The sequence below is a fragment of the Silene latifolia genome, chromosome 6, assembly GCF_048544455.1.
Source record: "Silene latifolia isolate original U9 population chromosome 6, ASM4854445v1, whole genome shotgun sequence".
NCBI lineage: Eukaryota > Viridiplantae > Streptophyta > Magnoliopsida > Caryophyllales > Caryophyllaceae > Silene > Silene latifolia.
In genome coordinates, this window is record NC_133531.1 from 5794339 (window position 1) to 5866427 (window position 72089).

General features: G+C 36.2%; 2 protein-coding genes and 1 long non-coding RNA gene across 3 annotated transcripts; 2 read left to right on the top strand and 1 right to left on the bottom strand.

Annotated features, from left to right (window-relative positions):
- The first annotated feature begins 26460 nt into the window (after nucleotides 1-26460).
- Nucleotides 26461-26913, top strand: LOC141587439 (uncharacterized). Its single transcript, XM_074408925.1, has one exon. It carries the CDS (start codon nucleotides 26461-26463, stop codon nucleotides 26911-26913), a length of 453 nt encoding a protein of 150 aa, XP_074265026.1.
- A 3907-nt stretch (nucleotides 26914-30820) lies between these two features.
- On the top strand, nucleotides 30821-36333 carry LOC141586153 (jasmonoyl--L-amino acid synthetase JAR4-like). Its single transcript, XM_074407284.1, has 5 exons — nucleotides 30821-31735; nucleotides 32748-33045; nucleotides 33144-33245; nucleotides 33929-34719; nucleotides 35600-36333. Exons 2-5 carry the CDS (start codon nucleotides 32753-32755, stop codon nucleotides 36139-36141), a joined length of 1728 nt encoding a protein of 575 aa, XP_074263385.1. The 5' UTR covers nucleotides 30821-31735; nucleotides 32748-32752; the 3' UTR covers nucleotides 36142-36333.
- Nucleotides 36334-52641: 16308 nt separating this feature from the next.
- On the bottom strand, nucleotides 52642-57122 carry LOC141586154 (uncharacterized). Its single transcript, XR_012519472.1, has 3 exons — nucleotides 57002-57122; nucleotides 56092-56816; nucleotides 52642-53005 (listed from the first exon to the last, which is right to left on the bottom strand). It is a non-coding gene; the product is annotated as an uncharacterized LOC141586154 (long non-coding RNA).
- Nucleotides 57123-72089: the final 14967 nt, after the last annotated feature.

Below are 72089 nucleotides of genomic sequence, written 5' to 3' on the forward strand. Positions count from 1 at the left end.
AATTATATAAAATCATCTTATGGAATACTTCTTCGAATTAATATTATGATAAAATTTTATACATTCCGTGTAAAGAAAATGCATAACATTTACGCATAATTAATTACAAATGCGAGTAAAAGTGATTAAATTACATAATTTTTAAAACAAAATTATACAATAAAATTACATAATTTAAGGAAGGAATTACAGTTATATACGGGATCGAACATACAACGGAAATGAATTACAAAAATAAATTATATGTATTTTTGTTAATATTATTGTACCACAAAATCATAAAATAATTTTTTAAAAGTATAGGATGCAATTTTTTTTTTTTTCAAAAAACAATAATAACGGCATATGTACTTGGAATATAAAGCTCGGCATCTGAACTATCAGCCGCGCACACCAAAATTGGTAGGTGACAATGATAGGTACAATAGAAATGCAAAAACAAATATACATTAAAAAACATTAATTTTGGCCCAAATACATACCTGTGCAATTTTCCACGGGTTTAAAACTAGTTTTTTTTAAATATTCCGTAAATGTATTCATATATATGAGTTTTAATTTTAGTTACATGTTTTCATTATACAAAAAGTATTAATAAATGAAATATAGATGAATAATGTTTTAGAGTAAGTCTCCCTTGTGACAGGTTTATCTGTCACAAGCTTGTGACGGGTTAAGTATCACCCAGATGGATAAATAAGACAAAAATTAAAGTATATAGGAAGTCACAGTTCACAATTAATTTATTTTATCTATCCAAGTGAATTTTACTTAATCCGTCACAAGCTTGTGACGACGGATATCGGCTGTCACAAATAAGAATTTGTGAATGTTTTATTAGAGAGGAGGAGTGCACGATACTCTTCAGAAGATAATATAAAATATTTAAATTTTTTTTTTGGTTCAGAATTTTATATGCATTTTAAAGTCTTGACCAATTAAGGTGCTGTTTGGCCAAGCTTTAAAAATGTTTTTATAACTGAAAAAGTAGTTGCTAGACCAAACACCCTAAATTATAGAGTTTTGAAACAGCTTTTAAAAAGTCAGAAAGTGATAACTTACCCTCAAAAGTAGAAGTATGTATTTTCTACTTTTACTTCTACGTCTACTTTTAACATAAAAGGGCTAAAAATTCATTACTAATGTGTTGTTTTTTTTTTTCTTCTCAAGAAGACCATGACTTCTTTATATCAGTTGGTCGTGCTTCAGACGGGTTATTTTAGTTTAAATATTAAGATGAGATTTTGTAACCATTTTACAGTCAAATGTGACCACTATTGAAAAACAAGTTATCATAAGCTGTAACACTGGTTGTATCATTGTGGTTGCATTTCACCATAAAATGGTTACATATGCCCTTCTGAAATTTCAGACGAAAAGTGACCGTCTGAAACAAGAATTTGTATCTTTGCAATTCTTGTTGTAACTCCACTTTTTCTCTTCTCTGCTTGGCCAAACTTATACTCCATAGAAGTCTTATATCGTGAGACCGTCTTACGTTGTGAAATCGTCTTATAATTTGTGCTATAATTTGTGAGACCGTTTTATATATAAGTAATATAGTTAATAAAAAACAAAGTGAAAAAATAGGATAAGTGTGAGTAGGCCAAACATATCAATTTTTTAAGAAACTACTTTTACAAATATTAGGCAAAACCACTCCAACTTTTTCAAAAAGTAGTTTCTTAAAAAACTCATTCTAAGAAGTAAAAACACTTTCTCATAAACTTGGCCAAACAACACCTAAATAACATGCGATCATTCGGACCCGTTGAAGTTAGTGAGTCAGCTTATTGCACTACAAGAAAAACTAAAACAGGCGACCGAAATTTGGCAACTGATATATTTAGTCGCCAAATTGGCGACTGATTTTCAAGTTGGCGATCAAATCGATCGCCAATTTGCTGATGTCTTTTTAAAAGGGAATCACACTTGGCGACCGAGATTTTAAATTTGGCGACTGATTTATGTGTAGTCGCCAATTTGGCGACTGAAATTCAGTCGCCAAAATGAATTTCAGTCGCCAAGTTTTTTAGTAGAAACCAGGCTGTCATTTTTTAAAAAGGGAATCAATTTGGCGACCGAGTTTTAAAATTTGGCGACTGATATATGTGTAGTCGCCAAATTTGGCGACTGAAATTCAGTCGCCAAATGGCTTTTCAGTCGCCAAATTTTTTTATAGAAAAACGAAACTCCTCTCTCCTGCTTTACTCTTTCGAAACAAAAAAAAAAAAAAAAAGAGAGGAAGCAGCGGGCGATTAAGGCGGCGACAACAACCACACAACCACACCACCACTTCCACCACCGTGACCACCGTTCTCATTGCCTCCATCACTCTCTTTAATTAGGTTAGTTTTTTTTGTTTAATTTCAGTTTAATTTGTTTAATTTGTTAGATTAATTTGTAGTTAGTTTGATTAATTTGTGGTTAATTTGTTATATTTATTTGTAGTTAGTATGTTAGATTAATTTGTAGTTAGATTTAGTTTAATTTGTGTTTGAATTAAAAGGGAATGATTAAGGGGGTTTGTGTTTAGGTTTAGGGTTATGGGTGGGGGTTTGGTCGGCCGTGGGTGGCGGTGGGGGAAGGGTGGCGGTGGTCCGTGGGTGCGGTGGGCCTTGGTGAAACCGTCTCATTATTATTATTATTATTAGTATTAGTATTATTATTATTAGTAGTATTAGTATTATTATTATTATTGTTATTATTATTAGTATTAGTATTATTATTAGTATTAGTATTATTATTATTATTGTTATTATTATTATTATTATTATTATTATTATTATTATTACTAATTAAACCGCCTTATTATTATTAATGTTAAGCTAAGTGAAACCGTCCTTTGCATTAATGGAATTAGCTAAGTGGAACCGTCTTTTGGATTAAGAGAAATTATCTATTAGCTAAGTAGAACCTTCTTTAGGACTTGATTTTGATAAATTTAGTTTGATAATTCATGTTATTGATGAATTGAGGTAGAATAACCTTGTTATTTTTGTTTTTCTTTTCTCTTTTCGGGGTTGTCACTGCTACCGCTAGGCACCACCCGTACGCTGTAGATTTTGTTGCTTCTTGTTTTCTTTTCATTTTTGCTTTTACTTGATTAGGTAACCTCCTCTTACCAGTTACTTTTTAAATTTACTAATTTTAGTTCAAATTATGTTACGGACTTTAGGATAGAAGCCTTTACTATGTGGTTGAATTGGGCTATTGATTGACTTAATTAGGGGGCGTTTGGTTGGGGGTTTAAAAGAAAGGGAAAGGGAATTAAAGTTACTAATTCCCTTTGTTTTTGTTTGTTTGATACAAACAAAGGGAATGGATTCCCTCCCTTACTCCCCAAAGTCCTCTACACTCATTCACCACACCCCCCAAGGGTATCCCAATCCATTCCCTACCAACCCCTACCAACCAACACATCACTGACAGTTACCACTACCAGTCTACAACCCATCATCCTTGCTGCCACAACACAACCACCGCCACCTGACGGAACGTCCACCATCCACCGCCGGCGTCACTCTCCCTGCGCTGTCGCCGGCGTCGCCCCATCATACCTTCCTTTACCACCCCTAAAACCACCACCAACACTCTCATAAAACACTCCACATTCACCACCACACAACACCAACAAATCCGGTTGAAATTTAGTCAATATAATTCAATCAATCAGTCCATTCAATTCCAATTATCAACAATTTCAATCATCAAATAAAATCTGATTTTGATGAAATACAAAGAAACTAACAAGAACCGATCTTCAAGCATTGAACAAAGAGAGAACATTGATAGCAATACAAATAATCCCCCCCCGTAGTAGTCTGTAATGGCCGTGTGTTTCTCCGACGAGTTGTAAACGTGAAGGAGAGATGGTGGTTTTATTTGGCGACGATGGTCTGGGCGGAGGGGAACGCCGACGACGGCGTAGAAGGTGGTCTGATCGCCGGCGACAGTCCAGGGGATGGGTTTTCATGAACCATGGTGATGGCAGTGGTTTTAGTTTTGAAGATTTTGTTTCATACGTACTACTCCATCTTTTTATTATTTATATTCATACCAAACAACAATAATCATCTAAGGGGATCCGATTCTATTCCCCATATAACCCTTTCCTAATTCCATTCTCTTTCCCTTTCCCGAACCAAACGCCCCCTTAATTTAGTACTTGATTGTGTTGTTGTTTGATTTGATGTTGACTTAGTACCCGTTCAAGAATTACTCATTAGGAGTAATTCTTGAATAGTCCCCATTTTGGGACTATCTTTGTACGTTTCAAGTCATTTAGGTAGTAAACACGTACTTGTGATTTATTAATGAGGAATGAGTTTGGTGGCGATCCCTTTAATGTTCTCCGAATACATGTATATGTGTATTTGGAGAATCGAAGGGAATTGCTTTCGCTTAATTTTTCCTCATTAATAAATTACAAGTGTGTTTGCTAGTGACTTGAAACGTACATTGACGGGTTTAGGTTGGAGTGATAAGGACCCCATTCGAAGATGGATTACTTATTGACAATATTTATATATTGTTTTCATATGTTTATTGTATAATGTGGAGTATAATGTTTAAATTTTGTATTTAATATTATTGTTATTTTTTAAAAATGTTTAAATTTCTTTGGGGTCTTCTTTAGATTAAAATGAAGAGATTGGAACGTTCATGGATGTATGAAGGAATATTAGACCATTCCAATAAGAAAAGACGTCCTACCGCTAGATTTATAAAGGGTGTTAGCGAGTTTATTGAATTTGCTAAACAACAAGATGAATATGACTTGGTAGACAAAAAACTTAGGTGCCCTTGTGCCAAATGCAAAAACCTGAAATACCAGCTTGACATTGTAGTAGAAGAACATCTCATTATAAACGGGTTTAAGCCAAATTATTACAATTGGATTTCACATGGAGAAGCATATTCTCCAATTCATGAACAAACTCACACCCAACAAATACAAAATGATGAGAACCCATATAGAGAGATGGTTGTTGATGCTATGGATTCCACTATTTTTAATAGTGATTACCATACAACTATTTCTGAAGAACAACCGCCACACCCACAAGCAAAAGCCTTTCTTGACATGTTAAAAGACTCAGAAAAACCCTTGTATGAAGGAAGCAGAATGACATTGTTACAAGCCGCTTCTAGGCTAATTACCTTGAAATGTGAGTTCAATATATGCCATTTGTTGCTGTTGATGGCATTGCCTCGTTCCTTGAGGAATCTTTCCCCGATGATAATATCATGACCCAAAGTTTCTACACTACCAAAAAAGTAGTTAAAGGTCTTGATTACGCATGAAAAGATTGATGCATATCCTGAAGGATGTATGCTATTTTGGAAAGATGATGCTTTGCTTGATAAATGTAAAGATTGTGGGGCGGATAGATATGAGACAAGTGAAGGAGATACAGTTTTGGTGTTGAAAAAAGGCAACGGTAGTAAGAGGGCCAAAAAGAGTAAGAAACCAATAGCATGTAACCAATTGTTTTACTTTCCTCTCGCACCAAGACTTCAAAGAATCTATGCCACCAAAAACATTGCCGAACAAATGAGATGGCACAAAGAAAACCCACGTGCTCCGGGGAAGATGAGTCATCCTAGTGATGGGGAAGAATGGAAACGATTTGATCAGATGTATCCTGATTTTGCGAAGGAACCCCGCAATGTACGACTTGGCTTGTGTACGGATGGATTTGATCCTTTCGGTAATTTTGGGAGGAAGTATTCTTGTTGGCCCGTTATGGTCACACCATACAACTTACCACCTTGGTTATGTATGAAAAGACCATTTATCTTCTTGTCACTTATTGTTCCCGGACCAAAAAGCCCGAAACGTAATTTGGATGTTTATTTACAACCATTGGTGGAGGAGTTGAAATATTTGTGGGAAGTTGGGGTGGAAACTTATGATGTGTCTAAAAAACAAAATTTTCAACTTAAAGCTTCCCTTTTGTGGACAATAAATGATTTTTCCGCCTATGATATGCTATCTGGGTGGACTACACAAGGACAAAAAGCATGTCCTTGTTGCATGGAGGAAAGTAAAGCATTTTGGCTTCCCAATAGCAAGAAAATAAGCTGGTTTGATTGTCATAGATGCTTCTTACGAGAGGGAAATCCACATAGGAAGAACAATAAAGCTTTCACAAAAGGTAAAGAGGTGCTTGATGCCCCTCCGAAACGAGTGCCTGGGGATGAGATATGGAAGACGATATGTGATTTACCATCCCGTATTGATGGTACCGAGGAAGAATTTAAAGAATTGAAAAAGCAGAAAAACGGTTGGTTTAAAAGAAGCATTCTTTGGGACCTTCCTTATTGGAAGACAATGTTGATAAGACATAATTTGGATGTAATGCACATAGAAAAGAATTTCTTTGAGCAACTAATTGACATGATCATGGATGTAGAAGGTGAAAAATGTGATAGCATTGCTTCTAGAAAAGATTTGCAGAAATTTTGTCATCGTCCCAAATTACACATTCGCGGCGACGGGTCTAAGCCAACATCCATTTTCACTCTCGACAAAGCTAAGAGAAAAGTATTGTGTGAGTGGTTACAAAATTTGAAGTTTCCTGATGGGTATGCATCAGATTTTAGTCGATGTGTTGATCTTAAGAAGTCAAGTTGCAAGGCTTGAAAAGTCATGATTGTCATGTATTCATGGAGCGATTATTACCCGTTGCTTTGAAACACCTCGTGCCGACAAACGTTTGGAATGCAGTTGTTGAGATTAGTCAATTCTTCCGAGATTTATGTGCCTCTTCAATATGTGTTGATGACATGATTAAATGCCTGGAAGAGCAAATACCACGAGATATTGTGTAAGCTTGAAATGATCTTTCCTCCCGCATTTTTTAACTCCATGGAGCATCTACCGGTTCATTTGCCATATGAAGCCAAAGTTGGGGGACCCCTCCAATATAGGTGGATGTATCCATTTGAAAGGTAATTAAGATAATCTAGCTACTTTTAAATTAAAATTAATAATAATAACTAATCTATTTATTATATGTTAACTTTATTATTAATAAAACTCATCATTAACTTTTATAGGTTTCTTAATCATTTGAAGAAAAAAATTGGTAATAAAGCTAGGGTGGAAGGTTCTATATGCAATGCTTATTTAACGGAAGAGATTGCAAACTTTTGTTCTCTTTACTTTGAAAAACATATAGAAACCAAAGCAAAAAACTTGAATGTTGAGAAACCGGATGAAGTAGACGGAAGTTTACCCGAATTTTTCCAAACTCAAGATGATGAAGGGTGTTCATCAAAGGGGCAAACACGATATTTGGATGATAAAGAGTATAATCGTGCCCACCTTTACGTGCTATCTAATTGTGACCTTTTGGAGCCATACGAAACACAGTTTGTTAATGATTTCATTCAGAGGAATCCTAATATAAGTAAGGATGATGTTTGGGACAAACATGAGGAACAATTTCCATCATGGTTTCAGAAACATGTAATTGAGTTGAATATTCAAGATGATTTGATAAGAAGTTTGGCTTTTGGTCCTTCAAAAATGGTAAGAACGTGGAATCGATACTCGGTTAATGGGTTTAATTTTCAAACATTCAACCACGGTAAAGGTTAGGCTAGGTGCAATTGGGGGGTTACTATTTCTCCTCTTGATGACAACGAATACTATGGTATAGTTGAAGATATCTTTGAAATTAGTTATAGTGGACGTGACCGAGCTTATAAAACTGTCTTATTCAAGGTTGACTGGAAGGATAATTTGGTATTTGGAATGAGAGTACATGAACAATACAAGCTTGTAGAAGTGAATCGTACTAGAACATACTCTAAGTATGATCCATTTATACTTGCACATCAGGCTCATCAAGTGTATTTTGCTACTTATCCAAGCACAACAAATGATAGAAATCAAAATGCGTGGTGTGCAATCTTTAAGACAAAGGCACGGTCACAAGTTGATACAACTTTTTTCCAAGAAGAAAACGTTTCAAATGAAACGCTTTTGTCTCCACCCGATGAAATCAACTATGAACATGAGAATAAAGATGGTGAAGACATGGAAGAGGAAGAATTTTATGATGTGGAAGAGAGATCACGGGGAGGATGAGGCGGAGGAGGAGGAGGAGAGAAGGGAAGAAGAGGAGGAGAGGAGGGGGAAGATGAGGTGAGGAGGAGAAGGGAGGAGGAGAAAAGGAGGAAGGACGAGGGGTTTGGAGATGAAGATGATTATGATGATGATGATGACGATGATGACGATGAGGAAGAGGATGAGGATGAGGACGAGGGGTTTGAAGATGAAGATGATTAAATTGGTATAATTTTGTATTCCTCAAGACTAAATTATTAAAATTTAGAAGTCTGTATAATTTTCATTTATCATTATTTGTGTTAATTTTTATTTGTATTATTCGCAGATGGTGGAGCAGTCGAGGTAGGAAGCGTGGAGGCGGCTCGGGAGGAGGAGGACAGAGTACGCGTCCCGGAGTGGAGGAGGAGTTTGTGCGGGAGGATCCGTGCGACAGACGGTGACGGTGAGGAGGAGACCGACGCTACCGACGAGCCACGGGTGCCGATATCAGTACACTTCGGATCATAAGATGATTCTTGAGCCGAGCGGGATTATGGTAAGTTTTATTCTTTATTAGTCTACTAATTTTGTTTTTTTTTATTTTTTTTTAAAATAATAATTGTTTGTAATTTTACATGTTCAAAATAAATGCAGGTTTATGGACGATTGCGTGGTACGAGGTGTCACGAAAAGCACGAAGACTAATTTCGTGGGTCCAATTCCTACATCGTGGACACAAGCTTCTCATGCACAAAGAGATGCGTGGTTCAATAACTTTCGGGTATATATTTTCCGTAATTCTTTGTTTTAATAACCAAGGTTATACTTTTATAAATACTAATATGAAATTTTGTCGCTTTTTTTTTTGTAGCAAGCATTTGCTTGGTCACCAAATCTCAAGAACGGAATGTCCGTATCAGTCACGAGGAAGTCGGTACTCGGCGATATCGGGACGTGATTTGGAAGGTAGTTAGGCGCCCAAAGGAACCAGACCACATGAAAGGTATTTAATTAACTTGTTTTGTTATTTGTATTAATTAGTATATACTCTCTTATATTATAAATAATATTAGTAACTTATTAGTTATGATTTCATATGTGTAATTGCAGGTGACAAGTATGAAGGCTTAATAAAGCATACCAAAACTCCCGCTTTTCAGAAGAAGTCTAAGCAAGCATCCCTCAACAAAAGAGGAGGAAAGGAAGACGCCGTGAACGAGCCTACTCATTACGCGGGTTCACGATCGTTCTGGAATCGTATGTTGGGGTAAGTTTGTCTATTATTTCACACTTTTTTTTGTTTTCAATGCAACATGTTTATTTTATGTTAGATTTTTTTGTTGATTTTCTAACATGTATGTTTTTTTTTTCATTCAGAGAGGAAAGAAGAAGTCACAGCCGATTTTTGCGATTTAAGGCTGTTTCGGACACGCATTCCGGGTTGACCACAAAGGGGTTAGAACTTGACTAAGCCAAAAGACAAGCAATTATATGTAAGTTTTCGTAACACTTAATTTTTGTTAATTTACTCTCTTTTAAAATGTCGTATATAAGGTGGTTACCATATTAACTTACAACCATTTGTTTAATATTGTAGGAAGCATTTGAACAAGAAAAAGCCGCCAATCCAGAAACTCCGGATAATGACATATGGTATAAGTTGGTGGATGGCTTCAAGAAAGGGCACGTGTATGGTACCGGAAGTTCAACACCGGCTTTCTATGAGAAAACGCGTAGGAGATCGACTTCAACAATTCCCAGCAACACGTATCAACCGGGAATTATTAGTCAACTTCAAGGTCAAATAAGAGAGCGTGATGAACGTGATGCCAAACGTGATGAAGAATTGCGTCAAATGAAGGAAAGAATGGCAATGTTTGAGATTTGGTGGCAAGGTTGTAACCCCGGACCTGGACCCAACTACGATCCAAATGATCCGCATGGTCCACATGGGGGGAGTGGAGCCGGTGTTGGCTTCCCAGTAAGATGATTTTAGCATGTAAGCTTGTAAAACTTGAACTTTAGACTTGAACATTAGAATAGCTTAGCTTGTAAAACTTTCATTTTCAATATATGAAATGAAGTTTCAGAAAATGGGAGGTGTTGGGTTGAAATGTATGGTGTTGTGTGTGTTGAAATTTGGGATGAATGGTGTTGTGGAACATCGGTTTTTATGCAGGTTGTAAATATTTGGCTAGTAATGAAAACGGAAAAAATCTGAAAAACATACAGGAGGTTTGGCGACTGAATTGGGATTTGGCGACTGAAAATCAGTCGCCATTTTGGCGACTGAATGTAGATTTGGCGACTGCATTTCAGTCGCCAATTTGGCGACTACCTATAATCCGTCGCCAATTTGACGACTTCCCTATCAGTCGCCATTTTTGTCATTTGGCGACTACCCTATCAGTCGCCAAATTTGGCGACCGACTTTAGTCGCCAAAGCTAGAAAAGGCGACTAAGGTCCGCGACTGACGTTTGGCGACTGATTTCAGTCGCCAAAATGATTTTGGCGACTGATTTCAGTCGCCAAAATCAGTCGCCTGTTTTAATTCTTTTTGTAGTGTTGTGCGATTCCTGATGTCAAGGTGTTATATAATGGGCGCACATAAAAACACGGAAGGTATCAACCAAAACACGGGATTTTCATGGGGGCTGAGACCGCTGACCAATTTGTCCTTTCTCACTTTATGAGGCTGAGACTTTAAAAACAATAAACTATTCTTACTTTACCAATTTCCAAGTTCTTACCTTCTTCGTAAACCTAGTTTTCTACTGCAACAATCTTTTGAAGGAATAATAATCTCATGGAATAATTCAGTATTAATATCTACTCATTTTCTTACTCGGGAAAAAAATTAGGGATATTCTCTCGTGTATTCCTTAACTTTTTCATTTTCTAAGATACACACCCTTTTCTTGCAAAAAAACTTTGACCATCAATAAGATATGATAATTTTTTTTTTTTTTTTTTCAAATTGACCGTCCTTAGGAGGTTTTCAGTTTGAAAACGAATTCACGGACGTCTCAACTCGTAGTCGGGAATTATGGTCGGTCAAAGTTTATTCGTTAAAAAAGCTTTGACTAACCATAACTACCGGTTACGACTTCAAAAAGCGGTGATTTTTTTTTTTTTTTTAAATTCAAGGCCTTGACGAGATAATTGGTTTGAAAAAAAAATATTGTGTGAAACAGTTTAACAATGTTAGACGGTTCATTTTATACAAATCACTCTTTTATGATAGCAATAGACAAAATAATTTTGTCTGAAAAAGGACCGTCTCATATTGTGTGACAGTCTTATTTTATAATTTCAATTAAAGCTAAGTTAAGATTAACCTACTTAAGTAAAATTTGTACTACTAATTAAAAGCCATTGGTGCTCAAGTAAAACACAAATTTGTACTTGTTAGGGCTTGCCTGGAATCCATGGAATAATTAGGGGGTAAATTTTATTTGAGTGATGATTACCGAGGAAATTAACTACAGCGGTAATAAGTTCTTTGATGTTAGGTTTGGCATATAAGATTAATTATTACTGAGAAGATGTTTTACTCCCTTAATCATTACCCGGGGGGGGGGGGGTGTAACACCCCCTCATACCAAGGTACCTTACCAGGACTACCCAAGCATGAAAGGCTGTTACCATCTCGGTTGCCCGAGGTTAGTATATCAAAAGCGTCCGTCCTAAACACATTTAATAGAAGTACTGTAAAGTATTAATGTTTACAACAATCCAAATCCAAACCAAAACCAATAAAGTGAATACAACTGAGGACAACTACAAAATCATAGCTAAGACTCGTGGATCGTGAAACTACAATCGGTGATGACGACTTCCCTATGACCGCCCAAGCTCACCAAATGCAATACACGTCAAGTCGCTCACCATCCCCGAATGGATCACCGCAGTTTTACAAAACAACAACAACGGGGTCGGTACCATTCAATCAATGTAAGACAACAAACAATATAACCGGATGATCATCCTCCATAGTAACCGACTACACACCGAAGTGTGTAGCCCTGCCAGATTACCCATCGCAACAGGTAATCCACTCCGCCAGTGGGTGACCGCAGCCCATCCCCACCAAGTCCAGCTCATCAACGAGCGACTAACAATCCCTGTCCCTTAATGTGCACATCCCCTCCCGTGACGGGTTCCACGGAGGGCGAACTAGGGTGTGAAGCCACTCCCGCAAGTGACTCCACCACAATCACACAACACCACGTACAAAGCATCACAAATTGTCACAACACCACAAATCACAACACAACCACATCACCACCGTCATCACAACACCCATACTCCGATGATCAGCAGATAACAACAATCACAACACAGCACAGTCTTAAATCAATTAACAATAACTGAGTAGGGAAACCCTACCTTTATCGCAATCCGCTTACGCTGCAATCAACCATACAAATGCATAACAATTACCACATCGTCACCTACAACAACAATCATATAATTCTAATCACTAACTGCAAAACCCCATTTCCCCCAATTCAAAATCAAAGACAAACCCTAAATATCAATCATTGAATATAAGGATGAGGACTTACCGACGATGAATCAAAGGACAGAATACGATTGCTATGATCACCCAAAGGAGAGATTCAGAGATGATTAGAGCGTCGTAGGATGTTTTAGGTTTTGTCAATTGTAATTAGAAACTGCTTATCGTAATATATAACGCCCTAACCATTTCCAAATCAAACCGCGAAAATAACACTCGACGGACCGGATACTCGGTCGAGTATAGAGCATACTCGGCCGAGTATCCTCTACTCGGTCGAGTATTCCGCATACTCGGCCGAGTATTCCTCGGCAGAAGCCAAACATATCACACACTTAGCACTACTCGGCCGAGTAGGCTCTACTCGGTCGAGTATTCAACTTAACAAAATCCGTAGTGTTACAATCTTCCCTCCTTAAAAAGAACTTCGTCCCCGAAGTTCAACCCATGCATAAAAACAAACCTACCAACTTGACTAAGACACAACAACACAACTAAGACTCAAAACAAAACCTCACCCTATAACACATGAACTCTTAACACCAACTCCACCAACTATACTTACCTCCACAACATGTCTCACGATATCGTATCAACTACATCATATCTCTCTCAACACTAACTCCATACACCACTGCTAGCTCCGTAACATATCATCCACTAGAAAATCCAATATCAAAACATTCACAAACATCAAACGGAATGTTACATTCTACCACCCTTAAAAGGAACTTCGTCCCCGAAGTTTACTCACCCTCATAACCTCATCCTCCAACTGTCAACACTATAGAACTTATATACCTCATCATCCAATCACAAGACTATATAAAATATTCTCACACTCAAGCATCATACTACTACAAGCACGACCATGACCTTTAACAAAGTCAACCCCAACACGAATCAACCTTTTATTCTACATCAAGACTCAAACTTCCAAATCTACTACAACCTGTACAACCATTAAACTCCATGTACAACCATTAAACTCTCTTTGTCGCATCCTACTTCTCTTAAGATAAATGTTACGTCCTCGTAACTCACTAATACCAAACCTTATCTATATCTCATTACCCTCTTTACCCCCACATGTCAAAGATAACCGTCTATAAACCAAACACTCACCATGCATATATCTAAGGCTCTCTTACTTAAACAATTCTCATACTTTAATTCACTCATCACTCCACCTAACCTATACCTCAAAATCTTTAGCTTAACCCAAAACTTCAACTCTTCCACATTACTGCAACATGACATACCTCTCTATATAAACTATATAAAACTCCCATTGCCAAAAGCATAACTCACGATCCACACTTGTTACGTACACTCACACTAGATCCTCAAGTTCTTTCTTCCATTACCGAAAAAAATCATAAATAACTCAACATGGCACTAATTCCCCAACACCCTACACTCACTGTCTACAACAAAGGATTAAGAACCACCTGCATCTTTCGGGTCATTACCACACATGTTCTACGACTCACTTGCCATTACCATGTCTCCTGAAGCCTTATCTAGAACAAGATCAAAATTACTATAACAACCTCTCACAAAGTGTCCCATTAACCGAATATCACTATACTATGACAACAACGAAAACATATACAACTCTATTTCATATCATACTCTACCCTCATTCTCAAATTTAAACTGGTAAAGAAAACATCAATAAACAAAACATCTGTCTATCTGTACACACTGAAGCAACATCAAACAAAACAACAATTTATGTGTAATGGTATGTACTTTGAAACTCGAATCATAATCATTCTCGCCTACTCCACCACAACCGGTGTGTGACATCGCAACACCGCAACCAACAACCACACCGCGGTGCGAAAATACCCGCATCACAACACTAAATACCATGCCCGGATCACCACCCGAGGCACAACAACCACATCGATAAACATCACAACCACATATAATTCCCATAAACACCGACTCAAGTATGACATTTCGAACAAGAAAACTCATTCAAAACCGTTTTACTAGATTATAACACAACATATTATACGGAATAAACCGACAAGAATCTCATGAACATCATCCTTACCATTCCACGGAATAAACATGTATCATCAATACACATACAATTTTAACTATCCATGCCGGATCAATCAAATTATTACCTTTTGAACCTCATTCCATTAGTAGACCGTACCCAACATAAATTACAAAACATTCATATAACAACTTTATAATTATCACACCATACCACTTCTTGTGAGGTCAGAACCTCACACAAACATTTACACATATCATAGACCCGTAATCACATCCAACTAGTCAATCCTGATCACGTAAGTTACCACTTGACAAAGAATATCTCTTATCCAGACTTAACTCAAGTGCCCTTCATAACATATCTTCTTTTACACACAATTATCACCACCGTGACATTAACGTAGCCATATCCTCTCGTACCCAACTACCAACGAATACCTCATATATCCATACCTTAAAATCCCTCATAACCAAACATTAACCACCTTCACAAAATCATCCTCATTAGAACAACTAACTTCCCCAAAATAACATCATCCTCAACCACTAGTGACAATACTATGACACCAACATTTTTCATGTGACTACTCTCTTACTATCACTTCTTAATATAACAATCCCTTTCCTCCCTTTGGTTCTCATCCCAAACAACAAACATCAAATATATCAACAAAAATCACCTCAACACTATTTCCAATTTCATCCGTAATTGTATCGTCACCCGACTCACCACCAAAATCTCATATCGTGCAAATTCTTTACCCAACTTTTGCTTTCTTTAATTCCTCGAAACTCATGATTATCATGTTGTCCTGGAACTTCTACATAACTGTAACTCAAATCCTCATGATAGTATCATACATCTATACGATTCCTTACTTTTATATCACATATCCTCAGTGAACATGTTCCTAGTTTTACTCCCCTTATTCTTTTTTTTTACCCTCAACAAACTCCCTTAATGATTCAACTCTTCATTATTTCTATCTAACTCTCTAGTGCTCCGGTTACCTTCACATTGCTCCAAACTCAATTCCCATTATTTTATGTCGATATCATCTCACTCTTTCTTACCATGGGTCTTCTCTCATTATACTATAACTCCCAATTGTCACTAATCTATCCATAAAGTCAACGTTTAAAGTTCAAACAATTGCATCTCCCTTTTTACATCACTAGGAAACCAAAATTCATCTCATACCGTTAGCTGCCCAAAGAATTACTCACTAGGCTCACATCGTGAAAATTCCAAATTCCCAAACTTGGTCACATCTTCAATTCCACGTCGCGACATATCTCTATCTAAGTTCACTATATACCCCTCTTCTCCATCCATCTAAAGCAACCTTTCATTACATATATCCTTAAGCAACACAATGCTAACCGTCTCCCTCTATAAGTCCTTACACATCCCGAAATGTCACTATTCGTATCTCTCATCTCAATCTTTCATTCTCATGCTTCTTTACACTTACATCACCCTTGCCCATATACACTTACTTTTATACTACTCAATACACGACTATATCACTCATCATATCTCACAAAACATGCTCCTTGTCTCAATGAGCTCATCAATCTACTTTTTCTTGTTCCACAATCCCTCACAACCACATATTAACACCTGTATTCCTTACCCAACACATGTCCTTCACAAGCCGGAATACTCCTTGTCATAACATCCGATGACTTACGTATCAAGACCGTCTCACATATAAAAGAATGGGTTAAGACTCAAAACATACATGTGTATATACCCTAAGACTCAAAACAATGTAAAAACATAGCCACCGGCTCAAAACAAAAGTAAGAACATAGCCACCGACTCAAAACAAAAGTAAGAACATAGTCACCGACTCAAAGTGGCTGCCCAATGAGGTACTCAGTCGAGTACATAACATACTAGGTCGAGTACAAGGTACTCAGTCGAGTAACTATATTACTCGGTCGAGTTTTCGACTCCAGAAGCAAACTCAATTGTCGCAGAAGGATTACTCGGTCGAGTATTGGGAATACTCGGCCGAGTAGACCTTACTCGGTCGAGTATGAGACCACTCGGCCGAGTTCACGACTCCAGACGCTAAACAGTGTTATCACAGAGAGATTACTCGGCCGAATATGGAATACTCGGTCGAGTATAAAAGACACTCGGCCGAGTAGGGACTACTCGGTCGAGTATAGGCGCAGTTCTCAGCACCGTCCAGTTTTTGTAAAACAGTCGTATCTCACTCGTTACTTGGTCATTCTGGGCGTGTGACCTATCGTTAGAATCGTAAGAGGACAAGCTATCACCTCAACGAGGACAAGCTATCACCTCAACTTGGAATCACAGCAATATCTTTTCTAGAACTCGACTTATGACAGTTTTAAGACAACCCTTTCAAAAATCGGTTTGTATACAAATCAAAATTCCTTAACAAAACAACTTAAACATGCATAAAACAAATAATAACGACCCAATACTTCTAAAAACCAGTACATAGTTGAACATTTATCATACCCACACGAAAATTAAACACGACATTCATATGCATTGGCGCATGACCTTAATCACATGCTACTACCAACAACCAAACATTAACATTATCATGATTATGTACCCATGTACCACTACTCTTTTGAAAGCCACATAATAAACACTTAACATGCCAACATATTTCATACCAAATCCATTTCAACAAGTTTCACCATGTCTTACACATGTTCCCACACATCTCACTTCATTTCACATGCTTCAACCATTCAAGTTCCACATACCACACACACGCATCGAAAAGACTCACAACAAATTCCCCCTGGTGACCGGCTTGAGATTGTGAGGGCCATAGTGCGACTTCGGGACGTCTCCCAAGTCTTTGCGGTAGCTCCAAACAACTCTCCCCGGGTTCATTTTATTTAGACTCCCTAAGTTCATTGGGTTCATTTGTTTTAGGTGCCGGAATCGTCGGCTCTGATACCACTTTGTAACACCCCATCATACCAAGGTACCTTACCAGGACTACCCAAGCATGAAAGGCTGTTACCATCTCGGTTGCCCGAGGTTAGTATATCAAAAGCGTCCGTCCTAAACACATTTAATAGAAGTACTGTAAAGTATTAATGTTTACAACAATCCAAATCCAAACCAAAACCAATAAAGTGAATACAACTGAGGACAACTACAAAATCATAGCTAAGACTCGTGACTGTGAAACTACAACTGGTGATGACGACTTCCCTATGACCGCCCAAGCTCACCAAATGCAATACTGTCAAGTGTCTCGCTCACCATCCCCGAATGGATCACCGCAGTTTTACAAAACAACAACAACGGGGTCGTACCATTCAATCAATGTAAGACAACAAACAATATAACCTACCGATCATCCTCCATAGTAACCGACTACACACCGAAGTGTGTAGCCCCGCCAGATTACCCATCGCACGGGTAATCCACTCCGCCGATGGGTGACCGCAGCCCATCCCCACCAAGTCCAGCTCATCAACGAGCGACTAACAATCCCTGTCCCTTAATGTGCACATCCCCTCCCGTGACGGGTTCCACGGAGGGCGAACTAGGGTGTGAAGCCACTCCCGCAAGTGACTCCACCACAATCACACAACACCACGTACAGCATCACAGCTGTCACAACACCACAACCGTCACAACACAACCACATCACCACCGTCATCACAACACCCATACTCCGATGATCAGCAGATAACAACAATCACAACACAGCACAGTCTTAAATCAATTAACAATAACTGAGTAGGGAAACCCTACCTTTTTCGCAATCCGCTTACGCTGCAATCAACCATACAAATGCATAACAATTACCACATCGTCACCTACAACAACAATCATATAATTCTAATCACTAACTGCAAAACCCCATTTCCCCCAATTCAAAATCAAAGACAAACCCTAAATATCAATCATTGAATATAAGGATGAGGACTTACCGACGATGAATCAAAGGACAGAATACGATTGCTATGATCACCCAAAGGAGAGATTCAGAGATGATTAGAGCGTCGTAGGATGTTTTAGGTTTTGTCAATTGTAATTAGAAACTGCTTATCGTAATATATAACGCCCTAACCATTTCCAAATCAAACCGCGAAAATAACACTCGACGGACCGGATACTCGGTCGAGTATAGAGCATACTCGGCCGAGTATCCTCTACTCGGTCGAGTATTCCGCATACTCGGCCGAGTATTCCTCGGCAGAAGCCAAACATATCACACACTTAGCACTACTCGACCGAGTAGGCTCTACTCTATCGAGTATTCAACTTAACAAAATCCGTAGTGTTACAATCTTCCCTCCTTAAAAAGAACTTCGTCCCCGAAGTTCAACCCATGCATAAAAACAAACCTACCAACTTGACTAAGACACAACAACACAACTAAGACTCAAAACAAAACCTCACCCTATAACACATGAACTCTTAACACCAACTCCACCAACTATACTTACCTCCACAACATGTCTCACGATATCGTATCAACTACATCATATCTCTCTCAACACTAACTCCATACACCACTGCTAGCTCCGTAACATATCATCCACTAGAAAATCCAATATCAAAACATTCACAAACATCAAACGGAATGTTACAGGGGGGGGGGGGGGGGTGGGTAATGTATTACCCCTTCATGGGGTAATAGATTTGGGAGGTAAATAATTACTTTTATACCAAACATGAAAAATGCACCTCACATATTACCCCTACTCATTCCTCTTTTTTACCCTCAATCCAAACAAGCCCTTAGTACTAATTAAGTAAAATTTGTACTAATTAAAAGCCATTGGTGCTCAAGTAAAACACAAATTTGTAGGAGTACTTGTTAGTCAATATGTCTTGGTATAGACGGGTGGAGCGAACAGACGGGTAAAGACCTCTAATAAAATGGGTAGGAGGGACAAGGTGGGGCACCCCCCATGTGCTCCCCACTTAATGGCAAATGAATATTTTGTGAGGAAAAGTGATATCCGTCTATACGTATAGACGGATAGTGTCCGTCTATAAATTCTGTCCGTCTATAACGAGAATTTGTGTTTGTTAGTAGGAGTACTAATTAAGTAAAATTAAATGTATTGGGTGTAGCCGTGTAGTGTAGCATATACCACTTGTCTGCTTTTGATAATTTCTGAATTTCAATGATCCTTGAAAAAGTCAAAGTTGAAAAGTAAGGGTTTGAGTGTCAACAGATAGACAAATCCCGTGGTTTGGTTCATTGAGCCCGCGGATTTATGCCTTGCCTATATAATTTGGTGCTATCAATAATAACGTGAAGCCGTGAGCTTGTAATAAAAGGTAAATTTGTTACGATAAATTTTCAAAAAATATTAAGAATACCGATTCTCGTATCCAGATTCTTAATACTTCCTCCATTCAACTCCACTCTATCATGTTTGGTTTTGCACAAGTATTAAGAACTTAATAAAGAAATGAAAGAAGTACAAATGGAATTGTGCAAATTACTTTATTAATGCATAATGTGTGGGTCATAGGAGTTTTGATTAAGCATTATGGAAAGGAGGTGGGTCATCTAGTGGCATTTCTTATAAATAGGATGGTGTGATAAGGACAATATGGTCATTTTACTTTCTTTTTATAGTAAGTGGTAGAGTGGAGTTGAATGGATTATTATGGAAAGGTGGTAGAGTGGAGTTGAATGGAGGAAGTATGAGACTTTAACATAAGTACGGAGTATAAGACCCCGTTTGACACACGACACTTCAGGTAGTTTATTTGACCAAATTTTCAGCTACCTGATTTTTTTTTTGCAAGTATTTGACAAGTAGCTTATTTGGTCAAATAAGTTATCTGAAATGAAATGTTACCTAGAGTAACATTTGAGATTTCAGGTACCTGAAATAAATTATTTTCCATTTATTATTCTTTCAATCTATAATACTCCGTATTAAATAACTATCAAATCCTTATACGTCATTTTACCAAAAACCAGTTACCTTTTCAGATAGTTTGCCAAACATTTTTTTTATAATCAGTTAATACCTTATCAGTTGCTACTTTTCATTTACCCTATCAGTTATTTTTTCAGATTTCAGTTAGCTTTTTAAGTTTTAACTTGCTTTTCAGCAAATTTTACCAAACAAAGCCTAAAATAATATGAGAAAAATTCACTACCCCAAATTTTTAGTCTTAGGTTCGCACCTGGTTAGTAGTCCTTGCTACAACTACTACTAACTCAAATGACACCCAAACTTTCCCAAAATGAAGCTTATCCAATTTACGTGCATGAACTGGATCCATTATATCTACCGGATCCATGCACTTTTCTAAATAAAACAAGGATTTTTCTAACGTGTTTCCTTAGGGCATACATTAATAACCTAAATGTGGTAAGATTTGCAAGAGATTCTCATCAAATATTCAAGTATAAACTCATTTATACCATAATTTGTGAGAATCTCTTACAAATCTTACCACATTTAGGTTATTAATGTGTGCTCTTAGGGCACACGTTAAAAAAACCCATAAAACAATGAATTTACTGCATTTATTAATCTTTTGTCCTAATTAAATTTCTGTTGTTTTCCGGAAAAATACTAGACAGATAATGGACTGCCCATTTTAGCCTATAGTGCTGTCATGGGATAGACTTTATCTTATTGCTTGTTGCCGTGCTATTTACAATATATAAAGTCATGGTTTAGGTTTAGCCTAAATTAGTAAAAGTTGAATGTGACATTTTGTAAAACTTGTATGGCAGTTTGTCGATATTTTTTTTTTGTGGTTTTGATTCGATTATCGTATATGTGAAAATGTGAAATTGAGTTGTTAGTACATTATAAGACGCTGAATATATAAACGTGATATAAACCTGTTATTTGTCCATTACTTTATGTTAAGGAAATGTTTCAATCATCAATTTGTTTTGGTAATTGAACTAGATAGAGATCATTGAGTGGTCCTTTTACTCCTTTAACTTATTGTTCATCTTAACCCTTTGTTTTTTTTAATAAAATTTTTCGTTTAAATATAATTTATAGTGATATTTGTTATTAGCAAAATTTTATGCTTTGATCGATCTCAAAATTTTGATGTAAAATATAAATCTCGGATGCCATTTATTAAAATATTACGATCCGAGTTTAATTAAAAAGTATTCTACAAAGTACTCGTATTTGTTTTCCGAGATTAGATGGTAAATTTATCCTTAACGTGAAAAACAAGTAACCTGGTTTACAACTTTACATGCACTTTTTTAGGGAAATGGATTCTCTCCATTTCCTTTCTCTCCATTTCCTCTCACAATCTATTTAAATAATAATTACCTCTTCATTCTCATTTCTCCTTTATTTTTATGCGTAAATTTATAACCGTTAGATGTTGCCAAAATACGATCCGGACCATTCATAGGAACTTACCTCTCCATTTCTTTTTAGGAAATGGAGAGAAATTGGGCTCCTTTTTTAGTATCTTGTGAGTTCATGTTTCACGATTTCATGAGATAGCATGCCGTTGAGGCCTTGAGCCGATTTTTTTTGCCTTTCAGCCAATTGAGGAGCTTAGTGTGTAGTGTGTAGCGTGTAGTGTGAGAACTCTACGACTGACTTCGAGCCTTTTTTTGCCTTCGGCGAGTCTCATTTCAGACATGTGGTATCTGTCTTATGTTTAAACGGATAAAAAAAAATGTTTTTGATAAAATGTTGCCATCACTTTATTGTTATACAGTGATAATTTTAATTATAATTTTGATTGTTTATTAGTCACTTTATTATATAATAATGACATTTTCCTCGGTCTTAATTTAAGGTTGTGTAAAATGGTGACACTTTTCATTGTTTAATTATCACTTTTTTGTTAAGTTTTACCTTGCTCGTTTTTTAATACTCGTATAATTTATTTTATTTTATTTTTGAATTCTCTCCTACCCCTAGACTTTCATTATAATGTTAATAATTGACTTTTCACGGTTTCCAATACAACATTTTTATCCTATTTTAAAATGTTTGTATACTTTATATTTCGTGGTTATAAATATAATTTTCTAAAATATTGTTTCATTACTAAAATCTTATATATATATATATATATATATATATATATATATATATATATATATATATATATATATGTATGTATATAAAAGCTGGGTTGAAGCGTGGATGCGCCACGTGTCCTATACTGACCTTAATGACAAGCATTAATTACAAATTTAATCATTTAATATGAGCATAATAAATTTGTATAAATCTCAACAAAATATTAATTATAGTTTAATAAAATTATTATAAAATTACATAAAAAAATTACGGTAATTTGATTCTAAATTTAGTAAAAAAATTATTTTGATAAAAAATCTAAAATGTAAATATTTACGTTCATTGCGAAAAATGCTTTCAATTGAGTATAATTTTGATTATATTTATTGAAATATTTTGATATGTAGAGATGATTAAAGTGAGTGTCTCACAATATTTTACATTTACGTAAACAAATATTTTGAGAAAGTTATAAAACTTAAACCATTAAATCTGGTCAGAAAAATATATTTGGGAGAGTCATTGTATTTATTAAAAATAGAACTTAAAGAAAACTACTAAGAGATAAGTTTTTATAGTATGAGAATAAAAAATTTTTTATTATATTGCGAGAAATTGAATACATATAAGATTTTGATAGGTTTAAATAGTGTGATAAGGAGTATGTATTTACACAGTAACACATTAATCACGAGTACATTTAAATAATCAAAACAAAAGTAATGATTATTAAGTAATATATATAGTATTATAAACGACATGAAAAAGTAGAAAACACGTTACAATTTTCTTTAATATATTCAATTAAATATGTATGCGTCAAGTGTAAAATATTGATTACGACTAACTAAATATTACTTTAAGAGAAATATTTTATATGTTATCTTTGAAATACCTTTTAGTTAAAACCTCAAAAAAAAAAATATTTGAGAAAGTTCAACCAATTTTATTCACAGGTAATTTATTAAACATCATTGTAGAGAAATAATACAATTGATAGTTGTTTAAAAAAAACAAACGGCTGGTGGAGTCGATTAGAGAATGTGCTTGGGAGCTTGGGGCTTGGAAGAAGATAAGTATTGGAAAGATTAATTGGGCTCTTGAGAATAAACGTAAACATTTGGCACGGCTCAATCAAGGAGGGAGAACCGAGGAGGAAGTGAAGCGTAGAAGGAAAATTGTGGCGGAGATAGCTGAACTTTCTAGGCATGAAGAGCAATATTGGAGGCAGAGATCGCGTGCACTGTGGCTGCGAGATGGGGACCGTAACACAACCTTCTTTCATACAAGAGCAGGGGAGAGAAAGCGGAAAAATTTTATCGGCAAATTAATAGATGACAGCGGGGTGGAAAGGACTGGCGAAGAGGCGATCTCAAGGGTAGCAAACAATTATTTCACGGAGCTTTTTACTTCAGCTAGACCGTCTGATTTTGAAGAGGTGTTACAGGGGCTTGAAGGGCGCGTAACGGACCGTATGAATGCATTACTACGGGCTGCTTATCGTGAGGAGGAAATAGTTGAGGCTCTAAATCAGATGGATCCGCTGAAAGCACCGGGTCCTGACGGGATGAATGGGTTATTTTTTCAGTCTTATTGGCATATTATAGGACCAGATGTGGTAAGTACGGTGCTTCATATTCTTAACGGGAATGAGTCGGTTGAGCCTTTAAATAAAACTAATATCGTCTTAATTCCCAAAAAGAAAGCCCCGGACAAGATAAGGGATTTCAGACCGATTAGCCTATGCAACGTGGCTTACAAACTGGTATCGAAGGTCCTTGCTAACCGTCTGAAACTGTTTTTGAATGAGATCGTTTCGGAAAACCAGAGTGCCTTTACGCCAGGGAGATTAATCACTGATAATATTTTGATTGCCTTTGAAGTTTTTCACTATATGAAGAATGCTAGAAGTAAGGAGGGATACATGGCTATCAAACTCGATATGGCTAAGGCGTATGATAGAATTGAATGGGCTTTTTTGAGGAGGGTTCTTCTTGTTATGGGGTTTGATCGCTCTTGGGTGGCTCGAGTTATGGACTGTGTTACAACGGTCAAGTTTGCAGTCATGATAAACGGTACACCGTCTGAAGAGTTCAGTCCATCTAGAGGTCTAAGGCAAGGTGACCCGCTCTCCCCGTATTTATTTATCCTTTGTGCGGAGGCTTTATCAAATCTCATGAGGAGGGCAGTTGAAGATCGCTCTTGGGTAGCGAATGGGGCTCCAGTTATCTCCCATCTTTTGTTCGCGGATGATAGCATCTTCTTTGCGCGGGCGACGATTGGTGAAACCGAGACTGTTAAGTCGATTTTGCGTAGGTACGAGCTTGCCTCGGGCCAGTTGGTGAGCCTGGACAAAACTACGATGTCGTTTAGTAGAGGAATTCCGAGTGCCCAAAGGGAGAGAGTAGCTGATTGTCTTGGGGTTCGAGAGGTGGCTGAGCATGACAGATACTTAGGTTTACCTACGGTGGTTGGAAGGTCGAAGAAGGTCTTAACGGACATCATTCGGGATAAGCTCAATAAAAGATGCCAAGGTTGGCGTGGGAAATTATTGTCTAGGGCTGGTAAGGAGGTTCTCATAAAGGCAGTTGCCAATTCACTCCCTACCTATGTGATGAGTGTGTTTCAAATTCCGGCCAACTTCTGTGATGAGCTTAGAAAGATAGTGTCTCGTTTTTGGTGGGGGCATGAGGAAGGGAAGAGGGGTCTGTCATGGGTTTCGTGGAGAAAATTGACTCGGCCAAAGTGTGTTGGAGGAATGGGGTTCAGGGACTTTCGTTTTTTTAATCTAGCTTTACTAGGTAAGCAAGCATGGCGTCTCGTGGTAAACCCGACCTCTCTTTGGTCTCGGCTGATGAAAGCCAAGTATTATCCTCAAGGAGAATTTATGAGTGCTATGGTTGGAAACAACCCTAGCTATACTTGGCGTAGCATTGTTGGTGCGAGGTCGGTACTTGAGCAGGGAATGAGGAGAAGAATTGGGAATGGTCGTGGCACTTTAGTATGGGGGAATGCGTGGATCCCGAGCACACAGTCAGGCCGCGTTATTTCACCATGCCCAGCTGGAAGCGAGATGATGGAGGTGGCGGAGTTGCTGAACCCGAATGGTGGGGGGTGGTGGACGGAGAAAATTGATCAGCTCTTTTTGCCCTTCGAGACCGAACGAATCACTAATATTCGTCTGAGTACGACTGATGCTGATGACCTGTGGTATTGGGTGCATGAGAAGGATGGCCTCTACTCGGTTCAAACCGCTTATAAAATGCTAGCAAGGGATACGGTGGATATGGCGGATATGTCCAATTGGGAAAGGGAGAAGTGGTTATGGAACAAGCTCTGGAAGGTCCCGGTTTGGCCCCGTGTGAAGCTTTTCTTTTGGCAGCTGTGTAATGAAGCACTAGCAACAAAGGCAAATATCGCGTCTCGAGTGGGAGGTGAGTCTTCTTCTTGTTCGTTTTGTCATTCCAATAACGAGTCGAGTCTGCATTTATTCTGTAATTGTGGGGTGGCTAATTGGGTTTGGGACGGGATTGGGCTGCCGTGCGAGGAAGAGGAAGTTAGGGGTCGAGGGGTGAGGGAGTGGGTGGAGTACCGGTGGAGGGAGCTTAATGAGGCGGATTATGGGAAGTTTATGGTGGGATGTTGGGCATTATGGGAGCATAGGAATAGGGTGATTTTCGATGAGGTGGAGATTAACCCGGCAAAGGTGGTTCGTAGGGTGCAGGACGTTCTCGCTGAGGAGAGTGGCTGGAAGGATGTGGGTGGGAAAAGGAATAAGGCTGGTGGACGGGGGGAGGTGAGGAGAGGGCGGAGGGATGGAAAGCTCCATCAAGGGGAGTGGTGAAGGTTAATATGGATGCGGGAGTGTTGGACGGGGTTGGAGTGGGTACGGGAGCAATCTGCCGGGATGAGACAGGGACGGCACTATGGGGGGTGGCTATCAACCGGGCTCTCACCTGGGAACCAGCCATTGCCGAGGCTGTGGCAATCCTTGACGGGGTTCAGGAAGCTGCGCGGAGAGGACATCGCGATGTGGTAGTGGAGAGCGATTGCTTGCAGATTATTGAAGATCTTCAAAAGATGCGGCATGGACGGAGTATTCTTTCGGCTATTCTTGATGATATTTTAGATTGTAGCAGTTCTTTTGATTCCTTACGATGGTCACATACCAGTCGAACAAACAATTGTGTGGCCCATGCGTTAGCTCATTTTAATCCTAGTTATGTCGGTAGAACGGTTTGGGATGGTGACTTGCCACCGATCGTCAACAATGCTGTAATTTTTGATATTTCGTTATTGAATTAAGCCCTATGGGTGTTTACCTCAAAAAAAAAAAAAAAAAAAAAGGTGCAAATTTTTTATAGATACGTTTGACACATAGCAATTGCAACACACAATCAAAAGAATTGAATAAGTTGAGTTTGGAAGCTATTTATTTGATACATAATTATCATGCCGTTATACATAAAAAAATTATAAATTACATAAAATTATATTCACATCATTTTGAACAAATATTAACTGATTCGGGACATAATGTATCGTTAAATAATATAATTTGAGAACTCAATGTTGATCGTTGCGTTATTCAAATAAAATTTATTTTAATTAATATGATATTAGATAAGTCACAAATTTATTTATAAAACGTTGATCATGCATAATTAATTATCACTTATTAATTTTAATAATTTTGTATGTATTTTATTTTAAAACATTGAAGTTAAACCTAAAAAAAATTAATTTGAGAAAAATTAATTTATTTTTACTTATAAGTAAAAATATTACATATCATATATGAATAATATTATTTTTCTTCAATTATAATAATAAAATTTTAAAACAGGCCGCGCGAAGCGCGGGATACTATCTAGTTTAAATGTAAATATTTGAGTATGATCCTGTAACTTTTTGTATTTTTAATGTACTTAAGGTTAAAGTTTTGAGACATTAGCTTCAAATTGTCAAAAACGAATATCTCAATTAAAGGAAACATTACCTAACTCTGTAGTTTTTTTATTTTCTAAAATAACGTTCAATAGCAAAACTATCATGACAATCAGCCGATTTAAAACTGTTTACTGAAATGAGGTTCATGGACGATCAGAAATTAAGAAGTTACATGATGGAGAGATACGACGCCTCCCGTGACCATGTTGGAAAAAAAATCTCTTTACTATAAAAGCTAAGTCATTTAAGAGCTTCTATTGGTTTCCTGATTTAAGGGAAAAAAATTCATTTTCTAGAGTTAGCCCCATGACAAACTTGTCTTCGATTTATTTAACATCATTTCATTATTCAATTACAAATTCAGAATATTACGTATTATTATTGTACTAACTATCTTATCCGTATGTCAATCTAAAAATCAACCAGCACATTTTTTTTTCACGGGATTAAGACTAATGTAAGAGAATTGATTAGTTCTCTAAATGTTACTCCTACTTTTTACATGTATATCTCAAAATCATCATGTTTAATTTCTTCCTGAAATATAATAATGTGATGACAATAATTGACCAAAGGAAAACACTAAAGCACAAATTGACCAACATAATCAAATAAATTAACCTCATTTCAATCATATAAAATGCTCTTCTTACCAATAATTAACTAAAATAACGAGTTATTTTACAATTCGTTAATTTGTAGTACGTAGAACCTAGAAAGTAACTACGAGTAAACTTTTAACAAAGTAATGCAATAAATTATTTAGTCTATGGATCACGCCGTCATCGAAAAGGAATCCCCCAACTATAATTTTCTTGACAGTCAAGAGAAAGTCAAATCACTTTTTTTTTTTTTTAGAAATAAATAATTAATTTTATGTCCAATTAAATTTTTGTTAGGCTAATGGAAGAGACTAGGTCGATGAAAGCCGCATTATCGACCTATTTTCACACCTTCTGCTTAACTGTCAACTTCAAAGGATATACTCCGTATAATGGACCACTCTACGCCCTATGATTTAATCTAATCAATTAATCGTGTATTTATCGTGTGCATTTATGTTATTTTGATTGTATAATTACATAATTTTAATTGTTGCTAAATTTGGTCTAGATTATTTAATGATTTCCTATTGTATTGCGTTGATTTTCAATGCCGAAATAAGTAGTCATTACTCATTACGTTTATTTCGTGTGTAGGTTAACCTGAAAAACAGAAGTCGCATTATCGAAATAATTTCACACCTTGTGCTTAACCGCCGTCTACTTCAAAGGGTAATGGACCACTGTACATCTTAAGATTTTATCTACTCTCTTTTAAATGATTTATCGTGCGCATTTATGTTATTTTCATTGTATAATCATATAATTTTAATTGTTGCTCAGTTTGGTCTAGATTATTTAATGATTTTCTATTGCGTTGATTTACAATGTCCAAATAAGTAGTCATTACTCATCACGTTTATTCCGTGTGTAAGTTAACTTGAACAACAATATCCCACTTTAATTTTCTAAAATCTCCAACTTGTATTAGTTAATTATTCAAGATGGAGAAGTTAGTAAAACGAAAGTGGCATAGCGTTATTTAGGTTAACATACACGCAATTGAGAAAAAGAATATTAGATTATTGTTCTTTGAAAGACAAACGTTCGAGAATGGTGAAAATAAGCTAAGATACTCATGTCAACCAATATTACATGATTGAATATATTATATATTATTACAATATATCACAAATTTACTTATAAATGATATATTGATATATATTTAGAGATCTGTCTGCTTGAGCAACCCGACAGTGAGATACACTTGTAAATCGATCGTCGACATTACTATATGTTTTATGACTTTATCCATGTGAAATACTTACATAGTTGTATAAGATATGATATTTAATCGCGATCTTTCAAGTAAAACAAAAAATCGTACCCCGAAATACGTGATCCTAAATACAAAATCTCAAAAACGGAACAAATTGGATTGAGGTACGAACCATTGAATCATCATTTGTTGTCTAATCACACATTTATGAATTCCGTGGAATTTCGTTGATAAAAATACAGTTGAAATAGTGGGTGACGCAACATTTTTTTGGCGTAACACAAGTGTAAAGTTGGTGCGCAATACACTTGCATTTTGTATACTAACGTTATCTCACTCAAGATAAGTGACATTTGAGGTGTCATGTACGATCATACGAGTAAATATGTGCAAGGATTTACGTCTAGATTTGCAATTCTCTTCACAATGATCTCTAATTGAAGTAACTCCGCCGTCAAATTTGAAGCATTCAAGTAGTTACAAATTCACCCTAGTATTAGTATAGACTATAGAGTATCGATTTGTAATTATCGATAACAGTCGAGTAATACGTTTTGATTTGTACATTTTTGAACTCTCAGAACTTTTAAGAATATATTAAGATGGATAATTTACATGTGGTACATCAATTTTGCTTGGAGTTTTTTCGATAGACATTTAGTGATATGGAATAAACTCAGTATTGACAACAAATCTCTATCACTTCCGATAGAAACATACTTGATAATATTATTGTTGGTGGTGTTCAGTCCAATCTTGGCTCGTTAAGGCTATGTTTGGTAAGGCATTTTAGGTACCTGATTTGACCAAGCAACCTGATTTGACTAATATTTCAGGTAGTTGTTTTAACTAGTGCTGTTTGGTAAAGTCATTTCAGGTACCTGAAATGACTTTTCAGGTACCTGAAATGAAAAACTACTCCAGGTAACTTTTAAAAGTTTCAGGCAGCTGAAATGTTCTACTTTACATATTTACCCTTTATTTAAATTAATTTATTATCATTATTAATGTCCTTTTATGTCATTTTACAAAAAATCAGTTACCTTTTCAGTTAGTTTTACCAAACACTCTACAATTAATCAGCTACCTTATCAGTTTCCAATTTTCAGGTAGCTTTTCAGGTACCTTTTTAATTTCAGTCACCTTATCAGATTTCAGGTATCTTTTCAGGTTTCAGGTACCTTTTCAGTTAGTTTTACCAAACAGAACCTAAATGGATATTGAAGAAATATGAGGTTTTAGATTACCTCTGTATTTTTTAACCAAACGACACGCTGGTTTCACTAACTTAATTAAACTCTAACAAGTGTATCTCAACAAGCATGGACTTGCATTTTGTACTAATTACAATATATCACACATCTTGCGTGATACAAATTTTACTAACCGTATTAGTTACAAATTAAAATAAGTGTTAAAACATATTACACGAAGTATAGACATTAACGTAAACTTGTACTTTTTCCTTTCACACTTCGTAAATTAAGCCAGAATTTACATCTTTTTCTTCTCACATAAAACACACGGCAATATAATCATCCAATATGGATATGAATGAACAAAATATCGTGATATAGCCAATTTACCACAATTTTATCTAACTATGATGATTATTGATTTAAAACTTATCCTTTTATCTGTAACGTCTTCTTCTATTTGAAAGGTCATATAACCTTGTAATTGTAAAAGGCTCTAAAAACTCGATTTTTCGAATTCTTAACATTCTTATATTTCAAAAAATATCCAGTCCCTAATTTTAGTTAACTTCAGTTCAATTAAAAGTCCATTTCAATTACGTTTAATTACTTTTAGCCTTCGCTTCAATACATTTTAATTTCCAAATTATTTTAAACCGTTTAAATCCAAAAACCGACCCGTTAGATCAACTCCACACCCAATTAATTAATCAAATACTCAAAAACACACTTGATATTCAAATTCAAAACCGAGTAAAATTGTTGTAGGAGTGGACTATTGGACGGTGGTCACTCACTCACTCACTTACCAATATCAACAAATTTAAAGAGTAAATAATAATAGTAAAACACAATCACTTTGCACATCATATATCGTACTCAAAAACATTAAAGTTGACATGTATACACGATTGTCTTATAAATAGTACAGTCTATACCCACGAATCTTCCATCCTTAAAACTCACATCATATGACTTTCTTCTCTTCTTCTCCTCTTCTCATTTTCCACTTCAACAAAAAAACTCAATATACATAGCTACCTTCCTCTTTTCCCTCTCTATATTATCTCCTAATATCTAGTTAATTATTAATATTATTTACCTAAATTCCTCTGTTTTTCTTCGAATATTTCCCATATTTTCATCAAGATTATTGCCAGGTAAATATATTATGGAGTATTAATTTTTTTTTTTGGTGACGAGGGAACACGCAGCTGCTCCTTTGGTGCGCACTTATTATGATTATTGTGACAAATTCATTTTCTTGCAATAATGTTTTATTGGTTAATTTCTTTGTGTAATTTAAGTTGGTTTTGTGCATTAAATCTTTAATGGGTAGCTCAATTTTTTGATCTTTAATAGATTAATGGCACTAAAATGAAAATATTCAATTAGATTCAGGTTTTTACACTTTATAGTACTTCATTTGATGCAGATGCTATAAAGTCATACTAACTTTCATGAAGATTCTGATTAGATTTCTTGAAATTGAAACAATTCTCTTTTTCCGCTTTTTTGTATTCCGTTTCAATCATTTGTTTAACTTTTATAGTTAGTTAAATTCTTGTTTTTGATTGAAGGTGGCAAGGTGCCAAGGTGGTAAATACTACTCTTTCCCTCTCAGTCATTTGTTTATCTTTTATATTTAATTGTAAGACGTTGTTTAATCAAAGGTAAACAAATGATTGAGACGGAGGTGAGTATAATCATTTCAGGGTTTGATTCATAAATATGACATATAATCATTTCTGTACAAATCTTAGACAAAAATTGGTTAAATATGATATTAATGTTAATTAATATTAGCTTAATGAAGAAATAATACAAATCAGAACATAAAATCATATGACTTTCATCTGCAACAATCTTTTTCTGGAATAAGTCTAGAACAGCTAACCTCTTGACTTAAAACTTTAAGGAAAACTTAAATTATTTTACTATTAATTTATAAAATTTATATAGATTAATGCTTAATTTTGCTTAATTTCATGGGCCCTCTACTTTATTTGCTGTTAAATGACTTTAGTTATGATCATTGATGCTAGTTGTATTGTTTTTGTCTTTTACATTTATCTTCTAGTGCCATTTGACGGTTTTTGATGTCAGCCGATCCCAGATCATTTTTACAGTTTAAGTCAGTAGAAAGTTTGACTATTTTATATATGTATATAGTGAAAATGTTGGAAAAGATGGAAAAATTCGACACGATGAAAGTAATCAATGAATTCGAGGAATTAACCAAGAACGCGGAGCAAGTTCAACGCGATACTTTGAGGAGGATTCTAGAAGAAAACGCGGAGGCTGAGTATTTGCAAGAATTAGGAATCAATGCTCGAACCGATGTTGAAACATTTAAACAATGTGTTCCTCTTGTAACACATAAGGATTTGGAACATTATATGCAAAGAATTATGGATGGCGATAATTCACCTATTTTAACCGGGAAGCCTCTTCCCAATATTTCCCTAAGGTGATTACACGGAAATTCTTAGGTACACCGTGTGCATTTTTCCATGTACGACTTTGTATAATTGTATTCATAGTGGTCGTTTGATTGAATGTGTGCAGCTCTGGAACAACTCAAGGAAAGCCGAAATTTTTGCCGTTCAATGATGAGCTGTTTGAAAACACAATGCAAATTTATCAAACGTCCTTCGCGTATAGGAACAGGTAATTGATTTTGTTTTGTTTACATTTGTAGACGAACAATTAGATATGGTTTTAATTTTGCATATATTTGATTTTCTAATATTAGATTCACAAAATGCTTATAAATCTTAGGCAAGAGTGGCTTTTGATGCAGTCGTTGTCGAATATTGCTACTTTTGTTAGGCTGCTACTTTTTCTTTTTGTTGATAATGAATTTGCCGGCTCTTCAATCTTCATTAGTAAAATCTACATGAAGATTGTCGTCTAATGGTTAAGATTGAGTTACTGTGTATATAAGTTCCTATTTTGGACCCCTGCTCATTAATACTATTCATTTTTGCACCTTTTAACAAACTTATATATACGGGACCGTCTCATACCCTCTCTCATTGTAAAACTGTAAATTGGTCTCGTATGTAAGACGGTTTTGTTCATCTATATGAAGTTATCGACAATGCGGAAATGTAGTTGTTTTGTTGTCTTGATTGATATAGCAACATTCTTCTTTAGGTAATACTAACGTCAATTATTTGTAAAAGACGGGCCAAATATGCTTAAAGTTGTGTCATTTTTGGGCCCCACCATATAACTTGTTACTTGTCTTATGCAAGTGGCTGAATATTTGGCCAATGTATAACTATAGACGGATATCTCCCGTCTATAATGAGAATTTGTGTACTAATGTTGTAAACTTCGTCTTTCAGAGAGTTTCCGATTGGCAACGGAAAAGGACTACTTTTCATTTACAGTAGCAAACATTTCAAAACCAAAGGAGGTTTATCAGCAGGAACTGCAACGACAAATGTTTTTCGACATCCACAATTCCGTACAAGTATGAAAACGATCCAATCGCAGAGCTGCAGTCCGGATGAAGTGATATTCGGGTCTGATTTTCATCAATCTCTATACTGCCATCTTCTATGCGGGTTATTACATCTCGAGGAAGTCCAATTTGTGAGCTCTACATTCGCTCACAGTCTAGTACAAGCATTTCAGACCTTTGAGCTAGTTTGGGAAGACTTATGCTCGGATATTCGTGACGGTGTGCTTAATGAAAGCATTACTGATCCGAATATCCGAGCTGCTATGGCTCGAATCCTTAAGCCTAACCCTCAATTGGCCGATACAATTCACGGAATTTGTAGCGGATTAAGTAAATGGTATGGGTTAATACCAAAGCTTTTCCCGAATGCTAAATACGTCTACGGGATTATGACGGGTTCTATGGAGCCGTATTTGAAACAATTAAGACGGTATGCCGGGTGGTTACCTCTTGTATGTGCCGATTATGGTGCTTCAGAGGGTTGGATTGCGGCTAATGTAAACCCGAGATCACCCCCTGAGTCTGCCACTTTTGCAGTACTTCCTAATATCGGTTATTTCGAGTTTATCCCGTTAAGAGATGATATAATTGGAGGGTTCGAGCCCAAACCGGTTGGATTAACCGAGGTTAAGATTGGTGAAGAATATGAGATCATTGTCACAACTTTCGCAGGTATACATATTATTATCGTCTTTCTAAATTTAGTATTCCGTATATTTTTCCCTAATAATCGAATATATAAGTCTGTATTTAAATGATTTGTCCTTTTGAAAAAAAAAAAACAGCAATAATGCTAATTCAATAGGGATGGGATAGTGCCTTTGTAGAAAGGGAAATGTCGTCAATAATAGTGTCCATAAAAGTGGACTTATTTTGGGATGTCCCTACGCATATAGGAGACACTCATCTTATAAGGTCATGCCCCCAATAATACTCCCAATAAGAGTATAAGACGATTCTACGGCTGACGGGGGGTTCAAACCCAGGTCATGAGTACCACATCTGATGCGCATTTTGTTAGGTCGCGTTAATAATTGAACAAACTAGTGGAAGTATAGAAGATTAGTCACTAATCACTAAAACGACGTTTTATAGTGAAGTAGTCTTGACGGTCCTGATGGTTATTAGCTCATTAATCACTAACTAATCGCGCTTTATTTACTGGCAAAGTTGGTTTTTTTTTCGAAACACAATGGCCAGCTAAAGATTTACAACTTGTAGAAATAACAATTGTTTAATTAATTGTGCTTAAAAAGATAATCACTTTAGAAGGACTAATTAATCACTAAAATAGTCCATGAATTCTGACAAAGAAGTTGTTGCTTAGCTGTTTTAATCACTAAGATAATACAAGTTTATGGGTTGGTAATTGTGTCGGGTAATTGTTCGTCTTTAATTAATTGCTCAATTAAAGAAACAAAACTAACTCCGTCAAGAACAATATGTACTCCTAGAAGGCGATATGGTATGGCTTTACAGTTAAGACGGTTTTATACAAGAATGTGTGATATGAAAGTAAGCTTATGTTGGATTTCCGATTTATGTTGGGCAGGTTTATATCGCTATAGGCTAGGTGACAGAGTCAAGATAATGGGATTCCACAACAAAACTCCGGAGCTTAAATTTGTATGTCGTCAAAACCTTATGCTTAGCATCAACATCGACAAGAACACGGAAAAAGATCTACAAATAGCCGTAGAAGAGGCAAGTAAGTTATTAGTCTCGGAAAAAATTGAGGTCATCGATTTCACGAGCCATATAGACAAATCTAAAGACCCGGCTCATTATGTCATATTCTTGGAGTTAAGTGGTGATGCCGATGAGAATGTGTTAAAAGAGTGTTGCAATGCCTTGGACCGAGCATTTGTTGATCCCGGTTATATGGGTTCACGGAAGATTCGGACAATCGGTCCTCTTGAGCTAAGGGTTTTGAGGAAGGGAACATTTCATAAGATTTTGTTACATTACTTGAGCATGGGTGCCGCTGTTAGCCAGTTTAAAACACCGCGATTTGTTGGGATTAATAACAAGGCCCTCCTTCAGATAATATGTAGCAATGTTGTTAAGAGTTACTTTAGCACTGCATTTGAGTGAAATTGGAAATTGTAATTACTGCTATATAGTGTTATGTATGATAGTAGAAATTTATGTTTCTTCACATTTGAATAGGAAAGGTTATATGAGTGTCTTTTTCTTACTTTTATTTACACGATGTAATTCAAGTGTAGAAAATTAGTTGTTAATTCGGTTTTTAATAATTTTCGAGTTTAATAATGGATTTGTATATTATGCCAAGTTGCAATTAAGCAATCAATCAATACCATACAAACAAACCAGAAACCAATGAATCTCAATGTAATTAAATAAATTTATTAATTATACTATATAGTTTTTAATCAATAGCATTGTATGATGGACCCGACGAAGAAACTTCAATGTAAATATTATATAGTTTTGGTTGAAGTATAAATTTAGAAAATATCAAAATATGGTGATTTTTCTTAAAATAAACATGCTCCACATATGTTATAAATTAGTATTATCAGTTAATTATACAATTATTTAACATAAGTAGGTTATATTTTGAAAACTATTAAAAGGTAGATTTCCAAAAGATGTAATATTCTATCATTATTTCGATTTGATTTAATGCATATAACCTCTTAAAATTGCATGTCTAAATAATAAAAGTAATTATGTTAGTATTGAAAATAATTGTATTAACATTATTTAACATAAGTAGGTTATAATAATGCGTTAATAATCACTCAATTGAATAGTCAAAATAACTATATTAGCAAGGAGAGTGGTGAAAGTAATAGAAACAAACAATGGGAGTAGTGAAATTATCAATATTAATCGGTTGTGTGGTTTGGGTTTACGTTGTAGAAGTGTAATCGGCTGTGTGGTAGCGGCAAAACTAGAGCAAAACAATGGTAGAAGGGAGTGTGGTAGGGATAAGTTGGTCCATTCATTAAAAAATAAGAAAAATCAAATGGGAAAAAAAGTTATATATTGATAAAAAATTTAAAAAATCAAATTTGCACCTATTGAAAGTGATGAGACCAATTTGCACATAAGAGCAAATCTTTGAGAGTCATTTGCTACTTTTCCCGTTAATTATCTAATCTAAGAATATACTGTTATTGCCTTAAAAAGTACAGTATATTATAAAAGTGAATTGATAATTACTTCTTTTTAGATACCACTTTTCTAGAAACTCAATTTTATAAGTTTTTTAAATTACTCCCCTAAAATGTGCTCAGATCAAAATTTGCACCTATTTCACTTTCACGTAAAAAGTCTTTTTAATATGACGAAATTGTCCATGGGTAAATATTAGACATCCCTCATCCTCTATAGACTAAAAGAGTAACACATCTGTATTATTCCCGCTCATGTTTCCCGCTCAACTTCACACCCATACGGAATATTACCTTCTAAATTCTAACTCTGATTAATTTATTTTAGTCAAAAAATATTGCAATCAAATATTGGAGTCAATATATTATACTCAATAATATTTGATGTTAATTAGTATGCCCCATATGAAATATTCCCTTCTATATCTTTCAAATAATTGTTGTTGATCATCCGATACACAATACTCAAATTATTATATACACAATACACAAATTATATACATAATACACAATATTCTAGCGAGATAACTCCTATATAGCCAACTCATATAAAAAACGTAAATCAACGTAAAAATTATTTTACGTTGATGTATCCATAATACGGTTCCTATACGTAAATCAGTAATATACATTAATTCAATAATTCAATCAATTATGTAATTCTTTGTCAGTATTCAATTTCAGAATAGTTTTGCCAAATTAATCTCTTAAAAAATTAACTCCTATATACGTCAATTTATATAAAAATGTCAAAAATAAATTCTCAACTATTATAAGTGACAGAATAATTAATGACAACATTTAAATTACATTTTTCTCTAAAAAAACCTCTACAAATACCGTATTATAGTACGGGATCTATACTAGTTTCACTATTAATTATATTCTACTACATTCAACTTTTGGCCCCAAAAATTTCCCCCAAATTTTACCCAAATTTACTTCTATTGAATCAACCTTGCGTGAAGAATAATTTCCGAGTTTTAAACCCCAATTTCTGGGTTCATAACCTTAATTTCTGGATTCATTACCCGCATTTATGGGTCCAGGAGTTGAATTGAAATGGCATAGGTGAAGCAAATAGAAGTAGCAGCAATAACGAATAAAACAGATGATGAAGCTGTAGTTGGTGGAAATAGTGATGAAAGAGAGAATGTGGTTTGAAAATAGAGGCTAAAATCATAATTTTAGCTTCAAAATTTATGGGTTTTATAGGTCTTACTTTAATCTGTGAAAAAAAATAAGAAGAGAGAAGACTTGAGTATATAACAACATAAATAAAGGTAATTTCGTCATAAAATTAGGCTCTGTTTGGTAAAACTGACTGAAAAGATACCTGAAACCTGAAAAGGTGACTGAAATTAAAAAGGTACCTGAAAATTGGAAACTGATAAGGTAGCTGATTAATTGTAGAGTGTTTGGTAAAACTAACCAAAAATGTAACTGATTTTTTTGTAAAATGACATAAAAGGACATTAATAATTATAATAAATTAATTTAAATAAGGGTAAATATATAAATTAGAACATTTCAGCTACCTAAAACTTTAAAAAGCTACCTGGGGTAGCTTTTCATTTTCAATGCGCGAAAAGTCATTCAGTCACGAAATGACTTTACCAAACAACACTGGTTAAAACAACTACCTGAAATATTAGTCAAATCAGGTTACTTTGTCCAATCAGGTACCTGAAATGCCTTGTCAAACATAGCCTTAGACTTTTAAACTGAAAATCTAAATTTTGACGAAAAATGTTTTCTGAAGGTGCAAATGGATGCAAAATTTGAGCTCATCACATTTCGGCGGAGTAGTTTAAAATATAAAGTTATAAAATGTAGTTTTTAGAAAAGTGGTATATAAATAAAAGTAATGATTAATTCACTTTTATCTTAATCAAATTATTACAACACAAATTCTCATTATAGACGGATACTATCCGTCTATACATATAGACGAATACCATTTTCCCTCACAAAATACCCATTTGCCATAAAGTGAGAAGCATATGGGGTGCCCCACCTTGTCCCCCCTACCCATTTTATTAGAGGTCTTTACCCGTCTGTTCGCCCCGCCCGTCTATACCAAGACCTATTATTATTACAAATATGAAAAAAGGCACAGTTATTACTTACTATTCTCTTTTTATGTAGTTACATCTTATTTTGACAACTTTGACATTTTAAAATATACTTCCTCCTATTCTAAATAACTCTCCCCATTTCCTTATTCATCTATTCACAATACTCTCCCCCTTTCTTTATTTGGTAAAATTTTATACTTATTTTAATCACCTCACCCCACAACAATACTTATTTTAATCACTCAACCCACAATAATACCCCACAACACCTTCCCTCTCTCCAATTACCTCACCCCACCACAATACTTTAACTTATTTAATTCGATTTCCTTAATTCTCGTGCCACCCTTGAATATGGAGGGTTATTCGGAATAGGAGGGAGTAATAATTATCAGACATATTGAATACGTCGATCAACGTTACAAAAACAAGTTGTGATTAGCGATATTGCGATCTACTATGAAAAACGGACCTAGGAATAGTTGAATTATTGAAATGTTGATGGGGATAAAGGCCTGGCCCGTAAGCTGGCCCCCTTAAAAACCCATTACTTAATAAGGATTTGTTACGCGCGATATGCCGACGACTTACTATTTGGAATCGTGGGTGCCGTAGAGCTTCTCATAGAAATACAAAAACGTATCGCCCACTTCCTACAATCCGGCCTGAACCTTTGGGTAGGCTCTGCGGGATCAACAACAATAGCTGCACGGAGTACGGTAGAATTCCTCGGTACGGTCATTCGGGAAGTCCCTCCGAAGACGACTCCCATACAATTCTTGCGAGAGCTGGAGTTGATGGGCTGGTAGTGCAATGTGGGTCTGTGCTCGTAAGGGTAATTTCTAGTCTTGGGGTAATGCGACCCCATTTTTTCCGGTTAATTTTTCTTAAGGACATATTCGTTTTAACATTAAAACACTTTAAGTATCATCTCACTTATGCATATAAAACAAATATGTTATCTTGACCCGACTTAAACTTTTGTAAGAAAGTTTAGAAGGAGAAAGTCATGAATGTCGAAGGAAAGAAGATAGTCAATTGAGAAGATCGAATAGTTTTGGCGAAAGATTGATTGCTTTATGTAATATGCGAATGTTTATATACACAATTAATCCTATGCTAATGACGGGAACTTTCCGACTATACATGGAAATGAGCCGACGACTCCTTTAGCTTCTAACGTGTCTATTAGCTTAAGACAAATATACCCTCTTAAATAAAAACTTATACAAGTACTTCGTGCTTCTATGAGTTTTACCTTGAAAATGTATTTCTAACCACTTGATTTATCCTTTTTACCATGTCTAATGCACTTTTACGAAACTAGTGAGGGGGTCAAATCGCCAAGGTAAATGTCATGCGTGGTTCACGAATCCACCACGGCGTTATCGTGCGTAGTTCACGAATCCATACACTGTCATACGCAGTTCATGAACCATACCTTGATACCTGTAAAAAGCTTATGTTGTTGATTCGGAAATACAATTTCATTCAAATTATTGGTAAATGGTAAATCTAATCTGATAGGAAAATTACTCGAAAGAATAAGATTCGTGAGTTTGCAGCGGAAATAATAGGATTGAACAGTTGGGCGATCTGTCTGTTTAACTAATCTAGAAGAATTAGACGACGTCAGATCTGTCTGACCAAGAACTTGAATTTTTGGTGATTTTTATTTGTGTTTGATATTGTAAACGAAAGCAATAAAAAGGATATTTGCTTGAGTTAGACCTATAACTCAACAATGGTGATTGATATCCAAGACCTATTGAATAACAATTGAGTTAATGTTTAAAACGTGTCAAACAAGAACAAAGTTTGGAACGAAACACGTCGATCCGGTATTCCAATTGCAACGCAAAAATTACGGGTTTTCTTATTCAATGATAAAAATAATCATACAAGGCTCCTATTCATAGCTAACTTAAAAGACTCCTAAACCGATTAAGGAACCAAGCTTCCATAAACTGATCTCTTAGATCTACTAATGTAGATTATGACTCCAATGGCAATTCTGATTGCTTTATTACATACACCTTAAAGATATACTTGTAGAAAATACTTATCTAACAAGAACTAGGAAAACAATTAATCAATCAATCAATACATATATATAAAGTAGCAAGTAAATGAATTATCTTATTTAATAATATACTCATAACTCAAAATTAAATAAAAAGGCAAATTAAAAGATGGGAATCAATAGTTTATAATGGCTATTAAACCTACAATAGTTTCCATTCACTAATCCTCCATTTAATAACTATTACTCCTGAATTTCCAAATTACAAACTACATTTCATGGTAGAATTAAAAAATTTCAGAAAAAAAAAAAATACAACTTACCAAAATTCACATCAAAATTTCTTAATTTACAATTAAAATTCCGATTTTACAATAAAAAAAAGTTAGTTAATCAATTTAACATTATAACACAAATTACAAATATACTATATAATAATCACGAGGAATAGAATAATAAGCAATCGGTTCAAACTAAACGTAAGCTTTTCACGTAAAATAAACATTGTTAGCTCTACAATAAGAAGTAAATTTAATAAAAAGGGAAAATTTATGACAAGTGTCCAATTATAACGCATTTATCTGGATGCATACTTTACTCGGTTTTTGTGCATACTTTACTCAGATCACAATTTGGGATAGGTTTGTTAATGCGTTAATCTTAAGTTTATTAATCTTAAGTTTGTGCATACTTTACTCAGTTTTCTTACCTTACCATAAAAAAAAATGCTAATGACGAGTCTCGGATAATCATTTTTGTCAAATCTAGTTAAAGTAAACTTTTTTGGCCAATTTGTCACATTCCATTAGTTTTTTTTACCAATTTGTCACATATGAAACTTTTTTTACCAATTTGGTAGTTGGGCCCATTCATGTGCAACTCTTTCGAGGTGGTTTGAAAGCCCCTCATTCGAAAGGATGAGATATGTTGGTCAATTAAATACACCAAATTGTTTTATTTATATTTATTTTAACCTGAAATATTATAACAAATTAATGTTTGACCAGATAATAAAAAAATAAAAAATTGGAGACAGATGCAATTTTTATCAATTATCTAAAAATAGTACAATGGAAAAATAAATTTCTCACTTGTTTTATGTATTTGTGGTATTAGAAATATCAAGGTAAATGTATAATTCACAGTTACAAAAAAAAAAGTTTGAAAGATGAATGAGACCCTTAACGAATTAACTTATGATAGTTCCGGTCCTTATCGCTATATTTGTGCATACTTTACTCAGTTTTTTTACCTTACCAAAATAAAAAATAAAAATAAAAAAATGAACAAATCTTAAATAAACCCCAATTCACTTCCCCCCAAACCCTAATCACAATTCCACTCTCCTACAGAAATGGCTCAGAGAAACCATGGCGACAAAAAAGGCAAAACAAATTCAAAAGCAAAATCCAAGGGTTGGAATCCTAATCCAGGACAACAAGGGTACAAGTGTCAGGTTTGTGACCACGAGAGCAAGACAATGACGGAGGGTTCAAAGCACATGATAACAGCTCATCAATGGTATACTCCGTAATCAAATCATCAAATTTTATTTAATTATTTAATTCTTGGAATGACTTTGATTGTTTACTACTCATTATTTACTTCTGGATCTAATTTACTCTGTCAATTTTTTACAATTTCTATTTTAGGGTGTCAATCATTTATTTATGTTTCTATATTTGGGATGTTTTTATGAATATTTAGATCATCTGTATTCATAACGATTTACACGCCAAATTTCTTAATAATTGTGCCAAATGATCGGGACGGAGCGATTCAAGATTGTCTTTGTGGATCTGTTTGTATTTGAGTTCTTATTTATGTCTGAATTTTCTGCGATTTGAGTACTGTCTTATGGGTATGTCCATGCCTGGGATATTACTTTAAAGCGAGAATGCGAGAGGTGGAAATAAGTCGACCATAGGGAGAGGAATAGGATGCGATAGCAGATGAGAGAACAAGGGACCCCAGGAATAAGACCAATGTTGGTCAAGCAAGAAAGCAAATTGGAGTCTTATAGTACAATTGATTACATGGGAATTATGGCCTGACTCGTTCGTATCCCTATTCTATTTACATGGGAAAACTGGGAAGAACTTTCAGACTTGGCATTGGCCTATAAGTACCATGGTACTTTAAGAGATGAACCCGCCTTAGAAGATATATTCGTAGAATTGGAGTCTTATACAATTGACAGGATATTTACCCAGTCTAATGGAAAGTTCAATGTGATGTTAAAATACACAGGATAAGACCTAACTAGGGTATGATACAATATGGTTGAAGTGTGTATACTTCACTGTTTCACTCATCGGTTAATTGTGCACTATGAATAAAAGCCTAGTATTTGTAGCGAGTGTAAGCAATCACTTGTAGGAAGAAGAGGGTGGTTCAACCTATTTGGGAATATAATTACAACTTTGCCTACACAAAGGGCGAGTCGGGCGGAGGTTCTGAAGATAGGGAAATGGTTAAGAAGCAGAACAGTAAAGGGAGAAGGCAACCTTAGGTGCTGTTGCAGCAATGGTGTCACTTATTTGGCTAAAACTTTTTGTTAAAAACCATGCTTATTTCAATGTTGCTGCTCAAACTTCTCATGCTGCTAGTATTTTGACCTTAGGTGGTGTTGCAGCAATGGAGCATTTTATTGTACGATTAGTTCTGTCTAAAACCTGCCCCATGTCCGTTTGTTACCTTTGAATAAAATACCGCTCACAAAGAATAAGAAGACGTTAAACATTGATTGAGATAGAAGTAATGCCCTGTTTCTCATAATAATTGATTACAGTGGGTATTTTAGGCGTTTCGGAATCAATCAAAATGTTTTTTTCTTTTTATTTTTGATAATTGCATTGATCATGAATATGAATTACTATTGAAAAGTAAACTCTCTCTCTAACTAGCAGAGAGCTTCTCTCTCTTTCGAGAGCCTAGTAATCATTTTCCCTAATTCTAGCTTCCTAATTGGGTTTATTCTGTTTAGGATTCTTCAATCTTTCTTTTTGTTTACCCCAAATTTGTGTCAGATCTGTTGGTTTTTCGATTGGGGAAGCTCAAAGAGCTCATTTTCCACCTGCAATTTTATCCCTATTTTTTGGTTCTTCAATAAAGTTCAAGCAATCATTTAAGTTTGGGGATTTCTACTGGGTGGACGAAACCCTAGAATCCTCTTCTGCAAAAAAGGGGAGGATCTTTTATTCCAATATCCCTTCTTATTCCTGCAATCATTGAGGAGTAGTGAATTTAATTGGGGGTTATTGCGGTGTGGGTGGCTCAAGATTAATTCTCTAGCTGATTGGGTACTGCCTTCATTGATTATAGTGTCGATTTCTCTCCCTCTTCGTAACGCATAATTTTTTCTCCTATTTAAACCATCTGTAATGGCTGTGGGTTTCTCATCTAGCTCATCCCATTACATAAATCTCATAAATACTAAGAAAAAAACTCGATACAAAATACAAAATTGTCAGGAATTGGAAACTCAGCCTTCTTATAATTTCTCTTTTTCTTCAATCCAAAATTACATCATGAATGCTGAAGGTATGGCAGGGGGAAATGATTATGAGACTGGGGTTGGAAATGGGGGATACCAGCATGTGGTGGATCATCAGCCTTCCCTGATGCTGAGTTTCATCCTCTGAACCCTCTCCATGCTAATATATGGAGGTTTCCAAGATCGGGGGGGGTCATTAATGTAGACCCTTCTGCTTTAGGGAAATAACGAGAATTTTGGGAATGCTGTGTGTTGGGCTTTCTGGTGGACTACCGTTTGTTTGAAGCGGAGTTGGTTAACGATGTCATAAGGATGAAGTGGACTACAAGGGGTAATATTACAGTTTTTCGTATGGGCGAAGTATTTGTGTTTCACTGCTCTGATGAGGAGGACAGGGAAGGTCTTCTGCAAAGGACTACTGCTACCATTGATGGGGCAGTTATGGTTTTCTCCAAATGGTTCAGAGATACAGTTCCTCGCAGAGTAAGATGATTCCCGTATGCTGAGATAGGGGTACGGGTATGTGGGCTCCCTTTTGAATACTTGACTATGGAGGTAGCACAGATTGCGGGTAAGTTGCTTAGCCATCAATATAATGTCGAGCCTTTTCATTTGGTACCTGATAATGACTATCTCAGACTAAAGGTGTATTTAAGACTAAATGAACCCTTAATGCCTGGCTTCTTTTTGGCAATGGAGGGGGGTTATCTGTTATGGGTACAATTCAGGTATGAGGAAGTGTTCAAATATTGCATCAAGTGTGGTAAAATCGGACATAGAGGGTCACAATGTAGGGAATCCTTAGTGTCTGTGGTGTCTAGCATTAATGGTATGTTAGATAGGTCGGTTAATAAGGGTTTCCAGTGTATCAGGCTAATAGTAGTCATACTATGTTTAATCTTGATCTTCGTGCTACACCATCTACCACCAAGTTCCTGTCATCAAGGGTCAGGTTGGGTGAGGCCAGGGTCGGTCTAGGAGAAGGAGGAGGTGGGAGTCGCCTGAACGGGTTGTGGATTTTGACTTGGGAACTACACCAGGGGGGAGAGTCCTTCCTGGGATGACTTTTGCTGTGACAGCCCGGCCCAGCCCTTTGCTGGTCCAGTGGTTTTTCAGGTGGGTGCTGGGGTCATGGCCATGGTGTAGGGACTGGTGGAAATGCTAATGGAGCTGTGAGGCAGGAACATGGGGGTACTTCCAATGGGTGTCATCAAGGGTCAGTCTTGGAGAAGGAGGAGGTGGGAGTCGCCTGAACGGGTTGTGGATTTTGACTTGGGAACTACACCAGGGGGGAGAGTCCGGGATGACTTTTGCTGTGACAGCACAGGCCAGCCCTTTGCTTTTCTGGTCCAGTGGTTTTTCAGGTGGGTGCTGGGGTCATGGCCATGGTGTAGGGACTGGTGGAAATGCTAATGGAGCTGTGAGGCAGGAACATGGGGGTACTTCCAATGGGGGTACTTCCAATGGGTTTGTTAATGTGCATATTACTGGGGATGGCAATGTAAATGAGGATGTGATTATGGCTGATATTCAGGGAGTGGAAAATGGGGAAGTTCAGGGAGCAAATGCTGATCATGTGCAGGAAGTTGAGATGCACACTGATGTTCAGATGACAAATGGTGGGGGTAGGCCTGGTGCGGGGGGATGGTTGGAGGAGGAGGATGCTACTCAAGAGATGTTTCACAGTGTAGGAGATGAATTAGAGGGACAGGAATTGGAGGGACAGGAGGACTTGAACCTATTGCAGCAGGGGGTACTTGTTCAAATGCAAGCAGAGGATCCATATGTTATTTATCCAAATCATGATAGTCTAAGTGGGGTGGTTGATAGGGATGAAAGGATTCAAGCTGCCATTAACTACAGGATTGAAGGAGATATGGACTGGGCTCAATTGGAGGATGAACAAAGGGGATACAATCAAACTTTTGAAGAACCTGAAGAGGGTCTACCTTCCTGGTACCACTATCGGTACCATCCAGAGGGTGTTGTTACCAGGCAGGTGGGGACACAAAGCTGAAGGCAAGTGATTGACAATGGAGGAGAGGAGGAAATCAGGGGTGAGACGGCTGAAATGGCGGTGGATGCAGAAAATGAGGGTTTTAATGCAGAGATTGAGGGTTATAATGTTGTTGATGAAAATGAGTTCAATGTGATAGTTTCAAATGACAGGGAGCACACTGCTGATGCTGTTGGGTCAGATTCAGGATCTGGTGGTTCTACCAATCAGGGGACTGCTAATCAGTGGTCTGATCCCCAGTGGCTAAATAATCAGGAAGACAACACGTCTGAGGACTCCTCTGATGCTAGAGAGGAGGATGAGGTTATCATTATATCATCTGATAGTACTGCAGTGGTCAGTACTTTTGCATTTGGCTGTTGGAGGTGGTTCGGGTACTGGGGAGCAAGCTTCAAATAGTGATGACATGAAGACCTGTAGGGCTGTCTCCCTTACTTCAGCTGCTATCATCAGGAAGGGTAAAGAAATTGATGAGGGTTCATCTAATTTGGTGCCATTGGAAAGAATGATGCAGGAAGGGTAAAGAAATTGATGAGGGTTCATCTAATTTGGTGCCATTGGAAAGAATGATGTAGGATGCGTATGAGAGGGAGGTGGGACACAAAAAGGGCAGGTCTCCTTTTCGTGGGCAGGGACTAAAGTTTTTTGATATTCCAGAAACTGGGGCTAAGTCCAAACAGATTGCTGCATTACCAGTGGAGAGTACATCTGATGGATTCTTAGGTTTGGCTAATGCTTATCATGCCTCTGACCTGCGTGAGACGTTTAAAGAGGAAATTATGGCTGCAAGGAAGAGGAAATGTTGCACTGAGGCTAAAGACTATATCATCCCTGAGGATGTGAGGTCTTCTCTGGAAAAAAGCTAAGAGTTATTTGATGAGGATGGCTAAGAGAGGCTGCTGGGAACAAGGGATTCAGAGAGAGGTGCACCAACAACAAACGTGGGGTTTTAGGGTTAATGTTGAAGATGTGATAATGATTGATTCAAGTGATTCTTCCATTCCTTCTGTGAATGGCATGGTGGCAGACCCGGATGGCTTTGCGGAGGTTGGGCCTTCACAACCTCCTTGCTCGCCATGATGGGCCTTATTTGGAATTGTAGGGGTCTCAATAACACGCTCTCCCCTACAATTCCTAAAATAAGAGCGTTGTTAGGTAGTAAATTTTATGATTTCTTGTTTTTAATTGAGACGAAGTGTAGTGCAAGCCAAATTTTCCCTATTTTTAGGTCAGTGGGCTTTAGTAGACATTTTGGTGTTGATGCCGTAGGGGCATCGGGTGGTTTATGGGTAGGATGGAGAAATGAAGCTAAGATGAAGTTGGTGAAGGCTTGTAATAATTTTATTATCCTTGTGGTCGAGAAATATAACGGAAGGTTATGGTATCTTGTGCTTTTTTATGGTGCTCCAAGTTTAAGTTTGCATACCTCTGTTCTAATGGAATTGGAGAAATGGATGGATACATGTCATTACCCATTTCTTATAGTAGGGGATTTTAATCAAGTTGAGTACAGTTGTGATAAATTAAGTTCTAGTCAAAGACCAATCGAAGGGGCGGAGGATTTCAGTCTATGGAAATTAAGGAATGAGTTGGTGGATGTCCCATTTAAAGGACCGCGCTTTACATGATGCAATAACAGAAACGGGAATAAGAGGGTTTATGAGAGGCTTGACAAAGCCCGTTCTCCTTCTTTCCGGAGTCGGGTATTAAACATTATCCTATCCAAATTTCTGATCACGCTCCGATTGAAGTTGATTTGAATCTAATTAAGAATGAAGGTAAAAAATCTTATAAAATCGATGCGTGGGCACTAGATTACGAGGAATGTCTTGATAAGGTGCGGCAGGTTTGGAGTACAAGTGATAAGGGGTCACCGGCTTACTCCATCACCAGGAAGCTGGCCCGAGTTCGCACTAGTGTTATGAATGGCAGGTGAAATGGGATGATTTTGACAAAAAACTTGAACAAGGGATGAACTTGGCGTGCTCGGGTGGAGGCTGTGAAGAGTATGACAAAACAAATGATGAGGTGCGGGAATTTGCAAAAGCCGCTGCGGTTTTTTTGGAAGCAAAGAGCAAAATTAAAGTAGATTGTGGATGGGGATACATGTACTAAGTTTTTCTTCAATTGGGTCAAGGGGGGCGCGGGAAGAAATCATATCCATGGGATAAAAGGAAATGATGGGCAATGGCGGTATGACGATGATTTTGTAAGAGGTGAATTTCAAAACTCTTTTATGGATCTCTTTTTGGCATCGGGAAATGGCGTGGAAGTAAGGGATGGTTCGGCTTTTGTTAATATCCTTAAGCATGTCAAACGGGTGGTGCCACGGGATGAGGGTGTGAGTTAGGTAGACCTTTCACGGCTAAAAGAGATTCCAAAAATGTTTTTCAAATGGGGGCTTTTAAAGCTCCGGGTCCGGATGGTATACCAGCTTGTTTCTACCAAAAATGTTGGTCGCTGATTAAAGGTAAGTTTACCAAGGCGGTGCTATCCATTTTAAACTCTGGTAGGGTTTTACGGGAGGCTAATAGAACTTTTATTACTCTTATTCCAAAAACCGATACGCCAGAAGGGGTTTCGGATTATCGTCCTATAAGCCTGTGTAATGTGATAATGCAAGTTGTTACCAAATGTATTGCAAATCGGATGGCAAAGGTTATGGGTTCCTTGGTAAGTGAATCACAAAATGCATTTCTGTCGGGTAGAAGCATTAGTGATAATATCTTAGTGGCGCATGAAGCGATTCATAATATTTCGAGGTTTAAAGGAAAACATGGAAGATGTGCTTTTAAAGCGGATATGAGCAAATCTTATGATAGGGTAAGATGGGATTTTCTAGAAGAGGTATTACTAAAGTTTGGCTTTCCTCAGAAGTTGGTAAGGCTCATTATGAACTGTGTTACAACAGTAAGTTATGAAATTCTTTTTAATGGAAAGCCTTTACCTCAAATTCGACCGTTGTGTGGATTAAGACAAGGAGACCCGGTGTCACCATATCTTTTCATCCTATGCATGGAGGTACTTACGGCGAATATTGACGATGCCCACGATTTGGGACGGATTCATGGCTTTCAGCTATGCACGGGTGTAAGACCAATAACACACCTGTTTTTTGCTGATGACTCGGTTTTCTTTTTCAAGGATAAGGGTAGAACGGCTGGAAATCTCATGTGCCTTATTAATGATTATTGTGAGGCTTCAGGACAAAAAATAAACCCGGCAAAATCAGGTATCATCTTCGGCCCGAACACTATTTTAGCTAAGGCTCAGAACATTTTGAAGGCCTTTCGGATTAGGGCTAACAAAGGAATTGGGAAGTACCTTGGACTTATATTGCTTGTGAATGGATGTCGGTGAGTGAGGGGTGATGTCGGTGGTGTTGGGGTTTGATGTGACGACGACGGAGGAGAGACTACGCTGGTGGAAGTGGTCGTTGCGGTTGTGGTGGCTGACCAAGGGTAAGTTAGTGGCGGTGGTGGGAGCTTTGTGGCGGAGGGGAGACATTGGAATAGCGTAGTGGTGTTGGTATGTTGATGGATGAGTGGGTGGGAGGGGTATAATGTGAGCAAGGGTAAGCTAGTAATTTTGTCACAAAAAACTTGCCTATTACGGAAATGTATGGAAATGAATGGTAATACCCAAAAAAGAAAATATATGGAAATGGAAGAAATGGAGGAAGTATTTACCAGGGTCCTTCAAAAAAAAATATTTACTAGGGAGAAATCAATAGCCGATAATAATCGGAAAAGAAAAACTTAATTTTTTTCAAAAAGTAATGTCATTTATTATTATGTAATCTTGGGAGTACTTTATAGTTATCAAGATTAAATCAATAATTAATTCATCAAAATAACAATAGTTTTTCTTTGTACATGCAGGTTTCGTGCTCGTCCTGCTGCTGCTTGAGAGAGTTTGCTTGAGAGAGTTGGATTGAGACTTGTTGATGATTCAGACGATGTTTTTTATGTTTTCTTGAGATTGTTTTTTGAGATTTTTTTAGTATACCGTTTTGTATATTTGGCGTATCTTTGAACATTTTATTGTGGTTTTATGAGACCTAAATTGTGTGTTTGGGAGACATCACTAGTAAATGATGTCTTATAGGAGATATCATTTTTCCCTCCAACCCAACCCAACCTTTGTTGGAGGGGAAATAATTATGACTTGAGGGATCTCATTTCCCTCTTCTTCAAATCCCTCCCATCTCTATTTTACTAACCAAAAACAAATGATTTCTCATCCTACATATCCCTCCCTCCTAGTCCCCTAATACAAACACTCTTATGGCTTGTTTGGATAAAGAGATCTAGAGGAAAAGGAAGGGGAAGAAGAGTAAAGAAATTTAAATCCCTTGTTTGGATAGCATAAAGGTGAAGGGATACATTTTCACTCCTATAAGAGAAATCAAAGTTTCTCCACCATAGAAAAGATTTGGAGGAAAAAGTATCCAAACAATAATATCCAATTCTTTCTCCTTTTCTTTTCCCTCCTTCCCCTCCTATTCCTTTCCCTCCTGCTTTGGTATTGAAGCAAGGCTTAACGACTAAAAAAAGGTTTTAAACTACAATTGACAATATTGTCTTAACAACGCCTTATAGCAAAAGACAAAATGCGAGAAATAAACAAAACAAGTTGAAATCAAATGAATTTGATCATCACCTCCTAGTCTCAAATAAAAAGTACCCGAAGTCTATAATAATGAATGATGCAAACACTATCAATAAGTTTGTAAATTCATTCAATCCAGTTGGAGACTCTTATAAGTAGGGATGCCCTACCCAAACCCTTTGGGTCTCACCCTAACAGGTTGGATACGGGTCTTCTTATTTTAGAACTTTGTGGGTATAGGTCCGGTATTAGTCCAGTATGGGTCTATGTATAAAAAATCAAGTAGAGATCGGATACAAGACTCATACCCATAACCTTGGACCCTTATATAGAATTAGGATCACATGAGTCTACCCCATATTTTTGAGTCCGTAAGTCCATGATACAATATTACACGTTATATTAAACAATATCACAGCTTACACTCCACAAAAAAAAAAATTTCGTGATATTGTTTTGTAAAATAATATCACACGTTAGGCTACACAATATCACATATCACAGCTGAAAAAAAAAAGTTTTTTAAAAAAAAAATTCAAAAAAAAAATCATAATATTGTTTTGTAATACAATATCACACGTTATACTAAACAATATCACACCTTACACACACAAAAAAAGTTTTCGAAAAAAAAAATTCAAAATTTTTTCTTTTTAAAAAAAAATCGAAAAAGAAAAAATCGTGATATTGTTTTATGGACTTATGGACTCAAATATTTAGGTGGACTCGCGGGATCCCCCTTCTCTCTATCTCTCTCTCTATATATATAGTCTTCTCAATAAATCATCTTTCCCTCACTCCAGATCCAACATCCTAATATCATTGTTGGTTGACGTTGACATTCCTAATCAGCGTCATGAGTGGTTGTTTTTAAGTTACGTGAATGGTGTTTTGATATATTGTGAATGTAAATATGAACGAGTTTGTTATTTGTCTTCAAGGTTACACTTTTAATAGGCTTCATGATATATTAAAACTAAATTTAACAGTTTTGAGTTAAAAATTATACGTAAATTAAGCAAGATTAGACCCATAGGTAAGTCCAAACCTAGACATGCCGATTAGGGTGGGCTATGGGTCTACGAATTATAGACACTGATGGGTCGGGTACAGGTATATCATGAAAAAACAAGTACTCGTACGGATCTTATAGAAACCTATCCGTCGTCATCCCTACTTACAAGATCCAATACATAAGGAATTAGCAAAGCGGAAACGCACCATAGTAAAAGGATAATATAAAATGTGAATTGCATTAATAATTCACAAATTCTCATTTGTGACGGCCGATATCCGTTACAAGCTTGTGACAGGTCAAGTAAAACCCACATGCCTTGATAAAACAAATCATTTGTGTTTTTCTATGCACTTTAATTGCATGTGAGTAATACTTGACCCGTCACAAGGAATACTTATTGTTAATAATAATTATAGCTAACAAAGAAAGGCATGTCAAGTTCAACATTGATTAATTAAAAAATGCATTAAAAAGGAGAAGATAATATTACTGAAGCTAATTGCAGAGCCAAAACTCAACGGCACCACAACTAAGTCTTCCAAACGCAACGGCACCACATCGATCAAATTCATCTGAAAAAAAAAGGGGGTCAAATTTAAATTAGTATTCCAAACTCCTACAAGAAAAATAAAAAACTTGTAGAAGACAAGAGAAGATGAAGATCAATCTAGCATATCCTTCCACGGTCTTAGGCGCTTAAAAACGATAGTCATCTTTAGGATTTCGGGTATTTATTTTTATACTTGAAGTAAGATTCAAGCATAGTGTTAAAAATAACAATAACAAACATAAGTGCCATTAAGAGGCGTTTACAAGGAATGGAATGAAGGAATGCAGACCAATATACCACTATACTAAGGACTTGTTTGGGATGAGAGTAATTGTTACGGGAGTAATAGAGGCTAAAACAAAAGAAATGGAAAAAAATTGGTGGTTAATGGTAGTTGTAAGGGATGGAAAGAAAAGGTGGGAGACTATTTCCTCCATTAAGAGCGTAATAGTTACCCTTTACCACTCCCCTCCCCTAAGTAATGTATTACCTCCATAAGGAGATGATAATTCCTCCTTCCTCCCCTATTTTCACCCTCCACAACCATCACTAGCCACCAATCACATTCCATCTATATCCTCTTATTTTAGCCTTTATTAATCCCATAATAATTATCCCCCATTCAAAGCGAGCCCTAAAGAATGGATTCTAAGTCCCATACTTGTTTTACATTGTTTGGTTGAACTTGGAATGTAATGAAATACTCCCTCCTATTCTAAATAACTCTTCCTATTTCTTTTTTCGTATATTCACAATACTCTCCTTATTTCCTTATTTGGCAATTTTTTATACTTATTTTAATCATCTCACACCACAACAATACCCCACAATACTCATACTTTATCTTATTTTAATCACCTTACCTACAACAATACTTAGGGGCCCTTTGGTATTGGAAAGGGAAAGAGAATGAAATCAAGAAAGAGAAATAAGGGGTAAGGTAATTAAGGTATATAATTACCTTAAATTAAACTTGTTGTTTGATTATGATTCCGTAAAGGAATGGTTTATCCCCTTATTCCCTTTGTAGTTGTTTGGTCCTTAAAACAATGAATCAATCTAATATTACGTCTTCTAAACAGTAAGAACTCTAAATCAGAAAAATTGAACAATAAGAACCCTATATCAGAAAAATTGAACAATAAGAACCCTAAATAAGAATAATTGAACAATAAAAATCCTAAATTAAACATGAATAATCTATACTTTACAAAAGCAAAGATTAAAAATAAAAAACGAAATATAAAAGGATGAATTTTGTAGAGAGGAAAATAGGACAAACATTCAAGAGAGAAGGGTGAAGAGGCGGCAGTGAGGGCGGCGACCGGCGGTGAGGGCAACGGCAGGCAGGTTGAGCAGCAGCAGCGTATTTTTTTTGTGAAAGGTTACGTTGTTTTGTTTTTTTAGTGAAGGGAGAAAAAAAGATGGGTAAGGAAGGGAATGAAAATCTAAACCTTGAGGGGTGAGTGGTATCGGTTTAGAATTATTAGGAAGTTTGTAAATAGGATAGATGGGTAAAGGGTATCATTAATTTGCTTAACCAAACAATAACAAAGGGAATCATCCGTCCCTATTCTCTTACCCTTTCCTAATTACCCCCAACCAAACGCCCTCTTATTTTAATCACCTTACCCCGCAGCAATACTTATTTTAATCACACAATACCTTCTCTTTCTCCAATCTTCTACCCCACACAACTACTTTACCATATAATACTCCCTTCCTTAATTCGTGTGCCCCCTTAAATAGGGAGGGTTATTTAGAATAAGAGAGAGTATAAAATATTATCATATGGAATAAAGTTTGAATCTTGGGATAAGGGATGGGTCTATGATTGAAGACGTAGAAATGTAGAATGGACTAACCAAACATTGAAATCGATGAATCCATCCCAAAACCTCAGCCAAACACTCCATAAATTGAATTTGAACTAAAACAATGGCAGAACTAGTTAAAATTGAATTTGAGCTAAAAAATTATGTAAAAAATTTCAATGTCAAGTGCGAAAGTTATGAATTCATTTTGGGACCTTTTGTACTAAAAAAAATCTATTTGCTTGCACGCAACTAAAAAAAATAAGACCAAATTTCATCGAAAATGATTTTTTTTTAAATTTTAAATAAGTCACCAATTATTTGTTCAACAAATTCTCGTTATAGATGGATACTATCCGTCTATAATGAAAGACGGGTCAAATACAATACCACTTCCCTAATAGGACAAACAACAAGTAAGGTGATGGGAGTAAAAAATGTCACCACTTCCATTATATTTAACCCGTCTATAGCAGTAGACGGGATATACCCGTCTATAGCAAGACTAATTGCTATCAAAGCGTCTTGTTTTTTACAAACATTATCCGTCACAAGCTTGTGACGGATAGTGCCACTTTCCTCTCACAATAAGGCAAGTGGGAGGCGAGTGGGGGAAAATGGAACACTCCATAGATAGTGCCACTTGCATATTGTGAGAGAGGCGCTATCCGTCTTCAGCTTGTGACGGATAATGCCCGTCTTCAATGAAAATTTGTGAATTGTTATTTGTTTTACATCTATAGATCTCAAATCTTAACAAATTATTTTCAATTATTAATATTGCAAACCATTGTATGTAAATAAAAAACAAAATTTGCAACTACCCTCGGTCAGATCCGGCGTTAATCATGAGACCTTTTGTGCTCCGTACTAAAAAAAACTATTTGCTTGCCTAACTTAAAAAAATAAAGACCAAATTTCATCAATGAATTTTTTTTCTCATTTTTAGAGGGGAACTCCCCCATCATTTGTAGATCTCAAAATCTTAACAAATTATTAAAAAAAAAAAAAAAAAAAAATTTGCAATTGCACTGGGTCAGATCCGGCCTTGAATCTAAGAAATTTGAACAATCATATATGGAATCAAGAGCTATACATCCACCGTAACCTCTATCTAGACTATAATTATTTTTGCTAGCATGAAAAAATCAAGCACATAAATGATGATTATGATGAAAGTGACCGAAAAAAAAATAACTAAAACTTTACAACATTTTCCTAAAAGATGTGTCTATCGATCGCCTATTTAGCCAAAATTTCATGTCCGTCAACCGGAAAATTCCACAAAACTTACCTTGCTATCCAGGAGACGATAACGAGACTAATAAATGCATGATCTACCGCAACCACAAAACAGAAAACGTTGACTTCCATCCGGCGGAAGATCTCAGTCGTACATATTTCGAACATTCCAGCCAGCGGAGGATCTTAGTCGAACACTCGATTCCCTTGGCTCATCCGACCCCCTTTATTCCCTGGCTCCAAGATCTGCCGAATAAAAAACGCAACGGAGCGGAGCCTCTGATTAGATATGACCGTCTTAAGGGAGACTAATTGGATTATAAACCGCGCCACCTGCGCCTCCGACAGTCGGCTGTTTCAAGCCTTCAAGAGCCATGCGGCGTAAATTAGGTTTTATAATTTTATTTGATGATAAGACTATGTGGGGAAGAGAGAGAAAAAGGGGTGATTGAGATTTGTTTGGTTTTTAACTGCAACTCTTGTGTTTCTTTTTTTTTTTTTTTTTTTTCATGGGCTAATACACAAATTATTTAATAAGACTATTTTTTATCATAAAACAAGTCCATTAATTAAAATCTCAAGCCGCTCAACCATATCGTAAAATAAGCCCAATTAAAATAAATCTCACACCAAGTTACTTACTACAGTTACTAGTCTCTCCTGTCTACCTCTCTCCTTAGGTACGCCATAGGTCCGACCAAGCTATCGGCTTCGCCGTCTTTGCCGACAAACCTATCATCTTTCCCGCCCACGAACGTCGATATTTTCATAACAAATCTGCAAATTTTCAATCTAAAACCTTGAGTATTCAATTTGGGACCATTAACAAAAGTTGGATGTACAGTAATAAATTTCATTGAAATCTGAAAATTCCAATATCAAATTCAAATACGGCTTGTTGGGGTCATGTGGTTGATTTTCTTCTCGTTGTCTTATTGGTTGGTGCAAGCAGAGAAGATAACCTGTGGGTCGTAACCGCGGCGGATTCGGTGGTGGGGACGAAAACTGCGATGGTGGTCGGTCGGTCGGCCGAGGTAGTTGTTCATGGCGTGTTTGCATCTGGAGTCTGGACTAAACGCTTCCATTTTTTTTCCTTTGTTTTGGTTTTAACTCTGTACTTTGGTACTTTCTCCTATTTGGTCGGTCTCAGAGCATCCACGACAATTTGTTTTTTTTTGTTGCCTTGAACCTATCGACCTCATCTTATCATAAAATAAAGGGATATTCTAGATAGTATCTCTTAATTTTTCGATTTTTCTACGTAGTCTGGCTTTATTATACACACTAGATTTTTGTTAAAGTGCGTTGAAATTATAATATTGGTTCACCTCTTAATATTAACTAAAAAGGTAAGATATTGTGGATGACATGAACAGAAATTTGAAATTATTGTTGGAGTCAAATTTAATTTATCAACCTCTTTATTTTAAAAAAAAATATTTAAATTTTTATTTTTATTTTATAATTTTTAATTTAAATAATTATCTTATCAAAACTAATTTAATCCAGATAATTAATAATTGCATTAGCAATAATTATCCTCTTTATATATAGATAGAGTCCACATTGTACCTAAAATACATATTAAATCCAATTTTATTTAGCCTTGAATTTCATGCGTTTTTTTTTTTGCCTATATTGTCTTGATTTATCAATTGGACAATAGTGTTATTATTGTATATTTTGGTTTAATTATAATTATTAACATGCCATAAAAAATGAATCATATTTTAATTTAAAGATACCAACTATATTATTATCAACATAATTTGTGAAAATATACCCCTGTATCAAGAAATCACTTTATAGACATCAGAAATATTTAATTTTAAACAGAGGAAATAAAATAACGTGCAGGTCTTAAAAATAAAAGTATTCAAAAGATGTTATATCTTATCATTATTGTTTTTATTAAAAAGGTTGTTGCACGGATTCTAAAATAATGTATATATTAGTAAATATCTTTATATTGTTATATTATCCTAGTATATAGCATGTGTATATTTTCATATATGGTTACCTTGTATTTAGCCTAGTTATTAGCCTAGAAGAGTGAGATTTAGTTGGTCTCTTGTAACTATATATATTTGATGAATATCATAACCCTAGTCAGGGATTCAGTCACTTTCAGTATAATAACATTGTGCTCCCTAAATGATTACTCCCTCCAAATTAAAATGGTTGCCCCATTTCCATATTATATGAGTCTTGTATTTTAATGAATGGGGTTTTTCTAACATGTGCCCTTAGGGTACATGATAATAAGCTAAGTATGGAAAGATTTAGAACATATAATATCCTTTTATTTGAAAAAAAAAAAATTAGTTTATATGTATAATAATATTTGACTTAGTAAAATATTTATTTAAATAAATTTTTAAAACTAAGTAAAATTCCAATCCTTTCCACCTAAATACTTATCAATTATCAATATTTTATCTTTCTAGATTAATATCTAAAGATTAAGTTATCTTTTTAATTAGAGTAATATTTACATATTATTTAAATTTTATTCATTTTTAATGAGATCATGTAGTTAATTTTGTCATAAACTTTACCTCAACCACCAGAATATATATTATCCTAAAAAAAATATATATGTATATGTTAAATGTGTCGTCAATGTCTTATCACAAAACAAAACCAACTCTTGGATCCGAAAAGAAATAAAACGAATACAAACAATCAAATACGAATAAGGAAAAAAAGAAAAGAAAAAAGTGTTCAACTTTCAGTATGTAAGTATAAGACGGAGTATCCGTCTCTTAAATCTTAAACGGTTTAAATACTATTATATGATGGTAATAAAGACAAAATTTTTATTATTTGACGCGTCTTTAGTTTAAGACGGATAGTGGTCGTTTTAATTTGTAACTAAATATGACTTTCAACTTTTTAAAACGTATATTAGCGTACGATATTGCAATTGTTTGTGGTGTTTGTAACCGATGTAATAATTTTATTATCTTAATCAAATATAATTTGTTTTGATTAAATAAAATATGGCTAACAACAACTTAGACGCATGAAGTGAGAATATAACCAAATTAAATGAAGGTAGGAAGTTCAGATGGGATAATAAGATTAAAATAATACTTGAAAAGTAAAAAGAAAGCCAAAAAGACGATCTACAACAATACATACATGATTCAATTTGATGGGGCATATTCTGCACCGCTGACCAAGTCAACATATTGAACAAGGTCAAAGATATCCACAGCAAGTCAACAACTCAGACTGCTTAGCCGATGGAGCCCATCGGCCTGTTAGCCTGGGTCTCGGCGTGACAACCGGCAGTAGGGACACATACCCGCGTACTCATATCCAAGACCCCTCGGCGGTGAGTCAACATGGCCCGCCGGCCTGACATAGGTCCCTCGGCCGAGGGGTAGATCAGTCTTTCCACCTGCTAGCCACTTGGCCACTACGTGACAAGAGGTGAAAGCCTATAAATACTCCTCAACCTTCATTGAGGAAAGGATCCCACAACTTAACCTAAATACACTATTCATCTGGTATTATCTTCCTTATCTCTCTACTATACATATCTAGCCAAGTAACACAACTTAATCCTTTAAGTTTACTGACTTGAGCGTCGGAGTGAATACGCTTGGCACAAAGCCAAGCCCTCGATTCGTTCATTGTTAGAGAGGCGGAGGAACCATAAAGGCAAGAAGGGTTCAATTCAAGACATTATTCTACAAGCCACGGGTGGTAACGATACTTGCTCTGGAATTACACCCGGAACACAATTAATTCAATTGAGTATCATATATTCCAAGGGGAAGGTAGGTCTCACAATTGAAAATTATAAAACTTACGGAGTATATAGTAATAAACTCTGTCATCAACCTACTAATTATATTAACAAAATCAATACTAAACTGATAAGGGTAAGTGATGGGTTACGACTTACGCACATGCCATGCGAGTTGAATATCTCTACACACCCGCGCACAGCTCGAGCACAAACTCTGTCATCAACCTCCATACTCTCACGCCTCGAATGTGTTTTGCTTATATTCGAGCACTTATTTCGAGCTCAACTATCGCAAACCCGCATACAAAATCAGATTTTGTACCTTAAACGCAATAACTTGAGCTCCATATTCTAGAACCTCACTAATCAGACGCTCACCTTGTACTATCCCACAAGATCTTCCTCCTCACGCATCTCGATGTCGAAGATATTGAAAGTTCGTCTCATCGATGAAGTCGTTCCCTCTATTAAGTCATTGTAAGTTGAATTTCCTAATTTTAACCTAATTTTGCTCAAAATCATTGTTTCTTCGCAGTTTTATTTTCGATTTGTCTGCGTTGTGGAATTTGAGGATTTCGATTTCATACTCTTGCCTTTGTTCCGATTTAAGTGCTTAATTTGTTGATTTGCTCGAATTTATGGAGTCATTGAATTGAATTAGTAATTTAAATCTAATCTTGTTCAATATCATAGTTTCTTCGCAGTTTATTGTTCTAAATTTATCTATCTTTGTGGAATTTGAGGATTTTGATTTCATACTTTTGATTTTCTTGCGATTTAAGTGCTTAATTTGTTGAGTTGTTCGAAGTCGGCAATCTTCTTCTTGCTGACTTTCCAAAATTGTGAGAAAATCACAAATCAAAATTACACTATCTGCTAGCAATGTAACGAACCGTAGTCCATCTCCATACAAATCGGTACTTGACAATACACTAAAACAGAGGCAAACAAAGCATTACATTCTAAAATAGAGGGAGGTGTTTTGTGTTTTATCTTTTACCCCATGTAAATGCGGATTTGATTAAAATTCCAAGTCATGTATGCGCCAAGCGAGTTCACCAATGCAAACTCCTTTGTAACTCAACCTTACGTAACTCGTGTATATTCGAGCAATTAGCATATGGAAATTCAATCCGTTTTAAAGGGTGCTTCCAACAATTTCAAGAAGAAGACCATCATCCCGAGCAAGTTTTATTTTGGCTACTTGTTGCCTGTGGTGTGTTAATTTTGCTAATTTAGGACGTGAGTTAGGGTTATGATGGTATATATAGCCATATAAGTTTATGATTTTCCACTTATAAAACTCTATTAGATAGAATTTGCACAAATATTAGATAGAATTTGCACAAATATTGGGGATAACTAACTATACATAATATTATCTTAAATAAAAATTAGTTAGGTAATTTTAAAAAGGTGGAGTCTCTAGAATTGCCTGAAAAAAGCCTCTTTTATATATATACTAGATTTTAGGGTTTTTTGATAACTACTACCTTTGTATTACACGGTTTTGAGAACTACTACCTGTAAGTTTGATTTTTTTTAAAAACACTACCAAATCTCATCTAAACCCAATAAAACACAATTTTAACCATTTATTTTTGAATTTCCATCTTAAGTTGTAAACTTTACCCCTTTAGCACTACTAATACTACTGTTTGCCAATCATTTTGGGGCAAATTTACTTTAAATTAGCTTCATCTAATTCACCTATCTAACGTAATTAAGGTAAAAAAGTTGCTTAAACATCATCAAATTAACTAGTTTAAGGTATAAAAATAACAACTTAGGATGGAAATTCAAAAATAAATGGCTGAGATTGTGTTTTATTGAGTTTGGATGAAATTTGGTAGTGTTTTTTAAAAAAATCAAACTTATTGGTAGTAGTTTTTAAGCGAAAATTATTTTGGTAGTAGTTCTTAAAACAGGGTAATACAAAGGTAGTAGTTATCAAAAAACCCTACATTTTAAAATACTAGTTGGTTGCACCGTGCGCGTTGCGCACGATACCCAAGACAATTTCGTCTTTATAATATATTTTACTTGAATAAACTATTTGGGGAAGATATTCCGGTTGTATATTAACGCGGCATTGTGGTATATTCGTTCCCTTTTCACGATTCCTACGGAATACCCCCGAGATCTTTTTAACGTTGATGTTTAATGCGTATCCTAGCATATTTCTTTTCCACATTGATTTTTTGTTAAACTTAAATTATTGTTATGATACTTTATTGATAGTTAAATTGTTTTTAAACCAAATTACCGTGATATCTTGATTGTTGACGTTTCATGCGTGAGCTAATATTGGATTTTTATGGCGAAGTCGGGTTTTTCTATGGCAATAGGACTTCAAGAACTTGATAACAATATGAGAAGGTAAAATGAACGTTGACTAACAAAAACACTAACACGCCTAGTATTTTGCTAGCACTTGCACTATGTTAAAAAAATATGAAGAGGCTAAAACCGTTAAGGAAATTAGCGGCTTATCCTTCTACGTTTTCTAATACTTTCGGTATGTTTTGAAAATTAAGAATAATTAAAATTGCTAACTATTCTAACGGCTTCATACAAAAACATGAAAAAAAATACAAGTGATGACGTGAACACTATGAACCAAAATAGTTTCAAACGAACGCTAATTATCTAATTATTTTGCTAATAAACACCGGTTAACCAAAAAATTACACAAGACATAAGACATTGGAATCCGACGAGAGTATCAGCCTTATCACCTTCTGACGATGTAATCACCAACCGTTCTTCACAAAGATATAGATTGTAAAATCAAGCTAATAAAATCAAGCTAATTTATCAAATTCTTTGTCTAATACATATAGACGATTAGGAACACTGGAGTCTAATAATTTTTAGACATCAATTGGTGACAAAAAGAATTACCACATGACAGCGATTTACTTCCTCCATTCAACCCCACTCTATGTAACACCCCGGTTTATGAAGGAGCCTTTAGCAAGACATTTCCTAATAAACCGAACTGTTACCATCTCGGTTCCCCGAGGTAGTGAATAACAAATTAAACTCCAAGACAATTTATATAATTACTTTTAACTTAATTATTACAAAATCTCTTTTACATCAAATTACCAGGAACTAACATAAATAAAAGTGAAAGTCTTCTAAATAATGATCTAGCTACTAAGTCTTCTGATCCAGTGTCTCACGCCCATCAAGCTCCCGTCCTATCTCTTAAACCTGTCAAGTCTGCTCGCCAATATTTGGGTCGTCACGGTGTTCACGAATACTGTGGTCAACCACGAGGTTGAGTAGGGAAAACAATGAAACAACAAAAATATGATATGCATGCTCCTCCGTCACCTCCATCTCCATCTCAACTCATATTTCATAACTCATATCTCATAACTCATAACCCGGACAACTTGACCATACCGATCCCCGGTAGACTATATATATCGGTAGTAGCCGATCTGCCATTTCCTTGTTGAGGACACCGGGGGCAAGTCCTCTGAGAACCCGCCTGGGCCTTATCACAACATCATCATCACCACACCACATCACCACAACATCCTCCATCTCCAATGCATATGAATGCTCAACAATAAACAATGCAATACAATATGTACATCGATGAATGAAATCATGCCAGCTACCAAATGTTGTGATAACACACTCAACACGAACAGTTCAGCCAACCATATCATAGCGTAATCAACAACCACGAATCAAGTCACATTCACAATTTGGTCATATGAAACATGAGACAAGTCAAGACAATTCAACAAAGACGATAAGAAATCAAGTGTATTTCCCTACCTCAGTACCGCAGTCAAACAGTCGGGTGTCCAGTAATATTCCACAACAATTTGCCCTCTGAAAGATAAATAAATGATAAACAATTACTTAAACTATTCCCGTTCCCAAAATAGAAGGTTACTAAAAATAGAACTTAAAAATGGAAACTTTCCCGATATAGCAACTTTTCTATTAAACCCGTCTCTAAATAATTAATTATGATTAATTATTATTTTATTGTAAATAACTCGGAACTAAAACCAAAATGATAATTAAAGGATTAACGAATTATACGATTAAGAAAGCCCGAATCAAACATTTGAACAACTCAACAACTCGACTCAAAACCCGTCTTTAATTATTTAAATAACTCGGGAATTAAATTAATTAATTAAGAATACGACCAATTAACGAATTATAACGATTAAACTATGAAAACCCGTTTCAAAACTAAGACAACCCGTCATCAACACCGCCCCCTTCACACGCACTCCCACGCTCCCACGCGCCACCTCTCCACCGTGTCGACCCACGGACCAAACCCCACTCGACCCAGCCACCTCGACCACCCCCACTAGGGTCGATTTGTCATCGCGCGAGTCAAAACAGGGTCGTCTTTTGGCACAGTTCAAGACCGTGCCTCACCAACCACCCTTGTCCCCTCCTTACCACCACCGACCAACACCTATCCCCGCCAAACTACCACCGTCCTACTCGCCGTCAAGCGGCGCACCCAGGCGCGTGGCGCCGCGGTTCAACCTCCCGAGTCCACGGTGGCGCCACCCCAAACTTAACCAATCTAACCCACCTGAAAACCCGTATGTAAACCCGTTTGACTACCCCTGTCGACAACACCTCCTGCCGCCAATTCCACCGCCTAAAACCCACCTAACCACCACCAATAGGGGCGACTCCAACCACCCATTACCACTACCCCGACACCAACCACCCTTATCCCCTCCCTAAGACACGCAACAACCACCAACAACCCGGCTTAAAAACAAAAACAGAGGGGAAGGTTGCACTCATACCTTTCTTACCGCCACAAGCGCCACCGGGGCCGCTCACGGGACGTCGACAACCACCCTAAGGCCTTCCTTGCTGCGCCGTCAACACCCACACTCACTCTCCCTCTCTCGATTTGTGTGAAGGTTGAGAAATGTGTTGATGAAGAAGGGAGGCGGGTTGAGGGAGTAGGGTTGTGTAGAGCTAGGGTAAATAGGTTAAAGTTTAGGTTAGATGGTAAATGGGTCATGGGTAAACGTGATTGGGTAAGTGGGTAAATAACATGGGTCCGCGTGGTTGTAAAAGAATTAGTTAACGTGACTTCGTTCAGTTAAACCCGTCTTGTCAAGCTTACGAGTAACTCGATCCTACGATATCAATACGACCAAACAATTACTCGACTCACTAAACGATATAAAATACGGGGTATTACAGTCTCCCCCCCTTAAAATGAACTTCGTCCCGAAGTTCGCTCAACTACCAAACCTCCAAGCATCGCCGTGGGTACCAAAACAGATTTTCTAGTACAAGAACTCATGAACTTAGGCCCATAAAACAGAATGTTACATTCTACCCTCCTAAAAAGAAAGTTACGTCCCGGAACTTACTTCATGCAAACATATCACCACGAATCATTCCATCATCCTACGACCGTCGTTCACCCCAAACTATCAGAGCACCATACCAGTAGTTTAATTACACGACATAGAGAACTCATTTGTATGGGTATCACGCAACGAAACATCAGCTTGAACAAAACCACGATCTACAACTTGATCAAAACCACAATCTATAAACAAGTGCAACATAAACATTGAGATTTTACAATCCTAACCAACTAAAAACATGGTTACGTCCTCGTAACCTCTTTTCAACATTCATATACATACGCAACAAAATCACTGTCAACCACAAGTAATAGAAGAGAACACATGATAAGAGATTGCGCATTAACATTAAAGTCGAAAACAAGGTTTTATTATGGAATTAACTGATTGTCAACAAGTAACACTTATTACTTAGCTCATTCGTAACTTAAATCACAACATCAAACTAAAAGAACAACAAGAAAGGAGCCAAAGGTTTACACGGTTTCATAACAGACCGATCATGGTGTTACTAGCTCTAGCCTAACAGTCCTTAGGTCGCGCTTACTCTGATTCTGGTGACTTCTATGTCATTCCCTTCCTGGTTCACCTTTTCCCCAAAGTCTGGTTTGGGTGGTTCAGTCGTACTTTCGGCATCAGGTACATTAGCGTAAAATTCATATCTCAGGTCGCCCGATATAAAGTCAAAGGTAAGCTCGGGCGGGTAATCGCCCCTTGCGATGGTGGGGTCATGGCATAACCTCATGCAATGGGTGGACACCTCTCTCATATAGAAGTGTTTCTTTGTCCTTTAGTATGCAGTCGGGGATAGTATCGATAAAGGTATACGCTCTTAACTGAGTATTAGTTAAGTACTCAGGGTGCCCATTATGGCCATACTTGTCCATGGCAGCACAAAGTTTCTCACAATGCTCATTAAAGTCAGCATCAAGTGACATGCAACAGTCTCGCGGGTGTACATTGTAGGGATCCATCCTACAAAGTGGAAAGTTAAACAAATTAAGACACAAGGATGCTACCGTAGAAGGGTGTTAAGATAGAGGATACATTCACGAGGTTTAAGTGTGCGAAAGTTATATAACAAGTTTTCAGAGTAGCTATTGTGATGCCAGGGTTTTGGTCAACTCAAGATTATCACAGTTCGTATTATCTACCAGAGAACAACAACCTTAGAAAGATCAACCACAAGGATACACGTATACCAGCATACAATCTAACATTGACCCCACCAAATTCCTCTCCTAAGTCAAAACTATTACCAATTCCGAACAATTGAACCATATGTGCATTCATTCCGCCCTACTATTAATAAATCACCAGGAGTATTAAAACATGCGGTACATATGCACTACTTAAACACCTTGAAACCATAGAAAACATAACACGTAATCAAAACCATTTGACTCATCAGACATGCAACACGAATTAGTCAATTTGTATTATATAAATTCTGAAAACATATTTCCCAATAAAAGTTACAACATATGATCCATGACAACACTACACTACTTCCATTATCACCCATGTTTTTAACATTTTAGCAACCATATCGTTCAGTTGTGTCCAGCAACTTAGTATAACTCCTTTTTAGCAAAACAAAAGATATCGCATAATTAGCCTAAACATATACATATACCATCATATAACTTGTAAAACATTATCTATGGCAAAAGATTAGCAAGGTGAACAAGTTCTCTGGTTTGCACGGTTTGAACAAATAGGCAACTCGCGGCTCAATTAAGCGTAACTATAATGACTATCACTTAAACATACACACAACATGTGGATCATCAAAGGGTTATCCCATTATAATTGCCAACATAGTTATCATAACCAATATTCGTTATATTATAATTGATAGCAACGACTCGAGAATATAGATATGCCAAATGTCGCGTTATATCAAACAGTTTCCTTTATATCACGCCCGTACAATTGCAAGAATCACTTTAGCATTTAATGGCAATATAATAACGAACATATCCAATAAGGAATAACAACACTGTTTTATTATCATATCATAAGTTTAGGTTCAACTGAAATAAATTAATGCAATGAAAGTAATAAGTATAACTATAGGCACACAGACTCACATAAAAGACATTAGAACTCAGATGACATCCTACATGAGTGAACATTTAGACATACTCATTACTACCATCCATGTGTAAACATTTAAACATAATTATTATAAATATTCATGCGAGTATATTAGTACAATCAAGTTAACATTTAACGCCACCAACTTTACCAAGATATGACAATATAGTTTTATATTTATATATATCCAATATGCATGGAACCAACGCCAAATGAACACTAACTCACGAGGCTATCTCTCATAAAATTTTCATTCATAGGCAATAAACAGAAAAGAAATGGCAGTAAGATCAATTAGAGAGTAAAATCGAACAAACGTGTTTCAGCACTAGGTCATTCATCTACTATGTTCCAAGCTCTTACAACCACACTATCGATACTAACTCATCCTAACTTAAATCTCACACTGTGTACCTTCGTAACATCTACCCCATGGAATCCCTTTGCATCTCGATCTACTCCTTACATCTAATCACGATTGCTATGACTAGAAACATGCAATTCAATAGTGTTTCTCATTACTATCACAATACTATACTAGCATGGCTTCGGGATCACATAACCGCATACCACTAGACATAACAGTACTTTCAACACATCATTCAACATCCATCCAGATAAATATCATCAATTCGCAATTATTTTCACGCTCACGATTACCACAATCCAACACTTCATTGATTATTAAACTGAACACGAAAATTTATTCTCACCTCCACGACATCATATGATCACGTCATCATTCATACGAAACACTTACCGTAACGTTGTCCTGCAGAATGGTTAGAATATATGGGTCTCAAGGTATACATCAACTCGATTATATCCAAGGTTTTCCTTCTAACTACCCATTTACTCAATTTCTCTCGGGTTACCTGGTTCAAAACTGAGAGGGCAAAAGAGCACGTATTAAGGGCGCCTTCTTAACCGCACTTTGTGAGCTCCTAACAGTTTATTCCCAGGGGTTCATTTTATTTAGACACATCCTACGTTCATTGGGTTCATTGGTTTAGGCCTGAGGATCGTTCGCTCTGATACCACTTTGTAACACCCCGGTTTATGAAGGAGCCTTTAGCAAGACATTTCCTAACAAACCGAACTGTTACCATATCGGTTCCCCGAGGTAGTGAATAACAAATTAAACTCCAAGGCAATTTATATAATTACTTTTAACTTAATTATTACAAAATCTCTTTTACATCAAATTACCAGGAACTAACATAAATAAAAGTGAAAGTCTTCTAAATAATGATCTAGCTACTAAGTCTTCTGATCCAATGTCTCACGCCCATCAAGCTCCCGTCCTATCTCTTAAACCTGTCAAGTCTGCTCGCCAATATTTGGGTCGTCACAGGTGTTCACGAATACACAGGGTCAACCACGAGGTTGAGTAGGGAAAACAATGAAACAACAAAAATATGATATGCATTCTCCTCCGTCACCTCCATCTCCATCTCAACTCATATTTCATAACTCATATCTCATAACTCATAACCCGGACAACCAAATGACCATACCGATCCCGGAGACTATATATATCGACCGTAGCCGTCCGCCACTCGCGGTGAGGACACCAGGGCAAGTCCTGCAGAACCAGCCTGAGCCTTATCACAACATCATCATCACCACACCACATCACCACAACATCCTCCATCTCCAATGCATATGAATGCTCAACAGTAAACAATGCAATACAATATGTACATCGATGAATGAAATCATGCCAGCTACCAAATGTTGTGACAACACACTCAACACGAACAGTTCAGCCAACCATATCATAGCGTAATCAACAACCACGAATCAAGTCACATTCACAATTTGGTCATATGAAACACAGACAAGTCAGCACCATTCAACAACACGATAAGAAGTCAAGTGTATTTCCCTACCTCAGTACCGCAGTCAAACAGTCGGGTGTCCAGTAATATTCCACAACAATTTGCCCTCTGAAAGATAAATAAATGATAAACAATTACTTAAACTATTCCCGTTCCCAAAATAGAAGGTTACTAAAAATAGAACTTCTTAAAAATGGAAACTTTCCCGATATAGCAACTTTTCTATTAAACCCGTCTCTAAATAATTAATTATGATTAATTATTATTTTATTGTAAATAACTCGGAACTAAAACCAAAATGATAATTAAAGGATTAACGAATTATACGATTAAGAAAACCCGAATCAAACATTTGAACAACTCAACAACCCGACTCAAAACCCGTCTTTAATTATTTAAATAACTCGGGAATTAAATTAATTAATTAAGAATACGACCAATTAACGAATTATAACGATTAAACAATGAAAACCCGTTTCAAAACTAAGACAACCCGTCATCAACACCGCCCCCTTCACACGCACTCCCACGCTCCCACGCGCCACCTCTCCACCGTGTCGCCCACGGACCAAACCCCCACCCGACCCGTGACCACCTACGACCACCCCCACTAGGGTCGACTGTCGCCGGCGAGTCAAACCAGGGCCGTCTTTTGGCCTGGTTCAGCACCGTGCCTCACCAACCACCCCTTGTCTTCTCCTTACCACCACCGTAGCCAACACCTATCCCCTGCCAAACTACCACCGTCCTACTCGCCGTCAAGCAGCGCACCCAGACGTCGTGGCGCCGCCGGTTCGACCTCCCCCGAGTCCACGGTGGCGCCACCCCAAACTTAACCAATCTAACCCACCTGAAAACCCGTATGTAAACCCGTTTGACTACCCCTGTCGACAACACCTCCTGCCGCCAATTCCACCGCCTAAAACCCACCTAACCACCACCAATAGGGGCGACTCCAACCACCCATTACCACTACCCCAACACCAACCACCCTTATCCCCTCCCTAAGACACGCAACAACCACCAACAACCCGACAGAAAAACAAAAACAGAGGGGAAGGTTGCACTCATACCTTTCTTACCGCCACAACTGCCACCAGGGCCGCTCACAGACGTCGACAACCCCCTAAGGCCTTCCTTGTCGCGTCAACACCCACACTCACTCTCCCTCTCTCGATTTGTGTGAAGGTTGAGAAATGTGTTGATGAAGAAGGGAGGCGGGTTGAGGGAGTAGGGTTGTGTAGAGCTAGGGTAAATAGGTTAAAGTTTAGGTTAGATGGTAAATGGGTCATGGGTAAACGTGATTGGGTAAGTGGGTAAATGTCATGGGTCCTCGTGGTTGTAAAAGAATTAGTTAACGTGACTTCGTTCAGTTAAACCCGTCTTGACAAGCTTACGAGTAACTCGATCCTACGATATCAATACGACCAAACAATTACTCGACTCACTAAACGATATAAAATACGGGGTATTACACTCTACGTCTCTATCCCATTTAATCTATACAATACTATTAAAAGGGGAACTTAAAATGCCACGTCATAAATGCCACCTTACACTACAAAAAAGCCACGTCACTTACTACACATGACATGTCAAATTTTAATATGACATGGCGAGTTAATGTGATATAAATCATCAACTTATTATTATATGACATTAATTTAAATATATTTTTCTTCCAAAATTTATATATACCTTTCAAATTTACATCAAAATTTCATAATTTATAATTAAAATTTACACCAAAGTTTACATCATTATTTCTAATTTTAAAAGTAAAAAAGAAAAAAAATAAAGAAATATTAAATGCAAATAGCATTACAAATATTATACTTTGGACTTTTAAGTTTGTAGATAAATTAAACAACAATTAAAATCAAAATTCATATTAAATTTTAAATTTCGACGTTTATTGTTAGAATATTTTCAGCAACAAATAAATATCACATAATTCTAATTTACTCCATTTATTAAAAAATAAATATTTTGTTGATATTTAGAGTAAATAATAATATATTTAACATTAAACAAGGTGGCTTTTGTCAACAAAAAAAATAAAAAATAAAATAAAAATTAAAGCAAACCTTTAACATTTCATTTCTCCTTGCTCCATATTTATGTTTATATTAAATTTGCTAATTATGAAAAAGAATGCTCAAAAGTCCTAAAACCTTACTACATAATTATTATATATATTAAATTTGATGATAATAATAAAAAGACACCCAAAAGTCATAACATGCATCCTCAATTGGATATAAATGTTCGATGTAAGACAACATTTGTGAGCCAAATTTTACGCCAATATTTTTTTGCCCTCATCGCCAATAAAATCGTAGTTGTATATGTAAATAGTCTTTTTTAAATCTTATCAGTATATCAACATCAAGGTAAGTGTATTAAGGTAAGGTAAATGTATTAAGGTTTTAAATTAATAATTTATTTTTAAGTTCCATTGGTTATGAAATGCTCATCACGTTTTAAAACTTTCTTATGTAGAAACTATCAAGATTTGTGGTAGGTAAATGTATTAAGGTTTGGTAAATGTATTAAGGTTTTAAAATAATAATTCATTTATTTGTTTTTAAGTTCAATTGGTTGCTCATCACTTTTTAAAACTTTCTTATGTAGGAACTATCAAGATTTGTGGTATTGTGCTATTCGAAGGTATATACTTACATCTTTATGGCTCAATGCCCTTTTTCTATTATTATTTAAATAAAAACTTAAATTAATAACGATAAGATTAATATCACGTAAATCAAATTTCACCATTTTATTTCTTATTAATTACTCGATGGATTTTGTCCTTTTTTTCCCTATAGATGGTTCATTGGAGAAAAAATACTATATGGAGAAAGAAAATATTAGAATTGCTTAAACAACTACTCCCTTCATTCCACTCAATACTATATTATAAACTAACTACAAGATTGACTATAAGTTTTTGACGGAA

Excerpts from the sequence above, each read along its gene's own strand:
- LOC141587439 (XM_074408925.1), top strand. The coding sequence starts at position 26,461 with ATGGATGCGGGAGTGTTGGACGGGGTTGGAGTGGGTACGGGAGCAATC.
- LOC141586153 (XM_074407284.1), top strand. The coding sequence starts at position 32,753 with ATGTTGGAAAAGATGGAAAAATTCGACACGATGAAAGTAATCAATGAA. Across the intron at positions 33,246-33,928 it reads TCCTTCGCGTATAGGAACAG|AGAGTTTCCGATTGGCAACG; the intron begins GTAATTGATTTT and ends TTCGTCTTTCAG. Across the intron at positions 34,720-35,599 it reads CATTGTCACAACTTTCGCAG|GTTTATATCGCTATAGGCTA; the intron begins GTATACATATTA and ends TATGTTGGGCAG.